The following is a 69,476-nucleotide window of genomic DNA, read 5'->3' as shown; positions in this document are numbered from 1 at the left end:
ATATGATTTTCGAAAGGATATCCATATTTGCTGAGAAGTTGAGTCTGTAAATATAATTTCGGTATTCCGTAAAATCCACGATTTAATTTCCTCGTATTTATAAATAATAGTTCTATTTCAAGTTGTGCTTATGTTAGTTATGTTGAAAAAGTGCTATGATGTTTTCCCATTTCATCCCATTTTAACGACGATTATTGGAATGTTCTAACAAGAAGAATTCATGTTTCTATCGCTTCTGGAAATCGGGTAAAGGGCTTTTACCGAACTACTGTTTCGTCGAAATTTTGCAGTTTTTTCTGAATAAGATCCGTACCGTTGGAAAAATATCCATAATATTTTGCACCATGGTAGAGGTATTGAAGAGCATTGAAAATATGCAAAAATATAAAGGTTGTTCCATTTGAAAAATTACTCATTTGTTGAATAATTTTATTTGGGAACAGCCTGTATATTTGGAAATAATTTCCTGAGATGCAGAATTGGAAGTTTAAAGGGAATGCTTTTCAACTAAATTTCTAAAACGTCTGGTTTGGTAGCTATGGAAGCCTAACGCACTATTGCAGGACCCTGTTTTTTTAATCAACATAGCAATTTTTCGATCCGTTTTTCGGCAATTTTTTTTGAGGAGAATATATTGTGATTGTGAACTCTCCTTAGTGTTATAGAAAAAGTCTGTATATGAAATTTTTAAAAACTTACAATATTGAGTCCTGTATCAGGATGAATGTAGTAACTTTTATTTTCAGGTAAAGAGTAAGACTCGGTAGTACTGAAAACTAGTACGAGGAAAAGAGTGCCTAGGAAGAAATAGCGGGAAAACATATCTAATTACAATTGAGTACCACTTCTTGAATAAGGAAATGCAATAGTTAGAGTGTATCTTATATTTCATTTCAATTATCTGGAATGTTTGATTGTTATGTTATCAGATTTCGTATCATGAATGGAATTGAAATATCTTTTTTATAATTTTTTTTTTGCTCTAACTAGCGATTTCACAAAATTAGATTTCAAACCACGTCACCTATTTCGCTATCACAATAGCATCTTCGTAGGTAGGTGAAGATAAGGAGTTTACCTTCAACCACCTGAAGATGCTAATGTGATAGTGAAATAGGTGTCGTGGTTTAAAAACTTTTTTTGTGAAAATCGTATAATCTGTTTTAAATTCAATTATGGATTTTCATCAAGTATCGGCCACACCAATTCAACAAAAAAAATATTTCTCAATTACCTTCTGATGCAATAACTCATTTTCCATTATCTATATTGATAGTTCGACAGTATTATCAACAGCCATTCAAAAATATTATCCAGAAAATTCTATATCAATGAAAGATACGAAAACATGACGGAAAACTTGAGATGTTATAAATAACTTGAGAAAGCTTAGGTAATTTGGAATATTCTCTAATATAGATATACCTACCTATTAGATTCCCTCATATAATTTTTTACAGTGTGGCTCATTCCGATCAGCCAAATAATACCATCAGTTTATGGTTTTGTCCAATGCTGAGACAGATTGAATTTTATTTGGAGAGGGACATCTTTTCATTGAAAATCCCGGAGTATGGCAACCCTTTCAAGAATCTTAAATTGAAATATGTATCTTTAAGTGGCACATTATTTCAAAGCTTGTAAAGTTTCATTCACGGAAATGCAGTCAAATTTAGATGGCATAAATAATGAATTGGTAATAGGTAGGTACCATATGATACATCAAAATATTCGGATAGGCCAATTCTCATCATATGCTTTCCTAAGGTGACAATTTCCTGCGAAGAACACTGATGCTAAAATTCCAATAGACTTCATTTATTTAGATATTGGTAGTTATTTCGACCGTGTTCCATAGAGACTCTGCTGCACAAGCTTGAAAATTTTTGGTATTCGAAATACTCCATTGAAGTGGATTGACTCATTTCTTGGCTCAGAAAAGTTTCGTATCAAAGACAGGCACTTTCTATCCTCCATGCATGATGTGGCCAAGTGGTGTCCTGTCCGGTTCTGTGCTTGGAACACTTCTACACAGAACACACTTACTTACTTTATGCACTTCTAATCCTTATTATGTTGCTAACCTTCCTTCAACTCCCAGAAGTGTATGTTCGTGCTTCGCCAATGACATCACGTTTCTACTCGGATTCGTCAAAAGTCGATCAGTTGCAGTTGCAGTTGCATTGAGGCGTTAAGCCTCAATGCAACTGCAACTGCAAGATGGTCATGTGCGTGGTTACTACCTCTGAATGTTCGAAAGTGCAAGCTACTCCATCTTGGCGAGAACAATCCCCAACATTGCTATTTTTTGACAGGGTGAAGATCGAATCTCTTAAAATAGGGGAACAAATCCCTATACCCCATACGGAGAACACATCCTCGCTGTTGTGTACCATATTATGTATTATGTTCTTTTTCATCTGATGTATGCCCGGAGGGTCTCTACCCTCCATAGCCTGAACTATCTGTTATATTTCCTTGCCTAGAGATCGCTAAGTTTTGTATTTTGGAGAGTGCTCAGCACAGGTGGCAGAAAACCACTAGAGCGAAATTTTCTCTGTCCATTCACCAATTATCAGCGTGCATGGTCATTAACCAGAAATTGAAGATTGAAGCCTGAGGAATTTCGGTCTTATTCTGGGCAAGACATTCTGTATATCAATTTTCGGCATCACGGGCATTCTGGAAGGTCAGAGTGTTTCAAAATCATGACCTCAATCTGAAGACCAAGACAGGTGTTTACAAAGCAGTGGTCCTCCCAACGCTTCTTTACGGAAGCGAAAGCTGGATGCCCTACAGGCGACATATTAAACAGCTTGAACAAACGCAACAACGTCATCTAAGATAGATAATGCACATCAGATATGGTTCCACAAAGTTTCGAATGCAGAAGTCTTGCAGCGCGCGAGTTGTACAACAACTGAGACTCAAGTAACGAGGGCCCGACTCAGATGAAGCGGCCACATTCTGAGGATACAAGACACAAGACTCCCCAAAATAGCTCTGTATGGCGGAGTGGCAGGGGCATAGATTGTGGCACGGATATTTATGAATATCTGGTGGGATCAAATTTATAAAATGAATAAACATATCCGGTGGAATAATTAAAATTACAAACTAAGTAACCAAACGTTAAGTCCATTACAGGAGGGTAAAGTAAAGAAGAGAGTAACTCTATGGGAATCATAGAGTTCAATGAATTATTACTGGGTCTATGATTCATGTCAAAACATAACCTAAACAAAAATCAAAAATCAAACTTTATTCTGATGCACGTAGCACTTCATTATTATAATAATTTTAACAATTTTTATTCAGTTATTCAGTAATGTTTTCAAGGAGATGCATCGAATTACGACATTTTCATTTCTGCATGGGAGGTTCTCGGTTTTATGGAAGAAATACATCGCGAATAATAGAAAAACTTAAGCAAGATGAAACGTTGGTAAATCTTGTCTCCAATGCTGCAATTGAGAATTTACATGACGTAAATCGCTTGAAAAATAAAATTTTGAGCAAGTCAGAGATGTTTAGGTCTGATGATATTGATAGAAGTTTGATCATATATTTCACCAAAAGCAAACAGTTCAATAATGGTCTGAGTTATATAAAATTCTTAGAAGAAGACACAAAGAAAAAACTCAATCTGTTTTTAATGAATCAGCAATTCATTATATACTTCCACAAACGATATGCAGATGGAAGTCTTTCAACAAGTGAGCAAGAGTTAATAGTTCAATTGTTAGTTGTACTTTTTCTAGTTTCCTCTTTGATACCAACATTAGAGTGGATTTTGCAGGTACAACAATCTGAAGAAAACCTCAAATATTCTAGACAGTCTTTCCTTAGAAAATGCAATCTTGGGGTTATCTGTTACTCCAAATTGGAATCTGTGTCTGACTTTATTCAATGACCTTAAAAAATTAGAGGATCCAAGTTCTATATGTTACAGTGCAATTATTGCAACAGCATTCTTGAATGGAAATGAAAAACTTGCTTGGAATCTTTGGAGTGAAATGTTCGGTATGTTATTACTATTCTTTTTATCCCTGAGAAGTCATATTTTGACTCCTTCAAGATCAAATCATATTTTTATTGATCTTATAGACACTGCTGATGTTTTTTAACTTTCAGCCAAGCAAAAAACTCCTTATGATGTCATATTCCAAGCATATTTTGAAAATTTAAGAAAGTTTTCAGATCGAAAAAAAATTTTGACCAAGCTAGAAAAACTTTTTGTGGCATGTAATGAAAATAACTTCATTTTATCTGAAAATTCAATATTAGAACTCCAGAAATTATTGAATTTTTCAGGATTTACATTCAGTGATTCCTTAGTAAATAATAAGTAAGTATGACCCAAAACAATTCTGCTTTCTGTAGATTATACAAGATGACTATAATATTCTATCCTTTACTTTAATCACACTATTTACCATTTCTTTATTCGAAATTCTCTTTTATTTGAAAGCTATGATTGGAAAAGATGGATTCTGAAGAAATTATTGATCATTGTCAATTATTAAGCATAAGTTCAAAATTATACCTTAGTGTTCAGCCAATCTGGTATCAACAAAAAATAACTTGCAGGCAGACAGGTGTTACTTGACGGGTGTTGATGAAAAAGGTGGTCATTTGGAGCAGATGTGTCAATTTCTTTTCAGTGCTAAAATTTGATATATCACTCAACCCACATCCCCTCATTCAAAACTTGAGGATATAGCTTTGGATGGGGGGGGGGATGAAGTTGGGGAAGTGATTTTCAGCAAACCTTATTCCTCCTCAAACAAAATTTGGTAATTGAAAATGGTTTTAGGATAATGAATTTACTTCTAGGGTATTTTTGGTACTCTCTGTTGTTGTTGAAATCAGTTTAATTCAATTTGGGGCACACGGCACACTACAAATTATAGTTTGACTTTGTTCATTCATCTCTTGTATAATATACAATAATTCTATGAAATATCAAAACAGGTGTGCAGGAGAAATGGAATAATCATGTGTATTTTTTCGGATTGAATAATATGTTATTCACTTCATTATAGCGGATGTTGTAATAAATGCGGACAAAAGCTAAAAAAATTGGAACTGATTGAAGATGAATTCGAGAATTTGAAAAAACAATTCTTTGAAGAAGTCATCATAGGCAAGAATATATTCAATAAAACCAATCCTGCAGAATTATCTGAATTCCAGGAATTTCTTAAATCTACAAAAGGTTATAATGTTGTCATAGATGGCCTAAATGTGGCATATATTGCTGGAACAAAGCAATCACCTGAGGTTTATTCAACACTAGTAAGTATTTGCAAAATAAATTTTCATGTTGACCAACTGACCCAAGAGAGAATTAAAGAAGCATCACTGGATGTTTATCCAGCAAGTCATTAGTGCTTCAGTTTTTTATATCGTGCACTAGTGTTTAAATTGGCTGATGATGGTCTACCTATATTCGGTAGGATCATGAGGAAGAAACTAGATGGATTGTTTTCTGAACAAAGAGTTAAATCTCCCATGTGTGAATTAGTCATATAAAATATTTTGGTTCTTCAATGTTTTACAAGGCAGAAATTAAATCCTTTTAGCTAGCAAAAGTTGTTTCCCATTTTGTTGAGGAAAACAAAAAAGTAATTGTTCTTGGGAGGAAACATATGAAATCTTGGCCACAAAAGCAATGGAGGTTCATCTCTAGTAATGCTCTGGTATTCCTAACACAAAATATTTCCCTTGATGATCCGTATTTATTATATTGCGCACTACATTGTGGAAAAGATGCTATCCTAGTTAGTAGGGATTTAATGAGAAGTCATCTTTTTGCATTGAAAGATCCTAAGAATAAAATAAGGTTCACTAGATGGTTGGAACAAAGACAGTTTCAAGTGACCCATGTTAGGAATGATGGAAAAGTATTGTTCAAAGTGAGTAATAAGTCACAGTTTTACATGTTGAGTTGAGTTTAAATTTTAGAGAATAGAAAATAATAAAAAAATAATTAATTCAATTGTCTTAATGACTATGATGCGGCGGTTAAAATATGCGGGATAAAAATTGATGAAAAATTGATTTTCCTGTTCTTTTTTTGTTTTCTTCTTTTTGTTCATTATGAAATATTTTTTCTAGTTTTGTCAGCGGCAATGTTGTACTCGTTTGAGCTGAGTGAAAAATAACAACATTACAATCATGCGTCGGCGTGCTTTAACTGTATTATTTGTGTGTATAGTTATACATGTGAAACGAAATAGTGATTTGTTATTCCCAAGCAAAGATTATAGTGTTAGTTAGTAACTCTGTAATCTTTGATCCCAAGGATTATAGACCAACAGGATGACTCAGTCCCTATCTCTGTACAATACATTGGACATTTTTGCTAACGTCATCAGGCCTCCGAAAATGTTCGTGAACTGCGTGTTCGATCTGCTTGGGCTACAATCGTTGGGGCCACAGAACAGACCCATCACTTAATTTATGGTTGGGGCAAATCAAACATAGTTCTGCAATAGTGTAGAGTGTAGGCCCGGTGACGTCACGCATGGCAGATAAAATCGCTGAAATGAGCCATTCTGTTAGGTTAAGCTACATTCACAATCAATTCACGGGCCGAAGTGCACTTCGGCACGGAAGCTTAGCAGATGGCGTTCTCCGTTACCATTCACAATGAAATTCAAGACAAAATTTCTTGCAAGTTGCAAACTATCACTTCGGCAAGGAATTTCGTGCCGGCTATAGATGATGCTGATGCTTATGTTTTGATAAGTTACATTTTTGATTCATTTGAGTATTTGGTACCAAAATTATTGCGAATGGTAAATTTCGTGCCGAAGTGCACTTCGGCCCGCGAATTGATTGTGAATGCAGCTTCATAATCCTTAAGGTAATCTTTACAGGATCTACTAGTGACCTTGAAGGCACAAAATGCGCATGCGGTGCCTATTTTTGCACTCACCGTATCTGTATAATTAAGAAATTAAGTGACATAAAAGAAAACTTTATTTCATAGTTGACAGCCGTGTATTCATGACAATGTTTTTTTTTCAGAACCCACGTCCATACACACGAATAGTGCAACACGATAATAATAATTGGCACATACCCTTCATCGTCGCTCCCGAAGAAAATGAAGAACCAGATAAAATTCCTGAAAAATGGCTCTGTATGCAGAAATCTTGAGCTAATGTTTTTGAAATTTTGTGTCGCAATATTTAATATTATTTCTATATTATATTATTTTAATAGACAAATGAACTCAGAATATAAATACTATTTACATATATACAAAATGTATAGTAAAGGTGGAAACATATTTGGCACTTGTCATACAGATGAAGTTTTTTCAAATTGCAAAAACCAGGCTTATCCAAGGAAGGGAATATTAGACAATTTGAATATATACTACATTCAGAGATTTGCGAATCTGATGTAATTTTTGTAATGGTGAAGAAATTTACCTTATAATAATGTACAGTTTATTGAGGAAATTTTAGGTTCTATAGCATTTGATATTTGATCTGAATGTTTGAATAAACGCAAATTTTCAATTCGGTTTTTAATTCACTATCCTACAAAACCTAGAAAAAGATTTACTTTCACGTTGGGATATATCACCAAAATGATTTTTGTATATAGATAAGTATTGATAACGATACTGCGAAGCGATATTTATTTGCTGCTAATTTCACTATTATTGCAGTATTAGGGCCCAGGGGGCGCCTAAAATGTATAAATCAGTCTGACAAATCACCTAAAACGTTCGTTAAAGTTAACGTGGGGCACAAACTTTGCTCTCCAATTCTTTTTTAAAATCAAGTTCAAATGCCGGCCATCTACAGGTATGTCGAAAATGATTAAACACACGCTCCACACACGCCCATTGTATTCGCCAACGCTTCCAACGTGCGTAGATCAAGAAATTGTATAAGTCCTGATGTGGCTCTCGTGCTTCGGTCATTAATATTGACAGAATTTGATAATTTTGGTCTGGATTCTGATAACTCTCAGAATGGGTTTCACGTTTCACGAAGCTCTTAATTGCCCGATAAACGATTTTTACAGTAACTCGATTTTCAGAAAGAAATCGCTGAAATTTCTCGTGCTTATTGAATAAACATTGAGGAAGGTACAATTGACATTCATTAACTGGGAGTATGTATATAGATCATATAAGAAGAGGAGATTAAGATCATTTAATTTCAAATTTCAAGTACGGGACTGCATGGGGAAGGTGACTCAGGTGTCGGAAAAACGAAACAAAACATATGTCTAATGCTTTACTTGAAACAAATTTTGTATCGTGCGATTTGAGGTGAAAACTGTCCTTCGTGCGACGAGCCGAATACTCATTTTTTTCTTTCTGAGGGCCTTCAATTTTGTGTATTAACACATCACACATAACATTATCGGCCCTTATCCAGCGGAAAGCCGCTCTTCCATTGATCAAGACAATGGGTGCATTATTACACTGGTGACAGCGGTGGGATTTTAGTTGATTTTCTAGGGTAGAATTACCGAATTCAAAACTTAAGTTTTGGTTTGTTTCTGGAACGAGTTGAGATAAAATCCAATAATTCAATTGGCGTCATTTTAGAAGTATTGAGAGAAAGAGAATTTAAGAATTTTTGCGGTCGGTTTAAGGCTTATCGAGAAAATATATGATGGATTTTGTTTCGATTAGGTATATCAATGAATTTGAGGAGTTTCGGATGAAGCAACTCTGAGTTATTTTATTGCCAAAGATAATTTCATTTTGCGTCGATTTTTGTTTACTTCAAGAGGATAATTGCGTTACTTCGTGAGGAGTTCGAAAGTAGGGTTGCGAACAGAAATGTTCTTTAAGGTGAGGCTGCGGAGATATTAGGGGGAGTTGTGTAGAGTTGGAAAAAGTTCGTTATTTACTCTTCGGTGCGGTTGATTAGAATTTTATTTCAAAATCGGTATAAGCAATAAATTTTTAATCGGGAGATAGTTGGAAATTTTTATTCGTGGAGAGCATCGGTGTTCAATGATTTGTAGAAGATTTGATTAATCAATTGATGGAAACGTTTAGAAGATTGATATAGTAGTTGATCAATATGGAAGATTGAAATTTCATTTTCGCGGGAATTTTATTGTTTTGAGGGGTGCATTCTTGGCTGGTGGTGAAATAATTTTTGTTTTGTTTATTGCTTTCAAGAGAATTTCTTTTTCGCAGTATTGACAATTTTGAATTTTTCGGGATTTAATGGTTTCGAAGTGAATATTTTGAATTTTGTTTTTGTTCAGTATATCGATGAATATCAATTTTTCGTATCCGACACATTTAAAAGGTTCCGTTTAGTATAGTTATGTTGTTAATTTTTTGTAGAAAAAAGTATTTTTTTGTTCAGAAAAGAAGACGAACCATATGTTTTTGACTTACCTTCTTAGGCTATCGTGAATTATTAAGGAACGTTACAGGTTACAATAAGTGTGTCGAAGCGATTGTAAATTTGTAAAATGGTGCATACCGTAGAAGGAAGGGTGGAAATGATGAAATTATTTCTTAGAAAAAACGCCTCTGCTTCATTTAACGAACGACATCCTGGAAAAAATGTATCCGCTGTTTACGTTGTGCAACTGGTATGCCAAAATTGACGCTATTGGCTCAGTTGGAAACAAAAATAGGGTGCATGAAAGATACGAAGCGGGGGACGTAGCTGTCTTAGGTTATGTAGCAATGGATCCGACCCACAGATTACAGAGTAGATCTGACTTTTAGTATTGGGAAATTATCCGATGTAACTGGCGTTTCACGCACAAGAATTATGAGAATCCTTAATCCTTGAATAACATAAAAATTCCATCCTTATAAGAACCGATTGGTTCAACATCTGAATGAGGATGATGCCGATCGCCGACTCCAGTTCTGTGAAGTGGTCAGTGAAATGATTAACAGAAATTAAAACTACATGCTACATGTTCGATATCTGTTTTCGGACGAGTGTTCATTTTACCTTAACGGCATTGTACACCGGCGTGACTGTTGGTATTGGTCAGATGAAAATCCAAGATTATTTTGTGAGGTTCACACTCAGCTTTCCCAAAAATTTGGGCGGGTATTTATGGAAATCACATATAAACGGCCTCTTTTGTACCCGGTAATAAAACTGGCCAAATATACTTAGATCTATTGGAGAACGCTATTTATCCCGCCCTCGTGCAAGTATTGGAGAATGCGGAAGACCATCAAATGATCATTTTCCAACAACCTCATTTCGTTCAACCGGTGGTTCAGTTCTTAGATTAAAATTTTTCTCACGCCTGGATTGGAAGGAGGGGACATATTGAGTGGCCACCCACATCACCTGATCTGGCTCCACTGGCCTCTTTTATGAAATCCAAGATTTACGCTACCCATCCTGAGTCACTGGATGATTTGCGAACTCGGATCATTAATGAATGCCGTCAAATGACACCAGAAATCTTGAGTAATGTAAATGAACGTTTTCAGCAAAACTAATATTACTGCATGGAAGTGAATTGTGTCCATTTCCGGCATTTAATAAACTAATCACAAATTTTCCACGTTTTCATTTTAAAACTTAAATCGAGGAGTTGGACCACACTGTATATGGCATCAATTTGGGGAATTACGAAGGAGTCAAATCTAAGCGGACTTTAAAGACTCCAAAATAGGGCAATAAAGAACATACATAATATTCCGTATGAGAATAGCACCAGCACGTACTTGTAAAAAAGTTTCCAGATATCGATCGCTAAGACTGTGAAACAAGAGTAGTGTAAATTAATCTTTAAGATAAATGCGGATCAGTTGAAATCAATAGTGAATCTATATAAAGAACTATTATTCTGATGAACACAAAATACGGTAGGTACAAGAAACTCCAATCATCTGTACAGGGTGGGCAAAATTCGTTGTCTACTGAGGGGATCTCGAAAACTATAAGAGCTATAGAAGAAAACGGATCTTTTTCAGAGAAACAAAGAATTCTGTGTTATTAGAAAAAAAGAGATTTTGACGATTTCGAAAAGTTCTCATAACTTTTTTGTCTTTGAAGTTACTGATCTGAAAATTGAACCTTCCCATAGGCTCTTTTGTACGTAGAATCTACTGACAACAGATTTTTTTCCAATTCAAAAATAACAAATTAAACAAGAGTTTGCATTTAAAAAAACGCCTAATGATTCAAAATGAAAAAATATTTTGAGCTCGACGACATTGTTTCGAAACAATAAACACATGAGGGTGGCAACAACTCCCAACATTTTTTGAGAAGGGAAGAGATGTTGAATGTAAAATAGTCTAAAGCTTTTTATAAAAATGTTCCTAGGCGGAGGTACGCCCGCCGCATTCGAATTTCGAACGTTGATGATAATGGATACCTACTACAATAAATAAATAAACATTTATTGTATAATTAGAAAACATTTCATTTTCTTTCTACATCTCGGAATCATCTCTAACACAAAAAAGAGGAAAGGGGGTGCGAAAGAAGAGGTTGAAACTACTTTGAAATTTGCAACATTTTCAGTCACCACCCCTTGGCTTGCTCCTCCCTCATAATTTGTGATCTCATCTGCGCGAGCGTTCCTGATATATCTTGAAAAGCACGTTTTCCAAACAATATTTCCAATTTTCCTCCAGAACTGAACTTGCCCTCGTTGTGAGCTCTCGGTTGTCAGTACGTTTTGAATTCCTGTAAATAGAGAATCTAGGAAATCCCAATGGGTTACAGTCGTGTCTTCCCAGCGGTTCTCTTCATCTTGTTGGTCCTGAACGTGGCAGATTCCGAAGGGAAAAGTAAGTTCAAATTTGGAAATATTATTGAGTAGACAAACGGTCGAATTTTCATTTTGTACCTACGGCAATTCCCAGACTGGTATACTTATTCCTGCATTTCATAGGGCCTATTTTGAAACAGCAAATGATATGAAAGCGGATATACCATTACGAAGAGAATATTAGCTCAATATTCTTTGTTCTGACAAATCTTCACTGCTCTTGTTGAATTAATACCTAATTTAATTGCAAATTTAATTGAATGTGAAGGAAAAAGAAAAAATTTGGCTACCTACTTTTGAAACTCTTTCAATATTGAAAAAAAAGAATCGAAAATGTTAAGCAATATTTCTAGGGATGATAGAACATCAAAAAATAAGTGGTCTTTGTCTAATGAACTCATGTTCGAAACAGCTCATTGAGCGTGCTTTAACCCTTGGAAAGGGCCTAACGATAAAATCGTTTTTCCTACATTACTACCCAAATAATGTACAATAATGCATTCAAATATTTGGTATCATTTGAGTTTACCAAGACATATTGTTTGCTCAGGCTTCTTTGATTCTTTGGATTCCCTAAGGGTAGTTCACAAGAGTCAAAGTTAGGTTTTTCTACACCTATTTTTTAGTTTTTTCAGATGATACGTCTCAAAATTATATCTGCAGATTCTTCTTGAAAAAGGTTTTCTTGATACATCATCTAAAAGTTTTTTACAGTTATTCAAGATTAAAGTTAAATATACGCCTAATGCAATATAAGTATGAGGTTTTCAAGAGGATAATCTTAGCAAGGTGAACCAAAATGACATCTTCATTTAATATAATGCTAGGCGTGAACCAAAATTGTCTTCTAAAACATATGATATTATAGACGTGACAGAATAACAAGAAACATGTATAGGGTTTGTCAAAAGAACTTATCCTCGAAGGGTCGCTTATTGAGGGCGCTATACAACCCTCATAAAATATCATTTTATAATCGGATTTTCCTAAATAACTCAAGAACACTCATTATATATAAGATCAATAGTACCTATATTAAGTTAAGAAAAAGATAACAATTTTTTCCGGAATAACACATTCACTGTAAGAAATAAGAATGAAACTATTTAAGAAGAAAATCTTTATTCCACCCGAATGTGCTGTTAACGAGGCACAATCTGATAAAGCAGCAAAATAAAACTTGAAGACCAAAATTGACCAGTCCGTGCGTTTTGCACAACAAATGAGTTTTATGTGGAGATGCATCATCTTGTTGGAACAATCAGTTTTCAACCTTGTTCTCCACTAGTGACACAATTATTAATTGGGCAAATATCTCTGAATTCCAGTAATTATTCGCATTATAAAAATCACATCGTTTGAGTGTCTTACCATTTGTTCCATCATATATAGGATCATCAAAATGTGCGTTATTTTGCTCAAAAAACATTTAAAATATATAGGACTCCTTGAAGTTCCAATGTCTAATGCGGTTATTCAGGTTATTGTTTTCCTCGTTCTTATAATGTCTATTGAATGTTTCATTCTTTGTGGATTTAAATTTGATTCGATTCATCACCATTGTTTCATAAAAACTGTAGGTAGCAGAGTACAGCAGAGGTTGTATGTATTTATTGAAATACCTATGTAACTTTTCATTTTTAGTTTTCCACCAACCAATAGTTGTAGTTTTCGAGGAAGACACCCAATATTAGTGCAATTCGAGTAATCATACTCTCGTATTTCCATGAATATTGCTTCATCAATTGAATTATAATCAGCCTGATTCAAATTGCAATTGATCACACATATCATTTGAAGTTTCCCACTCAATCAGCATTGTCGTGAAAACCATAGGGTAATATGAAACTGCAATTATCATCGATGAATCAATCGTTCTCTTGGATCCAGATATATTGAATCAAACTATTCAATAATATTTAATATTATTATTTCAGTTTTCACAATTCCACTGATCTCGAAAAGTTTCTAGGGCTTTCATAACTCAATAAATTATTGAGCAATTAAACTTATCTGAATAGATTTGACTAATAATTTAAATCGAATTATAAAACATTTGTGCAGAAAAAGGTCAGATGGGGAGTTTCTCTTAAAGTATAGGTTAAAAAGAAATATGTACCCGAAAGATATAGCCGTTTCATTTTGACTAGATTCCATCAAGAAAAATATTTTTAAGTAAAATTTCATAGGTTTTTCAATACTTGTAAGAGAATTGGTACTTTCTTTGATATTCTCAATTAAAAGGTGATAATGTCCACAAATCGATTTGAAGATAAATTCACCACTATAGGATCTTAAGGCCTAAGCTCTCGTTCGGTATAAAGAGCCTTCAAATAATATACTGAATATACAGAGTGAGTGAAAAGTTACTAAACCACAAAATTCATATTTTATTTGATATTTACTATTTTGTAGAAAAATGCTAGAACAAGATCCAGTATTTGAGTTGTGGGGGTTGTGGGTTGTGCCTCTTTTCTGCCAATCCAATCTTCTGTTCCAATCTAAAAAAATTTTTTTTGCTAATGTGCAGACCTCTTTGAGGTCAATAACAGAAATAATAACATGAAAATATCAAACCAAAGAGTCGTATTAAGCAACGGCTCCCAGATTCGAGTTTTGGTGAACTATTCGAATCTACTGGCTTAAATTTTTGGGAATAGGTCAAAAAATCATATGAAAGAGGGGTGTCCCCCACTGGATCTGCTACCGATGGGTTATGTGACAACCTTTTTTTAGGCATGAAATGGCATTTTTTTGTCCTGAATTTGTAAATAATGTCCAAATAATCTGCAGAATGTTGGACAATTATAATGAATACCTATATCTTAATGAGTTAAAAGTATGATATTTGAATGCGAATGGAACAGAAATTGCGTTCACACATTCCTTTGTAATCACAAGTTAGAATGGGATGGTTCATTTTCATAAGTTTTGAGCTATAACGAAACTACGTATATCCACTTAACATCATCTTAAATAATCATTAAAACCAATCACTAAATAATGTAAGTAAAGAAAACATCAATTAACTTGAATATACAACCCGGGAGTTCGTTAATTCTTCTTTGGAAACCCGGTTTGCTTGTTCAAGTGTTTATCAAGAGTAGAAATTGTTTAGAAAAATGGCAATAATTTAAATGTCAACTGGCTATACATGAATCAACAAAACAAGTTCTAGTAAAACTGCTGAAAGTGCTCCATAAATTCTGTTAGGAGAGGGTCCACTATAAAAACACTCTACCAACTTTTCGATTAGTCCAACAGTTATATCTTCATTTTCCATTCCTATTCATTTGGATGTTAATAGGGACAGTGAATTTTAGGGTTCTTCTCATCAACTACGCGAAAATTTCTTCATTTTCCTACGATCGCTATAGGTGAAATGTTTTAATCTTTCTCCATGCCTTTATATCTAAATTAACTACTACTTCTCCCTCATAGTAGGTTACTTCCTTCTCATTCAGAAAAGAAGTTTTTGCTAGGTCTTATCCAAAAATTGATACGAAAATTTCAGGATTTATAAATTATTTCCCTAAATATTCCGAAATTATTATTTATTACTGACTAAGAGTAATTTGAAATTAGATATATTCTAAAGTTTTCAGGAAAGTCACCTATATTGATATGAGGCGAAGTTGCCTCAGTAGTGTACATTCGTTTTTCTTTGTTGTAGTTTTTCGCCATGGCGGTCTCTTTCAGTGTTTATTACCAGAACTGTCGAGGTCTCAGGACCAAGACAACTGAATTTTTGTTGTCTTCCTGGAATTGCTCTGCTGAATTAATATGCGTTACAGAATCATGGTTGAAACCTACGATAGACAATTCCGAATTTATTTGCAGTAATTATAATGTCTACCGCAGAGACAGATCCGATACAGCTAGCAGTAAGAGAGAGGGAGGTGGTGTTTTCATCGGTGTCGCGAAGAGACTGCAGAGTGTTGCTGTGTCAAATTGTCTTCATTCAACACTAATCGAGGACTTGTGGATCAAAATAAATTTGAGTGGAACGAAAAATCTATTCGTTGGTGTGTGTTACATACCGCCGGGTACATCTTCCGGCGATTACTTGTCGTACTTTAATGCTGTTACAGCCCTGATGGACGAGAACTGCGATGATCATTTCCTTCTTCTGGGAGATTTCAATCTGCCTCGTTTCTCCTGGATTGTGGGAACGAATGGAGATGTCCTGTGTGATATGGTACAAGGTGATTCCTACACAGAATTTAGAGATTTCACGTCATATAACTCACTGGGTCAATTCAACTACCAACGCAATCGTAATGGTAAAATACTGGACTTAGTGTTGTCTTCCAGTTCGACCGTGATCACGAAACGTTCATTGTCTCCCTTTGTTGTTGAGGATTTGCATCATCCTGCCCTGGATGTGTTGGTGGAACTTCCCGGTGGAATGGTGGATGGCGGGAAGTCAAGATCCATTTTCAAGTTTTTCAACGCGGATTACCGTACTATCAACGAGGAGTTGTCACTGATCGATTGGGATATATTGTTAAGTAGCGACAATGTTGATGTAAATGTCGAAGTTTTTTATAATGTTCTCAATGATCTAATTGAAAGATTTATTCCAGTTAGAGTTGTAAATGATAAGTCTAAATTTCCATCTTGGTTCTCGAATCGTACTATTAAATATGTTAAAGAGAAGGCCAATGCTCATCGTAAATTCAAAAAGTTCAAAACTGCGGAATATTATAACAAGTTCTCTCTTTTACGTAAACAGTGTAAAAAATCCATTCAGACAGACTATACAGCTCATATTTCACGTGTAGAAGATAATATTGTTGAGAATCCGAAGAATTTCTGGTCTTATGTTTCGGAAAATAACAAGGGATTCACTGTACCCACATCGGTGACTCATGAAAATGTTGAATATAGTGGTAATCAGAATGTTGCAAATGCGTTTGGTAAATTCTTCGCAGATGTTTTCGAGGATCCCCTCAGACCCGTTATCAGAAAATCCAATGTTGACAATGTGCGGGACTCCACACATGTACACCTTGATCACATTAGTTCTGATGAAATAATGAATAAGATGAAGGAATTGAAAACAAACAAAGGATCAGGTCCAGATTTGATACCTTCAATATTTATCAAGTCGTGTGCCGCTTCACTTGTCTATCCTCTTCATATTATTTTCAACCAATCTCTGCGTTCCGGTATGTTTCCGAAATTGTGGAAAACTGCTAAAATTACCCCTATTCATAAAAGTGGAAAAATTAATTTGTTGTCCAACTATCGACCCGTTTCCATTTTGAACCACTTTGGTAAGTTGCTCGAATCTATTGTAACTGACTACCTATTTCTTTCACTGAAATCGAAAATTAGCATCAGACAGCATGGTTTTTTCAGAGGCAGATCGGTTCTCACTAATCTGTCGCCATACATCAATTACATATCCGAAAATATGGATCGGGGTGTCCAGGTAGACGCTGTTTACACGGATTTGTCCAAGGCTTTCGACAAAGTACATCATGCAACACTTCTGCAGGTTCTCTTAGATTATGGTGTGGGACCAGATTTGTTAAGTTGGATTGAGTCATACCTGTGTGAAAGGTCTCAGTATGTTGTTATGGGTGATGCTTGCTCGTCTCTTTACAATGTTGAATCGGGAGTACCCCAGGGGTCTCATTTGGGACCACTTCTCTTCAGCTTGTATATCAATGATGTCTGCCGGTATCTTGTTTATGTGAATTTTGAGCTTTACGCTGATGACATTAAAATGTACCTAGCTGTGAAAAGCTTGGAGGACGTTCAGAGGTTTCAGGATGATCTTAACAGATTTTGCGAGTTCTGTTCTTCGCTTTACCTGTCCCTGAATGTTAGTAAGTGTAAACATATAACTTTCACCAAGAACTTGAACATTGTGAGTGCACCTCTGTGCCTGTCTGGTTTGATTGTAGAGGAGGTGACAGTTGTTAAAGACCTGGGAATATTTCTGGATTCGAAGTTGTCATTTGAACATCATATTGATAATGTTGTTTCTAGAGGCTTCAGAATGCTCGGTTTTGTTCTGAGAATTACACGGAATTTCAAGAATGAAGAAACCATGAAGGTTCTGTACTTTTCTCTAGTCCGCAGTATAGTCGAGTATGCAACCCCAATATGGAACCCTTTTTATCACAAATATATCAACAGAATTGAAAGAATTCAGAAGAAGTTCACAAAAACTCTATATTACAGATTCGGTAACAGGCAGGTTGCTTGTCCATATGAGACGAGATTGAAAATGTACAAAATTATTACCCTAGAGCAAAGAAGAGTTATTCTCGATCAAATGTTTTTATTTCGAGTAATGAATAATCATTTCGATTTTCCCATTGTTCGTGAAATTTATTTCAATACTCGTGTTTTTACTGGTCGCCATAGAGATCTTTTTTATATCCCGAGAGCCCGCACATCATTGTATTACAATTCCACTTTTCTGAGAATTACACGATTTTATAACTGGCATATCTCTTTCATTGACATATTCAACTCTTCACAAGCTGTTTTTAGGAGAAGACTGTGTGCTTATACGTGTAGAAATTATTAGAAAAAGAAGATATTTTTAAACTTTTCCTCCCTTATTATTATTATTCTTGTAATATAAGTTCACGATCATTATTGTAGGTGTTTGTTTTCTTGTATTTTGGTGAATCCTTGTTATTGGGTTTTCCTGTTAGGATTCCTATTTAAAAAAAAAAAAAAAAAAAAAAAAAAAAAATAAGTTCATCCAGTAGGTAATAGTTGGAATAATAAAGCTGACAGCTCCATTCATGATTATAATTAATTTGAAATCTTTATAAATAATGGTTATACTAATTATTTGTAAAAATGTTGATAATTTGGAGAAATATCGCCTCGTCAACATAACAAGATGCACCACCCACTTGTAACTTTTAAGGTAAATGTATAATTGTGATGTCGGAATGGGATTAGGACTAGAATTTAAAACAAATTAATTACATCTGACTCATCTATTCAAATCCGAATTTTGACCTTTCTAAGGACATTTCCTCATCGATATCTAATATTTTGAGGCCGTTTATTCGAACTCGATTATAATTACAGTTGAAAATATTTTATTACACTAGACCACCTGATTTTGAAGGGTTGCAATAACTTGTATTATGTAATATTTGTGGTGACAGTCAATTCGCTTGAAGAAAAATGTTAAGTTTTGACCTAACCATCATTCGTTTTGTGGAGGTACTGGAAAAGGTACGTTTATCAAGGTTGAATATTTTATTACACCAGATTTTTAAGGGATTTTCCGATCAAAATTTCACATTTTTGTTCAACCGAATGAATGGTCATTACAAACATCACATAATACAGGGTGCAGCATCTGGTGTAATATAATATTCTACTCCGATAATAGTTATTTATGTACCAAGGACGAAAAAGTGTCTATTATTACAGTCGAGGCTGCAAATTGATGAGCAAGCAGGCGAGACACAGTTTTTCCCGAGGTGTATATATTACATTTTTTTTGTCGACCTCACATACCTCTATGAAAGGAAGAAGTTACCCATTTTATGGACTCATCTAGGTGTCCGTAATTGCCAATTCCCTGAGCTCTGGTCAAGTGTTACTGTTATCCATGTCACTATCTATTCTGATTATACTGAACACTTACAATCAGACCACGTACCTAATTCACTGGTAAAATCTAGCTGATTTCGTAAAAGAATTAATTTGACAACATCAAATGAAAGTTATTGTCACACTACTTATTTACGTGGCGATTCCAAATAACAGCAACCTACTGGTCCAACTCACAAAAAGATATCCAAATCAGAGATCTTGAAGAACAAATCATGAAACAAGAAACAGTGGACATTTACAGATATCAAATTCCCTATGTCATTGTAAGCCAAGAAACTTTGAAATATTTGGGGCTTTAATTGGACTAAAATCTCCACAAGATCATGCAGAAAGTTATACCTAACTGCTGGGGACTGCAATTACGGTACGCAAATACATCGGAAATGCAGAAAATCGTGGATACGTTAAGAAGAGCCACATCGGGATGAAGCGAAGCAGGAACCAGACCAACACAGTGGAGCAAAGTAGTAACCCGCACCCGGAATAGCTTAATCCTTTGATATCCGGGATAAGTGAATATTCCTCTTGAGAGGAGTATGAAAGCTACCAGGATAAATACGATAAGAACAAAAGATGCCTCTAATATCTCTCCCTGGACACCCTGTCCATTTTAATCCATTATAATCGGAGGAAATAAACACTGACTGGCAGGTTCGAGGACAAGCCTACCTATACAGGGTGTTTTCAAAGGTGAGGCTTTTTTGACAGAAGGTAGAGCTAGAACTCATCAAAATAAGTCGTTTAACCAAAAATTGTCTATATAAAATATCCAAGATGGCTGAGATACAACCCCTAGAAGTTCGACAAACTTTCATTGAATTTCAAGTACGGGACTGTGGAAAGTGACTCCGGCATCGCAAAAACGAAACAAAACATAAACATATGGCTGGAAAATGAATTGTTCAGTACCAAGTTCATCGGATTAGATGCATCAGATCACTTTTGAGAGAAGCATAATTGTTGTATCGTGCAATTTAGGGCGAAAAAAAATTTTTGAAAATCGAGACAGTTTCTTAAAAGTGCTTATGTTAGTTATGTTGAAAAAGTGCTATGATGATGATTTTCGTTACCACGTAAATATCGTACGAGCCAATATCCTAAACGAAACCACATGGTCGGATCAGGAGATGAGTTTTTCCCACTGCTTTGCAATAATTCAGCTAACAAACGGTCTAGGGTCGTATTTCAGTAATCATTTTCAATTTTTTTTTCAACTTTGTCATTTTGAAAGTTTTGTATAGGTGATTTTTGGTCAAACGCTTCATTCTGACCAGTTCTACCTTCTGTTGAAAAAAAATCCTCACCTTCAAATACACCCTGTATAGTAATATTTTTGTAGGAGAGAAGAAATGTAAAAATCAGAAACTATTATTTCATACAGGCAGAACATTTTTCTGATTTCACATAAATCCTTTTACATTAAGCTTTTCATAGATGAAGATTCGATGATGAAGGCTCATATACCTAAAAAGTGATTACGAAAACCTAGCTTTAAGGCATTTCTGGAGTGGAATGTTGTTAACTCCCATTCAATACCTGGAGAACTTAAATCAGCGACACATTCCGAGGCTTTCATACGATTCATTCACAGCATATGGCCCGGAATTTGAAAAGCAGCCAATTTTCCGCACTGATTTCATTTCCAACTAGATGAAAGTCTGGATCTATACGCAGTGAACAGGACTCTACACTTTCGATATATCGCTTGGTTTGAATTATAATGGTAGATATACTACTCCACAAATGTCAAGTTCAGGTATTTTGTGAACGTTTAAAAAGTGGACAAATCTTGTCCACCAAATGTTCATTTATGAGAAAACAAATGTTCACATTTTATAACATTTTCAGTTTAAGGGGATCGAAGTTCTTACTGTTTGTGTTTTTAAGAATTTTGGATCATTTGTTTAACGTTGTTACAATCAACTTTGATTCGAAATCAGAATTTTTTTGCAATAATGTCTAGACGTAAAGTTAGTGCGGATAAGGCCAATAGTACTATAGGTCCTTTCGTTTGCATAAAAAGTGTGCACCATTCTACACTCAATTTTAGTATTCGTTTGCTGATTGAATTTAGGTACACCAGTGTAGAGGAGGTGTAGTTTATCTACATCTCCTTTTGACTATGTGTAGATAAACTACACTGGTGTAAATCAAATCGAGTGTAGAAAAGTGCAACACTTTTTATGCAAACGAAAGGACCTATAGTACTATTGGCCTTATCCGCACTAACTTTACGTCTAGACATTATTGCAAAAAAAATTCTGATTTCGAATCAAAGTTGATTGTAACAACGTTAAACAACTGATCCAAAATTCTTAAAAACACAAACAGTAAGAACTTCCCCGAAACTGAAAATGTTATAAAATGTGAAGCAAAAAAAAACATTTGTTTTCTCATAAATGAACAAATGCAAACGAAAGAACCATATCTGTATGATCGAGAGACGTAATCAGAGAGATGTTGCGAATTTCATTCAAGAAACTAGAAACGTGAGCGAAATACCGAGAAGTGGAAGTCCAAGATCTACGACTCCGGTACAAGATCGTCTTCTGACTGTGTCTGCTCGAAAGAAAGCTTTGAGTACTTCATACAACAGCGACTGTTGAGCGCTTCTGGTTTTTAGGTTTAGATTGACAGTTCGTCAAAAATTTCGAGAAGTAAATCTACATTCTCGACGACTTTTGAGAAGAATCCCACTAACTTAAATTCATATATGTGTGTCTTCGATCAATGGAGGTGTCTGTATTGTTCACTCATATGAATAATTATTGGTTTTCGTTATGTAGATGATCTCCTTGGAAAATCTGTTCCTTATATTCCCTTCGTCAAAATCAAATTTTGATTTGATTTGAGATTTTATTATTGTTGACGGACACAAATGCTTTAGGTAATTAGAGTTTCATAAAACTTTGATTGTCCGATCAACGATTTGAAAGTCACTCGATTTCTAGAACGAAATCACTGAAACTTTTTCATTTCCGAATATATTGAAGAAGTAGCAACAGATAATAATTGAATAGGCTTATCAACATCATAATTTGATGAAAGAATGATATTCTGAATGATCATGACTGAATTGAAAACAAATTGACGTCTATTCGTCAATCAAGCGTTGATTCCCCGATCAAGCTTTATGAAACCCGGGGTGAGTCTTTTTTATCGTATGGGTATCTATATTTTATATTTCGATTTGTGATTGTTTAGATGTATTTCCATTGTTTGTGAACATTATTTTTGTTCTTCCTTTTATTCTGTCCTTTCAGTCGTATGGGAATATATTCCGACATTACTCCGTAATGTCCATCATTGTACACGAGTATTATTTCTTGTCTACTTTTTAACCCACCCCAGTTGGTTTGATGAAAATGTTAAGCATCTTCTTTTTGAAAATATTGTTAATTATACAGGGTTAGAACTATTTAGAGGCTGACTATAGGAATATGGAAAACCGTTAAAAATAAAGGGTGGCTTAAATTACACAAAAAAAATGGTACACCAGTATAATCGCTATTTAGGATTATGATTACACACCGAATTTCGTGTAGTTATCTCCAAAAACAAATGAGTTATGAAGAAAAAATGATAATCTTGATTTTCAGTTAGAGATATTTAGTGTTTACACCCACCCACTCATCCTTGAATAACGCAACTTTTTCGTAATTTGAGCTACCCTATATTTCTAACGGTTTTCTATATCCCTGTAGTCCCCCTCTAAATAGTTATTATTATTATTATTATTATAAATCGGTACAGAGTTGAGGCCTTGCCTATTAACTCAAAAATGTATTTAAATAAGAAATGCTGTCACAAAGAAACAAAAATTGAAAAAAATAAAAAACTCACACACTATCACACACCCACAGCATTTTCTGAGGCCCACAAGTCAAATCTGTTTTTAAAACTGTTCACACTAGGCGCACAAACAATCTCGGTCGGCAGTCTATTCCAAACTTCGAACACTCTGTTCGAAATGAAGTACTGCCTAGCGGTGGAGAAAAACCTCTCACGTGAGAGTTTGAACAAATGTCCTCTCAGGTTATTCTGGTTGAGCACAAAAATATGACTGAGGTCACAACCGAATAGACCACGTAACGATCTATAAGTTATTATAAGATCGCCTCTCAACCTCCTTAGTGAGAACCTGCTGATATCCATGAGAGCCAACCTACTTTCATAGTCTGGACGCACAAAGCCGTATGGTATTCGGGTGGCCCTCCGCTGAACTGATTCCAAAAGATTTGCGTCTTTGATGAGCCAGGGATACCAGACAGGACCGGCGAACTCCAGGACTGGACGAATGTACGTTTTGTACAACTGCGCTGCAGTCATAGGATCGCAACCAGCGAAGGACTTCCCGAAAAGATAAAGAAGCTTTCGTGCTCTGCTCGTGCAATGAGCTATATGCTGACTCCATGACAGATCCTCTGTCATAATCACGCCCAGATCGCTGTGAGTGGATACCTTCTCAATCTGCTGCCCCTCAATAAAGTAGGAAAGTCCTGGATTATTCTTTCCTAGATGTAATACCTTACACTTTTCAATATTTAGTGGAAGCAGCCAATCATTACACCACCTTGCCAGGGAGTCGAGATCTTCTTGTAAAACAGAATGGTGGGAAGTTGGACAGTTGAATAGCTTTGTGTCGTCCGCGTATGAACAACACTGCGATCTAACAGACGCCGGCAGATCCGAAATATAAATAAGAAACAGAATGGGCCCCAGAACTGAACCTTGAGGTACTCCACTTAAAACATCTCTCATGGTAGAACGAGTTGGGCCCACCCTGACCGAAAATTTCCTGTTGGAAAGGAAGCTCTCAATCCAAGCAACCACGTCGCCCCGAACACCTACATGTCTTAGTTTATGCAACAATCTCTTCAGAGGAACACGATCGAAGGCACGGGCGAAATCGAGGTAGATTACATCTACCGATTCACCAGCATCAACAGCCCTTGTCCACTCGTTAAGACACTCCAACAAATTAGTGATGATAGACCTACCCGGAATGAATCCGTGCTGACCCTGGGGTATGATATTATTGGACATCAAAAAGGACAGCATGGCATTAGAAATGATCTTCTCCATTATTTTAACAGCTATTGAGGTAATGGAGATAGGTCTATAATTTTCTGAAGACAGTCGATCCCCTCTCTTATATATAGGTGTTACGGATGCAACTGTCCAACAACTTGGTAAACGGTTAGTTCTGAGAGAGGTTTTCATTATCTTGGAAAGTGGACAAGCAAGAGATCTCACACAGCTCTTAAATAACTTCATAGTCAAGCCATCCATACCAGGTGCAGTGCCAGTCTTGAATGACCCAATGACTTGTTTCACCGCCTCAGGAGTTATGTCAACAAAGTCAAAAGATTGCTGGACACTTGGAATTGCAATCCGTGGAAGGGGGCCGTCAGGTTCTCTCGAAAAAGCATGAGCAAAAGTATCAGCAAACGTGTTAGCAGTACTCATAGGGTCGTCGCAAAGGTTCCCAGATTTATCACGAATTACGGGAACAGAAACAGTGGTGTTAAATGTCTGACGGATATATTTAAAAAAGCTCTTCTTGTCACTACTTGAAACTAACTTCGACTCGAATGTTCTTTTAGCTGATTTTATGTTGAGAGAAAGATTATTTGAGTATTTTCTATGGATATCGAAGTCAGACTCACGCCCACTCCTAATATAGCGTTGCCATAAGGATTTTTTGAATCTTATTTGACGTATAATCTTTTCGTCTATCCAAGGTTTAATTGTATTCCGCCGCACTGTGATCGAGCGTGTGTGTCTCTCAACAGTATCAACAATAACATTCTCTAATTTTTTCCACATATCCTCGACATCATCGGCATCCCAGAGACTATCCCAACTAACCAGCATAAGTTCCTCATCAACTTTGTCAAAATCGGTACACCTTATTTTCTTCCTGGACATGAAAGACCTATTTTCCACAGAGAATTGTAATTTTGAGCACAAAACAACGTGATCTGATTTGCCCACTGGTGGTTCATAATCCAAAGAGGAGACCAAATTTTTGTCATTAACAAGAATTAAATCCAGTGTTGACGGACGTTGACCTATACGAAATCTCGTCGGCTGGCTGACGAGCTGCTGGAGATGACAGTTATTGACCATGTCAAGGAACTTAGCTGAGGGTGAAGCATTAGATGGAGAGGTCATGATAGGCCACCTCAAGTCATTCAAGTTGAAATCGCCTGCAATAAAAATATTCTTTCTTGAGTTAGATAAATCTTCAATTGCGTCGAACAAGAAAGAATCATATGGACATGGTCTGGGTCGATAAACACAGCCTAATGTGATGGAAAAACTTGACGTAGATAAGTCAAGGAAAATATTGTCTATACCAGGCGAAAGAACCGAATGTGAACGAATGGAGTATTTATTGACAATATCAACACAAACATAGATGCAGCAGCCCCCATAACCTGGCGTTGTAACACTATCACACCTGTAAACGACATATCCTGGAATATTACACGAAGCATCAGGGATGTTTGGATTTAGCCATGTCTCTGTGATCATAACAAAGTCTGGTTTAGAAATATCAACAAGAGCCATCAGGTCATTTTTCTTCGCCGACAGAGAAGCTAAGTTTGTATAAAGTATCTTCCATTCTTCAGGTGATGTTAGTTTTTTGGGGGAGGATTATCAGGAGCCGTAGAGGAAACAATTGCAGGCTCGCCCTTTATATACTTGATTGTTAAATTTATCTCACCCCCGGAAATTCTGTTCTTCAGTTCCTCCCGCATGCGATTGAGACGTTCAAGCTGTTCGTGTGTTTTATCGTCAGAAACGCTGAAATCCCTCAGCACAGGATTGACGGCGATTACCTTCTTATTTTTCAGAATGTTGAGAGGGGTATTCAAATTGTTGAAGCAAACTTTCACTGGGCGGGGAACATCAGATTTCCTCACCTTACCAACTCTAGATATAGCTGTGATGTGATCAAAGGCAGATCTTTCAACCTCATTAACGATTTTTTTGATGATCACGGCGTCCTCAGCATCATTTACCTCCGGTATGTTCCTTACAATAATATTGTGTGACCTCTTTATCCTCTCTATCATCTCCTGTGCACTACATGGTTCGGGACCGCCTCTAGCCACACCGCTGGCATCGACAGCGGAAGTCACCCGACCTCCAATGTCAGAGACTCTCGAACGAAGCTCCATCATATCATGAACTACGGATTCATGAGCAGTTTGTAAATTCGTTATGTTATGCTGGCACTCCACAATAGCAACCCCCTGGGCATGGAGCAGCTCAGAGTGGTGTTCGATTTTTTCAGAGCAATTCTTCAGCTGCTCACATAAGTCTGTCTGGGTATTTTTGATCGTTTCAATATCCTGAGCAATTTTGTCAAGTTTAGACAGCTTTTCCAGAATGAGAGCTAAGGGACCAGTTGATTTCTCGACCTCAGTAGTCTGAGAACTGCCATCACTACCAGAGTTGCTACGCAGTTTTCTCAAGTTTCCCCGACATGAGGGACATGCAAATTTTTCATTCTGCTCTGACATAAATGCTATATCTTCAGGTCTCAAGTTGACGCAGAGCCCATGACAGGTTCGGCAGCAGACAGTACACGCTATTTTACTATCTTTTGCTCCCACACTCTTTGAGCAAACTAAGCAATAAGTAGGCATTTTGAACGGTGAGGCTATATCAATATAAAATTAGGAAAAATTAGAACAAAGGATTAACACTCTTCACTTCCTGAGGCCGACCAGGAAGGCTTCGAAATAAACGCACACAGGTAGGCCTAGGAAAAAGCAAGGAATTCCCCACAGAGGATAATTACAGAGGACGATATCTCAAGTCTACAGATATTTCAAAATGCAAAATTAGATCTCAACGTGTATACTTCTCTTTATGAAATAGTATGAAATCTCAACATGTGTACTCCTCTTCAGTGAATACAAAATTAAATATTGCTTATCAGAACATGCGATAGTAACGTATGTTAATCGATATACAATTGATGCGAAAACAGATCTTATAGTCACTCGAAAGTAAATACAGAAAAGCGGAAAAATCGGTTATTCAAACCCAATTTTTGGTAAATTTCACCCTAACTCAGGTGAAGACACTTATGATCAGCTTGCCAACACAAAATGGCAGAAAACCTCCGTTTCACTTCAAAAACTCTCGAAAATTACGCACAAATGTTTCCCTGTTGACAACACAACTCGAATTCAGGGTTATAACCCTGCATATTTCGATTTGTGATTCTTTAGATGAATTTCCATTGTTTATGATCATTATTTTTGTTCTCTCTTTTAAGCCTGAAGAGGGTGGAAAATATCACCGAAACGTCGTCTTGCAATTGAAAACTTGACCAGTGTCAAGTTTGTGATGAAACTTCCTGTATGCCGAATTGTTATAATTTCGCGATAAGGTGTTTTTATTTTTTTATTTTCGAGACTAATGAAGTTTTGTGTGAAATCCCCAGCGTTCATCTCCGTATAAAGAACGAATGTGAAATTTCAGCAACAAATTCAAGAATTATAGTCGGCTTCGAAGTGTTAACACAAGCATAAGCTATAAACAGTTTATAGGATGTTTGTGTGGTGTGGATACTCGGTTGAGTGAGCTTACAATCGAGAGTTGAGGTGAGAGAAATAGGATACCAACCATTTAAATCCGGGAAAACAATGCTGATCGATCTGACTTCGATCAAAACTTCATTGCATTCCTAATCTTTCGGCTTTCATTTCAATCTCTTTTTATCACTTATTTTATTGTACCCAATTTTCCCTTCTCGTATAAACTGAAAAAAAAATGGGGTGATATTGAAAGGGACCTATATTAATTTGAAGTTTGTGTCTTGTATCATGAAGAACATGAAACCAAAAAGGCTTATTCATTTCTGATTCACAGGGTGTTAGAATTCAATTGACAACCCAACTTGTATTACAATTATTTATTTTATTTATTCATTCCATACGATACAAAGAGATATTGCTACCTATAAAAAATCCACATAATTGCAAAATATCATACATTATCCTTATAATTTTTCTATAACCATTTGAATGAACATTCTCCGAACAATTTACAAAACAGCAACATCCAAAGAAAAAACCTTAACAATAAAAAATGATGAAAACAAAACTATAATAATATAATGATAATTATAATCTCATAACTCAACGATACACTTGCATTATAAACGATAAAATTACAAATAATTTCTGATTTAATCCAATTTTAGAACAAGCGACAACCCGAAAAGTATGCATCATATGATATACAGGGTGGGCCATCCATAACTTTCCACCCCGAATTTTGAGCTTTGGGATGGAATCACGAAAAAACGCTCAGACAGGTCAAATTTTGTTGAAAGGGGGACAAATGAGTTTGATGGATGGGTCAAAAAATGAATTGGATGTCACTACCCCTCTAGCCGCTACCACTTAAAGCAATTATTTTTAAATAGAGATATTAGGTCGTAAATCGTGCGCTTTCGTTTAAATTGAAATAATTGCTGTTAGGGTAGCGGCTAGAAGGGTAGTGATATTGAATTCATTTTTTGACCCGTCCGAGCGTTCTTTCCATCTCAAAGATCCAAATTCGGCGTGTGAAAGTTATTGATGGAATACTGAGTCACTCTGTATAATAATGAAGCGATGAAAAAAATATACACTCATGCAGGAAATTGAATTGCCTTTCCAACAAGGTGCTGCTCGACCCCTTTTGCCTATTTGAAAATGAGATCTGTTGCGGGGTTGCGGCTAGAGGGGTAGTGATATCAAACTCATTTGAACACCTTCATTTGTCCCCCTTTCAATAAAATTTGACCTGTCTGAGCGTTTTTTTGCTATTACATATTACACCCCAAAGCTCAAAATTTGGGGTGGAAAGTTATGGATGGCCCACCCTGTATAGTGAAACTCAAGTCGAGAGCCTCGGTTGCCTATATGTTATAAATCATAAAACAATGAAATTTCAAAATGCCCCCCACTTCTGTTGGCCAACAATCAAAAGACAAGCTTCAATTCCGTTTCCTCCTCTTATATTCAAGTGCACCTCCATTCACATATCGAATCACTTAAGCGCTCTTCGAATAAATGAAAATATACAGATACAGATTAATTCAACATTCACTTAGTTTGCTCGACGACTGTTGATTTGATTTACAATGTCTACTTGGCATAACCCCTGTGGCGCCATCTGATTAATTGCAGTCAGAATCTCCCTTGGAGTCCTAAGCGGACATTATTTTGCTTAGTTCACACTTACTCACTCTCATCGGATTAGGAAATGTGTAATCTGAATTAAATTTTCCGAGATAACTACTGTTTTAGTTCCTATTCTTGAAGGGTAACAGAGAGTGAATTTAAATGGATTGTTGTATCGAATACGCGAAACAGTAAACTTCAAGTTACCCTGAAATTGTGTTCGGACGTTTGAATGGAAATTATTATACTTACACATACAATCCAGCCGTATATTTCCGTATATATGTGAGAGTTCTGAGTACCATCGGAAGAGGTCAATTTTGAATTGGAAGGGGGTATCTTTTGATTGCAATCTCATAGATTTACAATCATCCCCTAAGCAGTGTGGCAATGGTCTCAATATTCTTAAATGGCAATAAAAGTCGAGTGACATAGCATATTGAAGATTTGGCATTTCTATTTATAATCATGCCAAAAAACTTCTGTTCGGCATTCTCTTCGAGGTAAAACACTCGTTAGAATGGATGGGTGAAGTGCATCGAAGTGGTCGAGTTTCTAAACGCAGTAATAGTATATTTTAAAAATATTTTCTTCCTTTCTTTCCCTGTATACACAGGGAGTCCCAGATGTCCACGTCAAGCCGAAACCTTGTGATCGGCAAGTCAAAATGGTATCAGGAAAACATTTAAAAAAATTTCCTCAGTTGAAGAATTCTAACGGATTGAAGTCAGTTGAATGGGCTGGCTACTCGCCTTTGGCGAAATGACTGCAGTCTCTCCGTCTCCGCCATTTCAGCGTGATTATTTGTCCCGCCCCAAAATGACTTTTCCTATCTTCCTCAAAATAAAAACGTCAAGAGTCATTTTTAAGTATGTAAGAAATATTTGTTAAAAACTGTGTGTCTTTGCCAAAGAAAAATGTATTTAACAAATAATTTTGCAAGTGTCGTACCATTTTGAAAAACTAATCAAATAGCCCAAGGTCTAAAGTTACATTTTCTTCCAAGATAGAGCAGGTCTGAGTATGAAGAAGCATTATTCGAGGATCACATAACAAAAATGTAATAGTCTTGAAGCAACAGGAGAGAAAAGACCGTCACAGGATGTAGATGTTCCCGATTTTTCCGCTTATAATTCCTAAAACTCGCTCTAATTTATGTTCACACTCACTAATTTAAATTCAATACACTGTACTTTGTAACTGTTCGGAATTCACTGTTCACTCCGCTCTCTTCTTAGAACATTTTCTTTCCTGGAGTCCAACATACGTATCTTTTATATCGATACGACCCGGTTCGAGAGCATTCCAGTCTAGCCGGAAGCCTTCGCTATATTCGCGATGTTTCCATATGTTTTTTTTTTGAAAAACATTTTGCCTGTCATATGATATAAACTATCATTTTCAGGAGGCTGTGCAAATTTTGGTCACTCCTGTTACGGAGGAATGGGAAAGAGAGCTCCTAAAGAACTTATGCAATTTACTGACCCCCGGCAAAATCAGGGAGAAATTCTGATTGGATCAAGGTTTTTTAATGATAAGCCTTACGTAAAACTGAAGATGAATCGCTTGCAGTATCAACAACTCTCTAGAATTTTAAGACAATGGGTGAGTAGAATCAAAAAGCAAGGTTTGATAATGTTTTTATGCTGAAAATAACCGTTGAAAGGGCTTAGAAAAAACTGAATTAAAGAGTAACCTCCTAATGATAAACAAAATTATTATTATTATATCTTTCACATCTGTGGTAGAGATACCCCTCACTTTTTATTTTCACATAGTACCTACCCCCTATATATTGTCATTAATAATTATTTGTCATTCTATTTGGAATACAACGATAGTGATAACTTGGTACTTTTAATTGATGACAATAAAGACATTTTTGAATTACTAAATTACATTATTAATATTATTTCCTGAAGTATGGATTCAAACTAGATTACCTATGATGCAATTCAAAAAACGAATAAAAAATTACTTAACGAAAATGTTCTTGAATCATCAAAATCCACATAATGTTTTTGAGAGACCGGTTTTTCAAGATAACTCCACGAAAAATAATCCGGAGGTGTTGGGTTGGGGCACCCTGTAGATATCAGCAATCATAATGCCTCTTATAAATTTAAAAGTGGTCTTTCACGATAAATGATTCCACCTCTACCTACATAAAAAATTGAGGATGAATAAGGATGATTATGAAAAAATTCCAAAATTTCTTATCCGCCATCAATTCCAATAGTTACTGCTTGTAGATACTAAACAAAATGCTCTCTTTACAGATCCATTCCCAGACGATGCCCCAAAATTTCGAAGATGATAAGAACCAGATCTAACGATGGAACTCAATTTGCAATAAAAGATCAATGGCTGGAAAACGTAAATCAACACACATTAAATCTATTGAAATGTTATGAATATTAAATATTCAATTATGTATAGATAATATTTGTATATTGACACATAAGTTTGCAAAGAAATAAATATTTATATCGCCCTGGCTATCTCAACTAAGCAAAAACCCAGCTTTGTTGCAATATGCTCAGCCTCATGAAAAACAGTTCATTGTTCTGGTCAACTGATATTTGAAATAAGCAAAAATAAATCAAATAGCTCTAACTTCTTTGATTTTCCCATATCTGAAAAACCATGCATGGAAGAAAGTCTATTTTGCGAAAAATTCGTTAGTATAATTCTTTTTCATAAGAGTTACCTATTTCCTGGGTCTCAGACTATTCTAAGTGTATTTTGTTCTTTGATGACTTTTGAAAATATACAAAGGGCGAAAAAAAATACGGGAGTTGGGACATTTTATTATTCTAAAATTTATTTTAATTTGCTTAAACTACAAAGAAATGCAGGATGAGCTGTAAAAGGGCTCAGTTCTGAGAACAGCTCTGATGGGGAGCACAATAGACCAAAAGATCGTAGTGAAATGTAACCCCCTTACCCCTTACCAAACTATAATACGGCAAAGTTCCAGCCCAATGAAGCACAAGCAAATTAACACACCAATGTTGAGCTGTAAAGCTACATTCACAATCAATTCACGGGCCGAAGTGCACTTCGGCACGGAAGCTTAGCAGATGGCGTTTTCCGTTACCATTCACAATGAAATTCAAGACAAAATTTCTTGCAAGTTGCAAACTATCACTTATCACTTCGGCAAGGAATTACGTGCCGGCTATAGATGATGCTGATGCTTATGTTTTGATCAGTTACATTTTTGATTCATTTGAGTATTTGGTTCCAAGATTATTGCGAATGGTAAATTTCGTGCCGAAGTGCACTTCGGCCCGCGAATTGATTGTGAATCCAGCTTAAGTATTTTGACTATGCAGGGTATAGAGATGACTGCATGACGGCAAAGATCGTTACATTGGACTGCAAAATGTAACTGAGGTTGATGATTCAGGTCTGAAATGACATTGGACATTTCAGAAGTTGAATAAAGGTTTTTTTGCGATTAGGAAGCTGTCTGCGTAACACTTTAAAAAGAAAAAAGGTGTTCAAAATTTTCAGGCTAAAATAAGGGTCCGAATGCGCCAGTTAATGCCGTTAATGACAGAATCCCCAAATGGTTTCGGAACTATAGGCAAAACTAGAAAGGAGGTAATTCTTGGATATCTCAAAACTTTCAATTCCATAGATATATGGTTGATATTATTTATTTGTTTTCAGCTATCTACTATAAGATTTATAATTCGATCAAGAAGAAAGTCGAATCGAAGAAGTTTTTGGCGTGATTCAGCATGTTTTTTGTCAAAACCCTGTATGATTTTTTCGTCAAAATCATTGTACGAAACGAACAATTTAGATCAAAAGCAGTCCCTGAAAAGTTTATTCTTCTAACGTTAAAGGGAAATTAACTGTGGCCTGGCCATCTCTCTGATCGTCCTAGTAACCGAATAGAGATTAAGTGACAAATGTGGAAATATTTTAGATTTTCACTGTATATTGGCTTATACTAAAAACAAATTTCGTAAAAATATCTTGGCTTGTTCTCAATACAATGTCGGGTAAGATTGAGAATGAATGACCCTATATATACTTTTAATAACATTCGGAAGTTATCGAATAATAAAATATTAATTATTTATTTTGATAACTATGAAACAACAAAGGTCATCAATGATGTGATAAGAGTCAGTACAATACAGTGGTTATAACCACCTAAATCTAAAATGCCGATTGTATTTTCATGAAGAACCTGATTTAGGACATCAACATGGAATTTTTAAGTGAAAATGTGAGTAACCTCTTTCTGATCAAAAACTTGAATGTGTGTTCGAAATTTTTGAACTAATTCCGAGAAATTATCTTACCATACCTTTGAGAAATGCATGTTGGTATAAATCAAAATTAAGATTGTTTCATATTACGCAAAAAACGCTAAGAATAAATTTGTCAATTTTGCTCATATTTCAATTTCCGGAATGTAGATAGCTTTTTCAAATTGAATGTCAATATTTAAGTAAATGAATCTATGCGTTATGCGTGATTTTATGTTGAAGAGTTCATATAGGTTAATATAGGTCAGTTTTTTTATTATTTTTGATACACAGTGTGATTAATTTGATTTCGAAAACTTTCAACATTGTTAACTAATAGTTACAACATAAATAAATTTTCATTTAAAAACTTTCACTTTAGGATACGAAAAACGTATCTATTTTGGTGTAATACGAGCAAAGTAATTAAATTTAGCTGATCCTTTGAACTGTGATTAATTTCTCTAAACTGTTTCACTAAACTGAGTGTAATACTAAAGACTGAATAACATGATTTTCACTATCATAATAATGTGTTATATTTAACCAGGATATTTATTGATTTTCATCCCATTGAAAATCTTCCCCTCAAACTGAGGTATCAAATCACTCAATAAGATATAATTAAATCATATTTATAAATATGCTGAAATAAATTCTGTTTGACCTTCGTTTTGGGATTAAAAAAAATCTTTGAAAATGATGAGAAAAAAGATTTCAATTAAAATCTGTTAGTTGGAGGGTGCGCATTGTGTCAATTAAAATATTTTTCTGTTCGATTAAATGTTCCATTGAACCTACAATTTCGAATGATTCGATCAATACATCAATTTTTTTTCGATCGGCTAATTATTACAATAAGCTTTATGCAATATTGCCAACTCATCTTTTTCCTTGTGGTGATGAGGAACTGAAAAATATAGTTGGTTAATTATTTCGAACATATAGGTTCATTCCTCCAATACTTATCATTTTCCCAGTTATGAAACAAAGAGTTACAATAATCGAATAGAACATTTCTTCCAAATAATCGGTTTTATTACACCATCCCCTCTGCTCGCACAGAACGAATTCAACGGTCCACTTGCTTAGACAACGCTACACCGGTACACCCTACGCCAAGAAGTGATCCAGACTCCTGCCAGATAAGTATATGCGACATGCGATACGCGGAAATATGTGAAAAACTAGTGACTATATAGTGGTACCTACCTACCTATAATGAGTGAAAAGTCAAAGACATTTTAATTTCTTATTCTCATTAAATGATTTGAAGGTGAGTTGACTGTATCAATTTTAACAAGAGCATGGTTTTGGTTTTGGCAAAAATATTTTCCGATGTTGCATGAAATATCACGAAAAGAGCTATTTTATTATTGGGCTGGTTTGTTTTTTGTTTGTATGTTTAAGATTCCTTATTGCTGTTGTTTATGTATATGTATATGGTTGGATTTTATTCTGAATATTACCTATAGTTGTTATATAGTGGAAATAGATGTTTTTCATAAGTGATTTTTTTTTACAGATAAATGTATTGATGACACTTCGATTTACTGGATGAGCAGACTAAAGGAACTGATTTCAAATACGGGAATTCTCCTTATTTTTCGATCCAAAGTATGTAGAGTATAAGAAAAAAAGAATCAAGGAATGATTGAATGAAGATGCTTCGAGATCAGATGTTTTAACTGATTTGAGTATAATGATCTTCACCATTCTAGAATATTTTCTTACTTCCTAAATATATATTTTTTATGGGCAATGATCTCAATTATCTTATTGTGCAATGGTTGCTAAAAAATTATAATTGAAAGGTGAGAGATATTATTTACTGGATTGAATTTGATGAATTCGTGAATTTATCAGAAAAAGATGTTTCGTTTTATCCTACTGACTTGAACGAAAACAGTATTAGCGAAAACTTCATTTTGATTGACCCAACTGCAAGCCATATAACGTTTCACCATTCACATTTTGATTTATAAATAAATATATTCACATATAATTATATATGATTATATGTATTGAGGGAAACAACCTCATTATCCTAATTATATATATCATAGATTATTTGTTGGAGGATAGTTTGAGTTTTTCATTGTTTTGAACATTCCTTATGTATTTTATTTTCAATAAATAAAATTTTTCATAAATCAATTTTTTGTCTACCACCCCTATCACAAACATGACAAATTGCATTGGAGTAATACAGGGATTCTATTGTGAAAATTGAATGCGTTCTCCGATCCAAATAAGTGGTTTTATTGTGATAATCAAATGAATTATTTGATGGAAGAGGAGAGATGATTCTAATAATTAAACTATTTTAGTAGGGTCAAATAAACCGAATTAGTTGTAATAAAGTAATGAAGTAATACATATAATCAAATAAAATTGAATTGATACAACTAAAAAAATTTATTGTCTCAATAGTTCGGAAGCAATGACAATTATTTAGTTGGTTCTATTAACTTAGCAACTTGAGGCTATATTTATTAAATTTTTTAATTGCCACAAATGCTTTTTTTCTCTCAGTGTGAAGCGCCTTGATGTTTTGGTTTAGTAGTAGTAGTGAAATAGAATAGATATGCTACAAAGGTATAACAATGAACGTGACAAAGTCTTACAGATATTAACAAAGAAACAAAACGTCTTAGAAGTTGCTATGATTTATATGTTCTTGCAAGAAATTTAAAATTCCTGTATGCTGTATGGTTCGCACTTTGATAGTAGATTACTCATTGTTGTCTTGAAAAGCCTGTAGTCCATGATCTTCTGGATTGCTTTGGCAGTTTATTGAATAACCTTATAGCTACAATCGCAATCAACATATATACCAATTAAACTGCACCACGAGAAAACTTTACGCAGTGCATCAATAAGAAGTATTCTTTTATTTTTTTATGTTTGAAATTTGAATATATATTATTGATTGAATGTGAATATATGAATGCGTAAATTGAATAAAAATATGTTTATATTTTACGATAAACTATCCCCACACAAAAACCCTCAAAAGCTATTCAAACCGACTAACGCGATATTCAAAGTGGAAAAATCATGATAAAAAATATTGTTTGAACTAGTCGAGAACTCAAAAATAATAATGTCTTCGTAGCATCTGTGCGGTAGATTTGAAAACTAATCGTAATCGTAGACTAGTTTCAGATCCCCCATTGAATGTAAACTTAGAAAAGTGACAATCTTATGATAATTTTTATCGCATGCGATTATAGTATACGATTTCTCGACCAAAAACAGGGGCAAGAAAATATCCCCATGTAAATGGGCCTTTATTTGCGAGATCACGATAATGAATCAGTATGATTATAATGAAATATTCAATCTCTTGAGGTACACCTAATTTCCAAACAACAGATGTATTTGTGTATAATTTTAAGTGAACTTTTTCTCAAGGAAGTTTTTCATTTTTTTCAGATAGAAAAGGATGGTTTCGCTGTCATTGAAAATCTTTTCACGTCGCAAGAATGCGAGGAAATGATCAAAGAAATAAGACAAGTTATCCAGACCACGAATAATGCAACGAAAAGAGTTATATTCAAGGCTACCGCAGAGAATGATGCACCTCAGGTAAAACCATCGTAAGACTCGTTTCAAACCACGGTTTTTTACTGCCGGATTTTTACCTTAAAACAACCGGATGAAAAATTATTCATCGAGTTTTATCCGTACGGTGGGCACATCGAGATCCGGTGCTAAACTATACCGGAACACGTGTGAAAGATCCTATTATATCAATGTAACTCGGAACATCGGGTAAAAACCCGACGGTAAAAACCCGACGGTAAAAACCCGATGGTAAAAACCCGATTGTGTGAATGACCCTAAAGGTCGGAGAGCCATCGAAAGCGGAAATGAGCTGAGACAGGAGACTATAGCTTAGTGGAATAGAGCTAAGTCAGAGAGGGTCCGAGACAGTGACAGATTTGTTTCTGCCATAGAGTCTTGTCTCTGGTTTCTGCTCAGTCGGTTCAAATCACAGACTTGATTATTATTATGTCTATGGCCAAACCTAAGTGCAGCTGACAGCTGACACTTGTGACGCCGCTCAACTGCGCTCCACTCCACTCCACTCTGCATTACAGAAGTTTTGCACTTACAGAGATACACATCATTTGGAATTTTTTTTCGAAAAACAGATTTTTCAATTCTGCCGTCAGGAAAATCAACATTCATGTAATGAAACGATGCATATGACCATTGATTATTCAAAAAATATTCGTCTTATAAATTTGGTTTCATCATGAACTAATCAAAAGCAAAATGTTTTGTATTGATATCTTATAAATTCATGAGGAATGTTTGCCTTTGTATTTTTGTATAGCATTTTGAATTTCTACCCATAATTTCAGCTAATTCATGTTTCCTTCAAATTTAGATCTAGCATGAATAGTTTTTGACACAGTTTTTCGTAAGGTAGGTGCCACTACAACTACATCCGATGAAACTCCAGAGGTGTGTGGGCTCCAAGTTATCAGATGAACAAACGCTAAGTGTATGGGCGGCTTTATTCTGTTGAGTAGTGGAGATTGGATGTCGCACTAAAGGTCAGTTCATATTATCCGTCCGTCTCAGTTCAGTTCAGCTCAGCCAAAATATCTTTCAATGTGTTTTATATGGACTAATTCATACTATCCGTCTCCGACCCTTCAGCACCTATCGGCACGCTTACGACCGTCCGACGGTATTCTTCCAGAGAATATTTTGCGGAAGGGCTGAAGGGCGTGGTTGGACTGAATGAGACTGAACGTATAATATGAATAAGCAACCGCTCAGTTCAGCTCAGTCAATCGAGGGTTTTCCTTTGTTGTGAAAGCTTCTTTGAACTTTTTTTTTGTATTAATTGCGAAATTTTTCACAGTATATAGAATTAACTATTGGGACATAGGCTAAGGGCAGATTGTTTGGACCAAAATATGGCGATAGGACCAAATATACCTCAATGAAATATTGCTGTGCAAAAAAGATAGAGGGCGTTAAAGTTGATTTTTTTCTTCGTTTTTTGCAAATAATTTCACTGTATATTTTTTCATCCGTTTTTAAGAAAAACACAATTGAACAGTTCAAAGCATCGGAAGGTGATTTGAATTAACGACTTATGTATTTTATTTATTTATTTCGACGATAAAGCATAATTAAAAACAATGTAACATGAAAAGAATAAACTTAAATGTTCTACGTGTCTTCCCCTTACTTCTATGCCTTTTCTAATTCTTCCAATAAAGGAGTAACTTTGAAGAAAATATTATTCTCTTCCCTTATAAAAAATTCAACCTTAACTCCCTCTATCTTTTTCCACAGCAATATTTTATTGAGGTATATTTGGTCCTATCGCCATATTTTGGTCCAAACAATCTGCCCAAATTTTTAACAATATTTTTAGGGTCCTTCTTGTACTGTTTTCATCAAAATGAAAGGCTTCATGTGTCAAGTGCTGGTCGATTCGAATGCAACCGAAGATTCACGACACACGAAGCGGAAGGTGACTGAGACGATCGTGACTGATAATATGAACGCAACCTCAGTCAACGGCTAATGATCCTTCCGCCGGCCTGAACTGAGCGGAACGTATAATATGAATCGACCAGCACCTGACACATGAAGCCTTTCATTTTGATCAAAACAGTACAAGAAAGACCCTAAAAATTTCTGTTAAATTATTAGTATTATTATTTTTGTTATTCTCTCACGAAAACCCATTGACTTTGCTAAAAATAAAATTGCTGCAATTTTGCCTCAAGGAATTATGTGCTTTTGCATTATTGTTAGACGAAGATGAAGAGGAACAAAAAGTCGGTAAAAAGATTGGGTGTCTAACCAATATTTGCAAAGAGGAAAGTTGAAGGTGAATATTGGACATTATAAAAAAAATTTGTCCACACATCATGGCTATTTCAGAATGAACAGGAAATCATTTCGATTATACAGGGTGATTTATATTGAGACATAGGCTAAGGGCAGATTGTTTGGACCAAAATATGGCGATAGGACCAAATATACCTCAATAAAATATTGCTGTGGAAAAAGATAGAGGGAGTTAAAGTTGAATTTTTTATAAGGGGAGAGAATAATATTTTCTTCAAAGTTCGAAAGTCCTTTATTGAAAGAATTAGAAAAGGCATAGAAGTAGGGGAGGACATGTAGAACATTTAATTTAAGTTTCTTCTTTTTATGTTACATTGTTTTTGATTATGCTTTATCGTCGAAATAAATGAATAAAATAAATAAGTCGTTACTTCAAATCCCCTTCCGATGCTCTGAACTGTTCAATTGTGTTTTCCTTGAAAACGGATGAAAAAATATACAGTGAAATTATTAGCAGAAAACGAAAAAAAAATCAACTTTAACGCCCTCTATCTTTTTTGCACACCAATATTTTATTGAGGTATAATTGGTCCTATCGCCATATTTTGGTCCAAACAATCTGCCCTTAGCCCAAGGGCAGTCCCAATAGTTATGAATCATCCTGTAAACTGTGAAAAATGTCGCAATTAATACAAAAGAAAAGTTCAAAGAAGCTTTCACGACAAAGGAAAACCCTCGATTGACTGAGCTGAACTGAGCGGTTGCATATTCATATTATACGTTCAGTCTCGTTCAGTCCAACCACGCCCTTCAGCCCATCCGCAAAATATTCTCTGGAAGAATACCGTCGGACGGCCGTAAGCGTGCCGATAGGTGCTGAAGGGTCGGAGACGGATAGTATGAATTAGTCCATATAAAACACATTGAAAGATATTTTGGCTGAGCTGAACTGAACCGAGACGGACGGATAATATGAACTGACCTTAAGACTCACGCTTTAATTAATTTCTTGCCAAACTATGTAACATTTCAACCTGCAATATCTCGCGAACTATTCGTTTATGGAAGATGCTGTAAAGAGCATTTTTCGTTTGCAAAAAATGCCGAAGATGGAGGTCATATTCATTTGCATTTTGATTTATTTCAAGACAGTCAAAGACCTCTTCAAGTGGGGCATATTTTCTACAAATTACCTACAATACCTGATCTTATGCATTCAAAAGTAACTTGAATTTCACTTGAATTTCCAGGCGAAGGAAAAATATTTTTTAGATAGCGCTCACAAAATCAGCTTCTTCTTCGAGGAAGGTTCAGTAGATGAAGACGGTAAACTGGCTGTGGCCGAAGAATATCTGGCTCTCAATAAAATAGGACATGCTCTACATGCACTCAACGGAGTATTCGGAAAATACACCTTCGATGAAAGAATCAAAAATATCTGTCGAAGTTTGGATCTAGTTGATCCAAAGGTATGCCAGAGTATGTTTATCTTCAAAAATCCCCGCATAGGTGGTGAAGGTAGGTGAATAGCTAATTCTCAGTTCTCATTCCATTCGATGTACCTATACACGTTCCTATGGCGTAAATTATGCACCGAAGGGTGAAGCCCTTATTGATTATAGATTTATCCCACATCAATTTCAATATCCGATCCAAATTAAAGCAACGTCATGACGGCTCGGAAATACTTATATGAAAATGTTAAGCATGGTCCACCATGTCGCAAATTCGACATACCTCTCAGCGGAAATGATCAATAATGTATATAGGGTGTTTGAATATCTCATACCCTTTTATTTGATCAAACAATTGATTTATTTGTGTAAAACCCATCAGACCTTTTCCCAGATCCTGAAAACATTTCTTTCTGAAAATAATCTAACCAAAACTATCACGTTTCTGCAATTATACAGGATGAGCCTTTTGACTTTGTATAGGTACATTTCAACAGGAGATTCCTGAGGTCGAAAGAAACACTTTTTTCTCTGTACCTTTTTTTCAATTCGGCTCTGTTGAAAAGATGTAATTTTCATCAGTTATATCTCACAAACGATTTCATCGAACGGAATGATTTTCGAAATATAATTTTTCATTGGTGTGATGAATCTCATCCAACACAAAACTCCACTTACATCTTCAGTATGAACATTACATATCACATACCATAAATTCAAAGAAGCCAAATCCTCTTATATTAATGTTTGGTCGATTTGTTAAGTACTTCGATTCGAGGGTTAGCTTTCAATATAAATAATGCTCTCTGCTTTATTGGTCTACATTTTCTGATCAAGGCTCTCCCCAATATCATAAAATCTCATAGATTAACTTTTCAGTTACTCCTCATCAAGACGCATCATATTTGCATACCTCACCACAAAGCCTTTACGGGATATGGATTGCCCTCGAAGATGCGACTATAGAAAACGGTTGCCTTTGGTTTCATAAAGGTTCCCATAAAGGTCCTCTCTTCAAAAGGCTCATAAGAAATCCGGATAAAAGTTCTGATATTCTTACTATTTATACCGGAGAAAATATAGAGTTCAATGAAGAAAACTATGTTCCTGTTTCTGTGAATAAAGGTATGAAAAAATATATAACAAATATACCAAATACCAACTAAAACAGCAAACAGCTATCTTCTGAATGAAAAAGTTACATACTCGATTGAAATCTTAAGAATTTTGCTTGGAGGGGGTCATGCTTTGATTTCTTCCCAACTTCAAGTAAAACACTATACGCTCCCAAGTATTTGAGCAAATATGTTTGTCAAATATGTTACATCTTTTCAAAGGAATTTTTAATTTTACTATTATCATGCATATAAAGTCTTTTTTATTTATATATTTGCAGGGTTATATAAACAAGGATTGAAATAACCCTATTTTCACCCAATATGCACTAAATAGTTTTAGAATCGAAATGGTATTTTGATTTGGATTGGAAGTGGAAGTTTCAGTCACCTATGGAAAAATACTGTTTTTCTAATTTCTCATATCTAGATCTATACACTATAATCAAGGCGGTTTCATGATTTTATTTTCTCTCTTATTCAAACAAGAATAAGTTTCAGAGTAGTTTTCTTTCAAAAATATAGCCTATATTACAATTATTAAGATATAAATTTTATCAACAAAAACCTTCCAGAATTTCGAATAAAATATTATGCCCCCTCCCCAAAATCACTCCTGAAACCGCTATTGCGTATTGGTAATATGGTAATAGCTTCTCAATAAAATTTTATTGTTTGAAAGCGCTGAGCGGACATGTAGAAGAGAATATCATAATTGCCAGTTTGAACAGGTAATAACTTGGTATAATTATTGTCAGTTTGAAATGGCAGTTAAAAGATTTTTTTCGTGTATGTCTGTTATGCACTTTCGCAAAAGACATACAAGACGATACTCGGATTGAAACGGTTCTTGAAATAATTTGACCCTCGACCCTATAATTTCCTCATTAAAAAAATTGAGGAAGTTTTAGCTTGAGGGCTCATGGCTCATATCCGATTAAAATTTACGAAATTTTCAATAGAATGCGCAGCCCTCTCAAAAAATTGGCGGGTTTTAAGGAATTCCTCAAAATTGATTATGCGACTTATTATAAAAGGCTGAAGGCTGGAGAACTTTAGTTGGTACACCCTGGCCTCTGTACCTATATGATGTGCATATGAAGATGCTGTTTTTATTTTCAGGCTCTTGTGTTGTTATCCACGGAAAAGTGTTGCACTTTAGCAAGCCAAACACTTCACCAATTTCCAGAAATATCTATACCTTTCATGTTTACGATGATCATCAAACAACATTTTCAGAAGAAAATTGGACGCAACCAACGGAAAAAACGCCTTATATGTCAGTTTTTAATAAGAATTAAAACAATATTAATGACTCAGTAAATTTCTATCCTTACAACTGATACCCACCTTATGCTCTACAGCTCTACTAAACCTAATATCGAATAAGAATTAAGGCGGAAACACATTTATTAAAACGCGACGCGGAGCTGACGCGTCTGGAACGGGTGAATTGTACGCGCGTGGCGTGGCGTCGCGTCGGCTGTTCATTGTATGATTCTGGTCTATAGAAAACAATACATTTGATTCGACTCAACACGCATCGCGTTTCATCGGGTCGCGTCGCGTTTTAATAATATGTTTCCGCCTTGATCGTTAGAAAAAATAAATTTTTTCCGAAAGTGTAAATACGAATACACCTGTGATGTGTATATTCTATAAATATCCATCCAAATATTAAAATTATATATACTTGGATCATCTTTTACGAAAGCAGATCTCAGATACGAATGGCGTGTCCATTTTCTTTTTGGGAGAAATATAGAGACAAATAGGTTAATCTTTTATACAGGCAGGCTATCCCAATTCTAGATTGAAAACGTTAATTTCACCAAAAATCGCCATCTTTAATATTCCATATTCGAAATGGCGGATTTACCAGCCCCTCTAGTCAAAATTCAAATTTCAACTACATACGTGTACAGGCTGGGCAAAATTCGTTGCCTACTGAGGCGATCATGAGAACCAAAGATTATAGTGTTATATTCATGACTAATCCAAATCTGAAAACAGAATCAGCCTATCATTTTTCGGTTTCGAGATATAAACAAAAATTGAGATTTTGACGATTCCGAAAAGTTCTCATAACTTTTTTGTCTTTGAAGTTACAGATCTGAAACTTGAATCTTTATAGTAACTTTCATACGTAGAGACTACTGACAAAAGATTTTTTTTCAATTTAAAAATAACAAATTCAAGTTTGCATTTAAAACAATGAAAGTTCACCTGATGTTCGAAGTGAAAAAAATATTTTGAGCTCATCAGTGGATTCTACGTAAATAAGTGCCTGTAGAAGGTTCAAGTTTCAGATTCGTAACTTAAACACAAAAAAGTTATGAGTACTTTACGAAATTGTCAAACTCAAAAACGAAGTATCGTAGAAGACTGCGGTTCTCACTATTCTTTGTTTCTCCGAAAAGTGTCGTCCGTTTTCTTCTAGCTGTTTAGTTCCCGTGATCCTCTCAGTAGACAACGAATTTTGACATCAAACCGCATTTATAACTATTGTGAAAAGAATAACATAGTCGCCACACAACAGAAAGGATACGCCAATATCAGCAGAGAATGCAAAGAACAACGAATATATAACAAAGACTAGTACTAAAAAGCGAGTAACTTTTGATCGTAATCGTGTACAACTGAAACACAGATGGCTCTGTGATCATACGAAGAAAGATCATTCTGCTAAGGACAGTGCCTTTCAAAAAGGTAAATTGAAAATAAAAAACTGTTTACAAAGATTTATTTATTTTTACAATTAGAACTGAATCATTTGTCCCTTCCTCTTTTTGTCACCTCCAAGCTCGAAGTGCTTACACCTCTTCAATGGAACTTGTTTACGGAATTTACAATCTGTACATTCCATTCTCAAGACGATTTTTTTGGTTGTTTTGGCCTGAAATGGAATTATTTTATCATTACCTTTTTTTGGGAAATTTGCAACTATAGAAAAAAAAGAGCCATTCACACAAAAAATCTACACTCAATAAAACAAATAAAAATTAAATGCTACATATTTCATGGAAAAGGATAATTTTAATTATTCTGGTGAATCAGGTTCACATAAACAAGAATTTTAGAAAAATGTAGACTCTTTTTCAATATTCATAATTACAATTTTAAGTCCAATAAATAACGAGATAGATGAGATAGACGAGATAGATGATACTTCGTTCTACTCATCATTCTTTGAAAGAGTGGAGGAATACATGCTGTGAAAACTACACTATTTGGTAACTATGAAGTTGAAGCAAAAAATGACAATTTCTAACATCCAATTTCATTGGAAGCACAGGTACTTCACTAGATCACAGAATATATCAAATATACATTAGGATATTTTGTAATTATTGTTCAGTTAATATAATATGCACTCAATAAGCAAGCATTTTATGGAATTTGCTGTAATACCAAATTCCAATGGTGAAGCTAGCTTGATCTTATGGAATGGTTGTAGCGACATGAAAATATACACTCAAGTCAATGGAATTCACTATAAAACTGTTCAATGATGTGTAACGATTGGCGGTTTAAAGCCTTAGCACGACAAACAAAGCACTATTTACCTAGTGTTATTTTTTCATGCCTTTTTAAGGGATTATTTTGAATTTAAATGAACTCTCCAAATTACAGAAGGAAAAATGGATAGCAACAATCCAAAGAACAGACTTCAGAGAATGAATTGAAATATATTAGATGAACTAATTAATATGTTTATTTCTTATATTTTCTGTTAAATCTGTGGTTTGCTTGCAATAGCCCTTTTACTAATAGATCAGCTGTTCTGTTGGAATGCTTTCAGTCAGAATTCTAGTAGTGCAAACTATAGTGTTAGGACATTCCATTGAACATGAATTCCGCAGAGAATCAACTCCAAATTCTACAAGATAATTCAACTCGACACAAATTGATGTTCAAATGAAATCTAAAATAAATTGAAGCATGTAAATTTCTAAATAATGTATACCTTCTTCCTGAAGATAGGCTTGGTTTGACCACCAAAACCTTGTTGTTTTCTGTCGTAACGCCTTCTACCTCTGGCAGCATGACGTTCTTTAGATTTCTTGTATTGTGTCACCTTGTGGTTTTTGTGGACCTTACATTTTTTACAAAATGTACGTCTCTGTTTAGGTACATTAACCTAAAAGAAAATAGAAAAGAAATATAAAAATATTGTAAGGCAAATATGTATGGATTTATTAGAAATGAAAAGAAATCGTTTATGTAAGAATATGGAGATTACAAAAACAGATTATTGAAGATAAGAATTCGTTTTACTCACCATTTTGAATCAAATCACGGTCCCTCTCCGTTTTTGAACTTCAAAAGGACGAGGAAAGGCTGACGGATGACGGAACTATTCTATGAAAATTGAAACTTCAAATATTGCTCTCAATGAAACCACAGAATTGGAGCATTTCAAATTTTAATAAATTGAAAAAGACATTTTATATTCCTTATTTGTATAAACAAGATGAGAAACCCATCTTACCATTTTAATAAATTAATTATTCGGATTGATCATTCAAAAATGAAAATGAGTAGGTTCTGTGGAAAATTTCGAATTATTATTTCTGGAGAAGGAGATCTAAAATCATTGAAATATTATTCCACCTTTCATTACTTTATTTTACTTGTTCTATAATTAACCATCATAAATAAAAAATAATAAAATAAAAATAATAATATTGTTTCATTCAAAAAATAATATTATTTTTATAACCTGAAGTATCTAAAATCTCTATGGTCTTACCGATGTGACAACTTTGACAGTACAATATGCGAATATTTGACTTTCCGGTGCAGTTTCAAAAATATTTTTGGAAAGATCAAATTTAACTGATTGAAATTTTTCCCTTAGGGAAAATGGAAGAGAAACCCTCACTAGATATTGTTTATCTAGCCATATCTGCTTTATTTGACAGTAAAAATGCTAGCGAAAACGAAAAAGCTGCTCAGTGGCTTGATAATTTACAAAAATCTGTAAGGTACTGTACTGTATGTTACTTGAGTTTTTAATAAATACTTTTTAGGTTTATGCCTGGACAATCGCAGATGAAATCCTGCACCGTAAAAAAGATTTACAATCTTGTTGTTTTGCTGCCCAGACTATGAGATCTAAGATTTTAAACAGTTTTCATGAATTACCATTGGATGCTCACACTTCCCTTAGAGACTCTTTGGTAGAACATATCAGTCAAGTTGATGAAAACACAAATAGTGCTATTGTAAGGCAATTATGTTTAGCTTTAGCAGATTTAGCATTACAAATGACTTCTTGGAAAAGAGCTCCTTTAGATCTCATTGGTAAATTTTCGCAAACTAATGTGTGGCCATTGTTAGAAATTTTAACTGTTTTACCTGAGGAAATTGAGAAAAGATCAATAAGGTTGGTACTAATTTCAAATTTAATATAGCATATTTTCAATAGATATTACATTAGAATAGAGGATAAGATTTTGTTTTACATATAATTATCCTTCCAGATTGGGGGAGAATAGACGTTTAGAGCTCATTGAGGAGTTCAAGCAATGTGCTGCAACTATAGAGCAATTTTTACAACATTGTTGTAATCATTATGCTGGCAATTTCCACGAGAATATTCAAGTAAACATAACAATATTATGTTGTTTCACATCTTGGGTATCCATTGGGGCAATACTTCTACAAAATGCACATGATAATATTATCATCATACAAGCATTTCACATCTTAGATGCAAAAAACAATGTATCAGGACCCCTTCATGACGCTGCTACCAACTGTATTTGTATGCTTCTACAATGTCTAGAAGAAGAGAATAATTATCTACAACTTGAAACTTTCCTCTTCAATAACATAGTGCAGTTGGAAGTTTCATATCATTTATCTGTAGCTAATGAAGATCAGGATAAATCAAAAAATTTCTGCAAGATTTTTTCAGAATTAGCAGAGTCGTTTTTAGAAAAAATAATAAAAAATAGTACTAGGGAATCATATCATTATGCAATCAAGGCCCTCGATTTAGTCTTGATGTGTGTAGGCCATCATGACTATGAGGTAAGTAATTTGTTATAATTTATGTTGTATCCTGAGAAAGGTATTTAATTGCTTATTGTTAGGGAGCTGGGTCTTATTTAAAAATTAAAAAAAAAAGTGCTCTAATGAATCTTTATTGTTATTCTAGTCGCATCCATTCGCTGATGACTACTTGAATAAAAAAAAAAATTGGTTGACATATTGGTTGATGATTTTAAGTTGCACAGGGTGTTTAATTCAGGTTAATAAGTAGCCACCTATTGTATTTCGGTTACTGTATGCTCTATAGCTTTGCAAAAATTTTTTATAACCGGACTTGATAAAATATTCAATATTTTCATTAATGTTCCTTAGGGCACAAAAATTTATATTAATAATGTGTGCCACCTAACATAAAGAAATTTTAGTACCAAGCCCCTATTCATTCACTTCCAATCAATTATTATAAGATGTTTAATTGTAATTTCAAAATCAGAAAAAGGATAATGTAAATAACAAGCTACTCAAAATGAAAGTGCTTCCATTACGTTTATGATAAACTTTTATCATACGATTTATTTTTTTTAAGGTTGCTGACCTAACCTTCAGCCTTTGGTATGTTCTTAGTGAAGAATTATATCATAAAAACAGCAAAGAAAGTAACGAACTATTCAAACCATTTGTAGAAAGATTGATAACTGCCTTATGTAGGCATAGTCAAATTGAGCCAGACCATGAAGGACTATTAAAGGACAATGATGAGTTCAAATACTTTCGTTCAAAAGCGTCAGACCTTATAAAGGATGTAGTATTCATAGTAGGTAGCAGTAACTGTTTTAGACAGATGTTTTTGAATTTACAAAATCCAAATGCCACCTGGGATCAGAGTGAGGCATCCTTGTTTGTCATGCAGTCTGTTGCCAAAAATATTCTCCCGTAAGTAAATTTTCACAAGCTTTTCAATATAAAATGTAATCTGTGTTCCTATCATGGATTGATTCATTTTTTTTTTTAGAGATGAAAATGAAGTAGTGCCTCAAGTTGTTGAGGCTATTTTGAGTATTCAAGATCGATCAACACATGTTGCCGTTCGGTATACATCTCTGATGCTGCTTGGAGAATTATGTGAATGGGTTGAAAAGCACCCAAACACATTAGATCCTATATTGCATTATCTGGTATCTTCCTTACCCCAACCAGATATCGGACCAGCAGCTGCAGAAGCTCTTCAGAATATTTGTACGACATGTGGCAATCACATGGCCAAGCACATGCCCTTTTTATTGCAAATATTGCATCAAGTTGACAAGTTTTGTATAAGTAATGACGCTATAATGGGTGAGTACTAAAATTGAAATCATTCAGGGTCCGCCAGTGAAATATGAGGGCCAAAGACTGGTGAAAGGTGTGAGCGATGAGTTTCCGTCATCTTCAGTCTTCTCTATAAGTAACAACTTGTGAGCCGGTAGATCCACCTTATTGGTACATATTTTTATTGGTAGATACACCTTTTTTTTGGAAGCTCATTTCAATCAGCCATCCAGATTGCGTTATATCTTGGAATAAGTGGTACATTTCCATCAAAACCTCCATTCTTGTTGTTTCATAATAATTGCAAGTATGCAAGCCTAGGTGAACTGCAGAAGGGTATTCCAAGAAACTGATGTCTAACAAAATGATTAAAGTGCATTTCTACCTTCCTGGTTTTGTTAGTACCCTGAGTTTATGGTTCCTATGTTTACACTTCATCATTGGAAGCTTCTTCATACTCAGAAGCATGCTCATTTTCTACCCTAAATGGTAATTTTCATTTATATACAATAGAATTTGGAAGAATAATTTTTCAATAACCTATCGATATTTGAAATTTCTCTGTTTCACTGGCCGACCCTTTAATATCTTGTGAATCGATTCAAAATAGTGTGAATCTGTCCAAGCATGAAGTATGCACTTAAAATACATAGTTGCATATAAGTGTGTTTTTTGTTTCACACACACCTTCAGTGAGCATATAAAAGTTTCAACTATGAAATATCATCAGGATTTTTGTGGTGATTAAGGCTTTTAGACGTTTTAATAAATTACATAAATAGATTTGGAAGAACTTCAGAATCATATATTTTACTTATTATATTTTCATTAGAATTTCTAAGAGCGATAATCAGCAAAAAATTCTGATATATTTCATAGTTTAATTTTCCTGATTTCTTGATAATCAAATCAGCCTTGGAAAAGGTGCGCCTAAACGTCGGCATTATTTGATGTGAAAGTAATCAATTAAGAAAAATAAACTTCCAATGACCCCATATTATTTTTTTAAATTCATTAAAATCATGGGGATAACTCATCTCACATATTTCAGGACTTTTGAAGGGAGTAGCAGCCATTATCGGCTACATGCCACCGAATGATATAGTTGTAGCTTTCCGAGAAATCTGCTTCATTCCAATAACACCTTTGGTTCAGTTAATAGAACAAGATACTCCAACATCTAAGGGCACAAAATCTGATCCTGTTATATGGCTGGACAGACTTTCTTCAATATTGAGGAGTGTTTCAATCAAACAAACAGAAGGTTAGTTGTCACGACTTCAGTGGCGTTTGAAGACTTTCAGTTTTAATCTTGATCATAGTTTTTATCAAGTAGCAATTTTTCAGATGGACCACATCCCTGCAAATCTGTCGTATTGGAAATATGGCCTTTATTATCAAAATCCTTCGATAAGTACCAAAGTGATGGTAGAATAATGGAAAGGTGCTGTAGATGTATGAGGTTTATGTTGAGATGCGTTAGCCAACAGGTGAGTTCAATATATTTTGAAAGGTTTATATTCATATTTCTTTTATGGAATACTCATCTTAGATCTCTACTTAATACTTAATAATAATTCATAAAAACTTGAAGATTACAGCCCAAAATGTTTCACTATACTTTTTTTTCAGCTAGCGGAAATTCTGCAGAGTTTGGTTCATCAAATTGTTGTTATATATAGTAACTATAAACATTCTTGCCTTTTGTACGTTGGGAGTATACTTGTTGATGAATATGCTACTGATATCAGATGCATTCAGGGTTTGTTAGATATGATGAATGCTTTTCTAGAACCAACATTCAGACTCTTCCAAGAAAATGGTTTAGTAAAACATCCAGACACCGTAGATGATTTTTTCAGGTATGTAAAGAAATCATTGATAATACTTCAACGATAATACACTTATTAGATTGATCTGTACAGGGAGCTTGAGAATGTGTCATCTGTTTTCTTCTAGCTGCTATAGTTCTCAAGATCCCCTTAGTGGACAACGAATTTTGCCCACCCTGTACATATCTATGTAACAGGATCTTCATTAATAATTTTTATCAACTTTCAAACAGCCCAATGATCAGAAATTTGGCAGGTGTTCATAATTTCGTTGGCAATGCATTACAAATGTCTCAATTTAAAGTCGCTTGAATGGCTTTATTTAGATTAAGTAAAAGAGAATAGAAATAAAAATCTATCAACTGTGATATAAAATTAATATTATATCAATTATACAGTGCGAGTCAATGACTCCCTGCATAAATGCGATGTGGGGAAAATCTGGCAACAAATACTTAAAAATGACATTGTCGCCGCCTGCGCATTCTGCGTCTTGAAGCCGTTTGAAGGTCACTTGTCTCTTCTGCAGTATTACCCAGTTATTATAAGATTTTTCATTTCCACAGGTTATGTGCAAGATTTATACAAAGGGCCCCTATCCCTTTTTTACAAAGTGCAGCATTGAGTCCCATTCTTCAGTGTGCTTTAACAGCGTGCTCGTTAGTTCATAAAGAGGCAAATACCTCGGTAATGAAATTTTTGTACGATGTTATCAGCACAGGACATCTTGGGAAGAAACAGTCAGATTGGACGACGAGGAATACTTTAGTGAGAAGTATACTTAATCAATTTGGTCAACAGTTAGTTACAAACTTAATACACGCAAGTGTTTTTTATCTCCATTCTTATATGTTATGTGAAATTAGTGATGTGATAGTGGAGTTATTGGAATTTGATAGACAAGTAACAAGAGAATGGTTAGCTAATGCACTAGAGACTTTACCCAAACAGGACAATGGTAGTATCAATGCAGCTACCCCACAGCAATTGAAAGAGATCCATACAAATATATCAAAGTGAGTATTACATCCTTTTCCTTGTTTCAAAAAATATTCAATTTTTTAAAGAAAAATTGGTCTAATCTTTGATGTTTTGAATAATGATTATTATTATTGATGACATCGTATTGAATTGTTTTAATATATGCCAATACAAAGTGTTTCATGGAAAGTGTCCATTAGACGTCTAAAGAGATACAAACAAGTTTTTCCTAATACTGAAATTTACTCAATCCTAAAATAGGGATCTATTCAACTAAAATGGTCTCAGGCGTACTTTTGAATATACAAGTTGAAACAAACTTTGTTATTTCAAATGCGAATCATATACAGTTGGATTCACAGGGATTGTTTATTAGACGTTTATGAAGAAATTTTTTTAATTTCTTTCCTGTTTCTTCTTATTTTCTAATGATTAACCATTTATATTTATGAAGATAATTCCCTAGTAGCATTCCTCAAATAACTTAAAAACATCACCACCATCAAAAGACCCTTCTGGTCAAAAGCAAGATTTGGGCTATTCAGTATTGAAAGGATTTTTAACGAGAGTGATCCTTCATCAAAAACTGAAGAAGATTTTTGATGCAGAGATACTTATTCTGTATATAAAATTTGTCATCACTACACTACTCACAGAGAGACAGGGTTTTTTTACTGAGGTTTTTTCCCAAGCTCTTGTATCATACGCCGAATTGTATGGTGTCCCATTACACTAACCCCTGCTATAACTCATATATACCGGTTGGCCCACCCCAGACAGTAATTAAAGATATTTTGAAAATCCTTTCTTGTGATGTGTGTAGGGTGTTCAAAAGCACAATTTAAAATTATTGTCTTATATACAGGGTATTCGAAAACAAAGATATGGACCAAAGTTACACTTTTTTAAATGCAACAACCAGTATTTGACCTCAAAAATGGAATGGCAAGCTCAAATTATGATGAGTTTCTTCAGATACCTTAGAAACACCCTTTACGAGATAATGGCGAAAAATTTAAAATATGGAGTTTTTTAAATAGCAATTAATGAAGAAACTAGTTAGTTAAGTCAGCGATACAGACAGTATTTTTTCGAGTAGACAGGTAACTCCTGCATATAAAAAAATTTCAACTCTGGAATATACAGAGTGATCATAATTTAATTCTCAAACATCAACAACAAATAATCGTCAAAAACTGCTGAGAATAGGAATAGGAAAACCTTATGAAGATAGTTTCGAAATTAATTTTTACGTTCAACGAGATATAGAAAGACCAGGTGTGCCATGTGAAATAAAAAAGTTTTTGACGATTATGTGTAGTTGATGTTTGAGAATTATTGAAATTTTTTTGTGTAAGAGTAGCCAACTTGTTAACTCGAAAAAATACTGTCTGTATGGCTTCTAAGGTAGAAAGTGATCTGAAGAAACTCATCATAATTTGAGCTTGCCATTCCATTTTTGAGGTCGAATACAGGGTGTTACAATTAAAAAAGGGTAACTTTGGTCTATATCTTTGTTTTAGAACACCCTGTCTATATGACAATAATTTTAAATTATGCTTTTGAACAACCTTACACACACCACAAAAAAAGATTTTCAAAATATCTTTTTTACTCCCTCAAAATGAGCGCCGCGTCTGGAGTGGGCCACCCGGTATATATATATTGCTACATAGTTTGATTACTAATAATGTATTTCTGACATTCAAAATAATATATATGGATACCTAATCATAATTATTGTAGATGTTTTTTTTTATCTATCTATTTATATTATAGAGTAACTCATTCGGTTTTCTAGATACTTCTAATGGACACATTGCATGAATTGCCCTGATATTTTCAAATAAGCCATACAATGTTGATTCAGTTCTGCCTACGAAATATTAGTATAATGCATCCTTTTCATTTCCAGATCTGATACATCAAAAGCTATCACCCATGCATTGAAAGACCTAACCAGATATTACCGCTGAAATTTTTTTTATTCAAGTCACTGTAATATATATACATATATATTTAAGAAAGTAGACTGTATTTTAACAGTTTTATTCAATTGCAGAATAAATTTTTATTTTTTATTGGAATGAGTTTTATTTGAATGCATTGCACAATACGAATAAATTATCTTCAGTAAATACAAATCTACAATAGGGCAGGACATTTAGCGCTTAGCTGAAAAGTGGGGGGAGCGGGTCTTCTGCACACAACTTTGATCTATAATACATATGGAGGTGAGTTAAAAAAAAATATGATCAAGTTGAAGTTTTTATTTACAATAATATCATTTTTGGCATTATATTTTGGAAAAGCTGCAAAGTTCACACTTAATATTGAGAATAACGATACAATAAATTAAATGTACAAATATATTTACAAATAAAAAGAACTAATCCTAATTCAAGTTTTTCTTCCTCAAAAGATTAGTGAAGTGACAATAGGCATACAGATGTCATGTCAGAAACAAAAATTTTTTTCCTAAATCTCATTTATGTGAATCAAAATAGTGGTGCGGGATATTGATCGAATACCGAATGTTCAACAGTTTACACTTACTCTCATGACTACAATGAGACTAAGAGCCGCTTGCCACTATGCTAAATTCAGTATTAAAATTTAATATTTATAACGCCCGCGCATGTGATTTCTGAATATTTTAACTTTCAGTGCTGAATTCAGCAAGCTGCTCTTATTTCAGTGGAAATTAGTTTTTTTCAGTAATTCATTGATACGGAAGCTTCATTCAAACAGAATATAAATAGCAAATTTTTTTATAAAATCCATTTTCTCCATCACAAAATGCATTTTTTAGAACTGATGAGCGTCTTAAAATTCTGAGCGCTCAGAACATCCAATGCTTTTGACATGCTTTTAAAATTTATACAGTCGAAATATTGGTCCCCTGCAGTATCTGTGAATGGAATGTTTATCGGTATTATCTCTTCGTTATATCATAATATATATTTCAATTCAACTATTTTTATTTCCTCATTATCACACATCTGCTATTTGAAAGAATGTTGTATATGTTTTTCTTGGTCAAGATTTTCATTTGCTAATAATACATATAAAAACAATATAAAAAAAATACTTTTTACTGCTTTTCCAAAATCTCAGTTAAATATATATTGCACCTGATCCCTGACAAAAAAAAAATCGTTCAGAATTTACTTTCTTACCTGAATATAGGAGAATAAATTTAAATGAATACATGGATCCTACATCAAAAGAAGTTTTACACATCAATTATGAGAATAGTTCTTCTACATCAGAGAAAAATAATATTTTCAATGAGATTTCCTAATCTCAACTTTTGATTGTAAAATTACGTAAGTCACTCAATAATACTTACTCACTTCAAAATTGAAATTTATGCTAACAAGCAAAAATTCCTTTTTTTTTATGCAACTCCTGTTCGATTTTCCTTCTCAAAAAAAAAAAAAAAACAGGAAATATTTACACCTCATAGTTCAACAGGTTCTCTTCATATCTTCCACGCACAGAGGAACATGGAAAAAGCCAAAGCAGTGGATGGTCATTTCCGCAAACTTCTGTCATGAGCGCCATCATTGATTTGTAGGGCCGGTAAGGACCTTGATGGGTTATTTGTTCCACTGCTGTTTCATCTCCTAAGATAGCTTGCATCTGATCAATGAAAATTGCCATCACGAACATTCCAAATAGGGTACTCTCAAGCATGAGAATTACAGAATGCATTCTGAAAATTATAAATGTCCATGAAACCTATTCAAACATAGAAGAGCTTATATCACCCTACAATCCAAAGAGTGAAAACATGCAAACATACCAACGACACTACTACAAATTTGAAATATATCCTCAAAATGCTAGAAGAAGCTAAGCATTACATATTACATTACAGCACAAAATATCAACCTCCTGAATTCCATAACGCTCTTGATAATGAATTTCTTTGGATGCATGTTTGCTATTTAGGTGGATAATAGGAGTTGGCTATTGTTTGACTATTATATCATCGACTTCAAAATACGGAATTAAGCCAAAACAGCGATACATGGTAAGTAATAATTTCTAAACACTCACATTCGAGATTGCTTGATGATAATGTCGTCACTACATGTAGAACATTCACCTAACCAAGAGGAAACAACAAGAATAACTGAGTATCCAGCAAGAGCTCCTAAAATATAGAGGAAATTTCATCAAATCTTGATTCAACCAAAATAAATTTTGATTGTATGCATTCACACAGGAATATTTCCTTCAGAATTCATCATGTGAACAAAGATCCACACATACCGACATATATCAGAAATTGAAGGAAAAATTTCTGATTTCTTTCTCCAACACAATTATTGATCCAAGGACAATGATGATCCATTCTCAAAATACATCTTTTGCATATTCTACAATGATGAGCTCTAGGAGGTCTGTATGTTTCGCACCTTGTACAGATTGTCCAATTTACTAAATCACATCCTGTAAACGTTTCAAATAAAAGGGCAGTCCACAAACCAAGATCCAATTTGTAATGCGTTTATAGATTGTAAGTCACAAAGAACAAATACATTAGGTAAAAAGGATCACTTTTAATAAAATCAAATGTTGACCTACATTCAACTCTCGTCATTATTAAGATGCAAAACTTAATAATTTCCCCAATCAGCAATAGTCAAACATACTCAACATAATTTACCTAAGTCAGTGTTTGAATGTATATCTGAAAAGTCCATTCTATTTTCCGGTAGAGGGATGGTTCCTGGATCAGTCAATACTGCCCTTATGTGGGACATACATAGGAGGAATATAATAGCATTGAATGTGAGAAGGTTGAATGCTCCCCAAAGACTAGAATATACATAATTACACTGTTGAATTTATACTTTTATTAGCTACCTATTAATCATCGTTTGTAATATTATCCATTTTACGACTACATAATCTGCATAAAATATGGCCGAGTAAGTTACGATAATACAAGCAATACCACAGGGGTCTTTTACGAACATTTCTTGAAAAGGCAGTAATTCAAAAACTGTTTAATATTCTTTTTGTTTATCACAAATCATAATTGTAATTGTTTCGGTTTTGTTTGAAGCATAGACCATAGACCTAATAATATATTTTTATGGACAAGTCTCTGTCTATGGTTTGAAGCACAGAACACTAATATGTAGTTTCTGTGTTGATAATTGTTGAGCATAGAAATTTGTTTTCTGTTCATCACAGAACCAAAGCGTTGATTTAAGTTTCAATCACAGAACACAATCAAAAATACCAAGCTCAGAACAATGTACTACACACACAGATACAAAACCCAATTTTTTTTTACGGATTCTGCATTTTCCAAAAATGGATTTTTCGACATTTTCCAAAATGCAAGGTGGCTAATAATATGCTCCTGTGAGCTCAGCAATGAATTGGAACTCATTAAAAAGTATTTACTGTTTCAGCTCAGCTTGCTTATATTCAAAATGTTTTAACACTTTGATTTGTCCTTGTTCCCATGAAATCCTTATATCTACTAATTAAGGACGTGATATATTATGACTATATTACATTGACTTTATATTTCCAAAAAATTCCATATTACTCCACCTGAATGATGCATTTGTAAATTACATATACAAAATTTATTGAGTCACCAAATAAATATTCACTCAAATATCTACAACATTTGGAAAATAAATAATTTATATATTGAACAGAAGAAATCATAATAATCTTATAACATTGAATCATAAACAAATGTTCTCCTTTCTCTTTAGTTCTCAGTACTTTTTCAGAGTTTTTTTGATTAATGCTAAACGTTGCTTGTGAGATTCAGTGGTGAAACTTCTCTTAAGAGTTTTGAGTTCATCCGTTCCAAACCCAGGGGTCCACATATCATAATTTCTTGTGAGATATTGTTGTACATCTTTTACTTCTATTGTTGATACATGTCTGTTTTTTGCAATGAGTGCAGCACCATTAAGAACCTAGAATTTCAATTACTATTAGAATACATACCTACATATATGAATTAAACATTCATTTCAGAATGCAAAATAAGTATCTTATTATAAATTAATTTTTCTATTTTACCTTATCTATAAACTCATCCACATAATTCAGGATTATTTCCTCAACTTCATCTTCTAAATTCAATGTGGGGTCTGTGTCTCTTATAATGTCTTGCAATCTCTGTTTTGATACAATAGGAGCATTCTCTACATTTGTTGACGATCCACTTTGAGACGGTTTAACATGAGATAAAGAACTTATTCCTCCACTCTGAACGATATTTGAATTGTGAATGGGCATCGCTTCAACAATCATTGTTTGTTTCAAATCAGATTGATGATGGTCTACAGACTGAGCTATCGCTGATGCTATAGGTATTCCATTACTTGGATTCACATTCGTTATCATTGTATGTGTTAAAGGAACCTGGTTAATTACGATATTCTGAGATTGAATCATATTACCTTGAATATTTTGTACTGGAACAGACATGGTTTTGTTTTAATAGCATTCAAATAAAAAACAACAACTAGTTTGAGCTAAAGTTAGGTTGAAGTATGACGCATAGAAATATCTCGCCACAGAATATATAGAATAGAAATTATTCAGAAAATTAGGACGGAAAAAGCGTTAAATTAAAAACAGTGTGAAAATGAAGTCTACACAATTTATTACTTCCCTTATTAACATGAATGAGTGAAAAGGATATTTCACATTTCTATCAAACATTAGGGAGAAGGGAGAAAGATTTTTTATCTCTAATCTATGATGATTGGTACACGTCTCCAACCAGACTCCAACCAAAGAGGAGACTGATTGGTTATTTATCATATTTTATTTATTTGAAAATCCACTTATATTAAGTTCTTTTTTTGTATTACACGTCAAATTAAAACATCTTTAATCCTAATTTGTTCATTTGAAATGGCTGCGGTAAGTGGAAAATGATTATAGACAATGCATGATTATTATTACCGCCCAATTTTTCAAGATCCAAGTTCATGAATATAATGTGAAAATGACATGCGAAGGCTGTTCTGGAGCTGTGGAACGAGTTTTGGGAAAGCTTAGAGGTGAATATGAAATTTTTCGTACATATTCCAGCAAAACATTTTCTAAACCACTTGTATAAAAACTAAAATTTTTTTGTTTGTTTGCAATCTACATTGATTTTAATACTAAATGGTGGTGTTCAATCATTAATGAAAAGATTGATTTCTTACCAGATAAAGGAGTACAAGATTTCACTATTAGCCTACCTGAACAGAAAGTTGAAGTGAAAACATCATTATCCTCTGAAGAAATTCTTGAAACTATAAAGAAGACTGGTAAAGAAGTGAAATATTTATCATCTCATAACTAATTCAACCATGTTAACTTTTCTGAGCAGCTCCCCATCATGAAAATTTCATCATTAGTTGATTGATTCTTCAGAATGCATCTATTCAAAGTATATAGTTGTTGAGTATTTGATAATATACATACCTCAAAATTGATCTAACATTAATTCAGTCTGTGCTCTTCAAATTATGCATCGTATTAGCTCAAATTTTCAATTGATCATATATTTGTCTATTTATCAATAACATTGAAGGCACTTGTTCAATTATTTTGATACAATATTTTCATCATTCATCATTTAAAACACTGCAGTGATGCATATTCCAATTCTATTCTGATAGGGCTGGATTGGCTTTGTTATGTTTGTAAAAACCAAAAACACCTTTAGTAATAAATACAAGGAATGGTTGCAGTGCTACAAATGCATGATATTTAATCCATATCTATCTAACACGACATTAAAAAGCAGTTGCATAACATGCATAAAAATATGTACTTTCCTATCTTTTCACATTGAAAATTGATGTGACAACAATGTCTGAGTAAACTATCCCACTCCAGACAACATGTTTACTTTTCATTCCATCAATTCCTTGTATTTATTTAAAAAATTGAGATATACCCATCCTGCTCCATGAACACATAACCAAAGATAGAGGAAGGAGAACATAACGTAAAAAAAAATTGTGCTCAACATCTCTATATTCATGTTTACATCTACTCCATTTCTGTTTTAAACAGAAATGGAGTAGATGTAAATTACATTTACCCCAATATTTTAATGTTCATTATCGTATTTGTGTTTGGTGCAATAGTGTTTCCTTCGTTTTAAGATTTACGAGGATACGTTTGGTACCCCCTTGACATTCTTCCTCTGCTTATATTGAGATCTGGATCAAGGAACAGGTTCTAGGATCTGTCTCTTGTTGCCATTTTTTTACACCCTCTTCATTGTTTTTAGATTATGTTGGTAAAAAAAAAGTTCTCCTTCTTAGATGTGCAATGGGGTGTCTTCTCTTTCCTCTATCTACTCATTTTACCTCCCTCCTAATGAAATTTTGCATTCTGCTGGAGAATGAATATGTTTTCTTCTATGAATTCAAATAACAAAATACTTTATTATTTTGTACAATGCAAATATCATTATTTTCACAATCAATATTGTTGTATTATTTGAGTAAAATCTCTGATTTGGTATTCATAAACATAATTATAATAATTTACTTCATAATAAATAATTTTATTATAGACCTTGCATTGAAGTTCCAAAATGGTTGTCATGGAGAGAGACAACTACTTTTCCCCCAAAAACTGGATAGATTTGTATAAATATCTACATGAACCAATAACCAAGATGGTATTTAGTTCCAAAATACTATGATTTGCTTGAGCGTATATGTAAGAGATAAGAATATTCTTAGGGTTCAATTTATGAGATTCCTTTAGTAATTTAGGACTCGTAAGCCCAGTTGCAGGACATCCGTTAAGATTTAATGCCCCATTAAAATAGAATACCACTAAGATTTGATTTGACTGGGTACATAACATATTGAAATGAGCCTAGACTATAGTCTAGTCAAATATAAGAGAAAGCACTATAAACATCGCAAATCGCATGGTTTGCACAACCCTATACACATAGTATAATAGTTATATTTTACTATTTGGGGTGCTTTCTAAGGATTTGATGTTATGACCTAGAAATGAAGAATAACCTTTCGTAAGATAACGTCTTTATATTCAAATCTTATTGTACTTAACTCCATACATTTACCTACAGTTTAACATCACCAATAGGTCCAACAAGGTCATCCTCCATCTCGTCATCCTTTTTTTTTGGAGTCTTTGGCAGTTGGTTCATATTATTCCAATCAATTTCATTAAAATCTATTACAATTTTGCTATGTTCCGGAACATATTGCCAGTATTTAACTTTTGCAGCATCTAACATTTTTTTTGAAGCAATGGTACTTGCTTTATGGCAATGCTTATCTGACAAATAAATGACTTCCTTAATACCTGCTTGAATAATTACTTTTGCACATTCATTGCAGGGAAATAATCCTACATAGATAGAACAGTTCTTAACATCTGCACTGTTCTTATTAAGCACTGCATTCACTTCTGCATGACATACTGAAAATTGATAATTATAGAGGTGGAATACACTTTAAGACATGTTATTACCATAGTAATATTTGTTATCCAATACATTTTCTGATTCTTTCGACCATGGAAACTCATCGTCACTACAACCAAGAGGCATTCCATTATAACCGATTCCCACGATTTTCTTATCTTCGTTAACAATACAAGCACCCACCTGTGAACAAGGATCCTTGCTTCTTTTTGCTGCTAAAAATGCGGTTGCCATAAAATAGTCATGCCAATTGATGTAGTTTCTTCGTTTTAAATTCATGTTACTAGAAATAAAATTAAATATTGGTTTCATTGATCAATTCTAATTTCCTAGTTTTACCACTTACTCAGGGTTCATCTTGTTGGATTTGAAACTGAAATTGTCTAAAAAAAAGATTAGAAACTTAGAAAGGTTATAGACTCTAACCTGTCCTATCTTTTAAAACAGCCTGTATATAATGATTTCTATGGTCTATTCATTGAACCCATAGAGTTCAATGGGTCTATTTATTTTCGGGTTCTGCTATGGAGAGTAGAGAGAAGGAGAACGATCGCTGCTTTGAGACCACAGATTTTTTGTCCCCTAAAATATGTACCAATAGTAGTAGTTCATGCTTTTGCCAACAGGCGCGCTGGCCATCACGAGAGTGCAAAATTTTGTTTACACAAATCAAATTGTAGTTGGCTCGTTGGCTGAGTGAACTGTTTCCCTGGTGACAGATGATAGGAATATTATTATTGTCGATTTTTGATAAGAGAACAACATATGACCATGGTGAAATGTTGAAGCGTGCGCTAGTATAAGAGTGTTTTGGCATCGGAAAGAAAAGGAGAAGAGATAAAATTTCCGAGAGCATTTTTGAGAGAAAATTGGAAAAAACCTTATCTCAAGAACTCCCAATCAATTTGTGTGTCAAGAGCACTTTTGCGATGAAGATATCAAAAAGATGATGGATTCATTATAAACGAAATCGAAATTGTCATCCCTCGTGAGAAGTTGACTCTTCTGAATTAGAATATTTAACCAATAAAACTACATGGTTCAGAAGTAAATATTCTTGAAGAATTTTGTTGGCATAACATAATATATGGTTTATATCGGTTCTCAGCTGAGTATTGGCAAAAGAATCTACTCTAATACCTAAGTGATAAATCTGAGACTGCTACCTTTTGTTGTCTTGATGTGTACTGCTCCTCACTACGGATTTATATAATTTTGAAGATTAGTAAACCAACTAACATAGCTGCTTTCAATAAACAATGATAAACAAAAGTAGGTACAATTTTTTTGATCAGTGATTTCTTTTGAATTTCATTGATTTCGACTTGCATTTTATTGCATATAATTCAGAGAACTCATATTCAATATAGATTTGAAGAAAGGTATTTGAAAAATCATCAGAAAAACCACGATGACACATAACCTTAAATAAAAGTCGTATTCGGGTTCGGCTTTCTGACAGTCCGAGAATTGTTCTAGGACTGCGCAAAACTCTTGCGCCCTAGTATTAAATCCTCTGCGCAGTTCTAGAACCATCCTCGGACCGTCCAAAAGCCGAACCCGAATACAGCTAAAATAAAGGCTGTTCATTTCAAATTGACGCTTGAATCCCCACTCCTTATCGATACCCGTTGTAATCGCAGCGACACCTATTTTCCCCGTTTTTGGAGACACATTTTTAGTACGGCGATCGTTCTCCTTCTCTCTACTCTCCATAGGTTCTGCTATGGCATAGACATAGAGACTCTATGTCTATGTGCTATGGAGAGTAGAGAGAAGGAGAACGACATAGAGGAGAACGATCGCTGCTTTGAGACCACAGATTTTTTGTCCCCTAAAATATGTACCAATATGGTAGTTCATGCTTTTGCCAACAGGCGCGCTGGCCATCACGAGAGTGCGAAATTTTGATTCAAATAAATTGTAGTTAGCTGAGTGAACTGTTTCCCTGGTGACGGATGATAGGAATATTATTATTTTCGATTTTTGATAAGAGAACAACATATGACCATGGTGAAATGTTGAAACGTGCTCTAGTATAAGAGTGTTTTGGCATCGGAAAGAAAAGGAGAAGAGATAAAATTTCCGAGAGCATTTTTGAGAGAAAATTGAAAAAAACCTTATCTCAAGAATCGACTCCGAATCAATTTGTGTGTCAAGAGCACTTTTGCGATGAAGATATCAAAAAGATGATGGATTCATTATAAACGAAATCGAAATTGTCATCCCTCGTGAGAAGTTGACTCTTCTGACTAAGAATATCTAACCAATAAAACTACATTGTTCAGAAGAGAATATTCTTGAAGAATTTTGTTGGCATAACATAATATATGGTTTATATCGTTCTCAGCTGAGTATTGGCAACAGAATCTACTCCAATACCTAAGTGATAAATCTGAGACTGTTACCTTTTGTTGTCTTGATGTGTACTACGCCTCACTTCGGATTTATATAATTTTGACGATTACGGTAAACCAACTAACATAGCTGCTTTCAATAAACAATGATAAACAAAAGTAGGTACAATTTTTTTGATCAGTGATTTCTTTTGTATTTCATTGATTTCGACTTGCATTTTATTGCATATAATTCAGAGAACTCATATTCAATATAGATTTGAAGAAAGGTATTTGAAAAATCATCAGAAAAACCACGATGACACATAACCTTAAATAAAATAAAGGCTGTTCATTTCAAATTGACGCTTGAATCCCCAACCTTTATCGACACCCGCTGTAATCGCAGCGACACCTATCCTACGTTTCCTGTTTTCGGGGACACATTTTTAGTACGTCGATCGTTCTCCTTCTCTCTACTCTCCATAGGTTCTGCGGTCTATGCCTCAGGCATTGAACTAAAGTTGAAAGTTGAACTTTAGTTCTCAGGTATCCATAATTCTGTGGCAGAGACACCCCTTTCTCTATGTTCTGTGGATTAGAGTGATAAGACATAGAGATGTCTCTGTGATAAGACCACAGCACAGAACACACCGATGACTTACTTTATGGACCACAGAACACAAATAACCGGGTAGGTTACAGGTAGAGACATCTCTGATGTATATTTTTCTGATATCAAAACATTAAAAACTGGAAAGTATATTTACCATAATTATTATTTCATTTAAGGAAGGTAATCTTGACTGAAAAATGACTATAACTTCTGATACCAAAGAGAGTCTTAATGATTTGAAAGAAAAGTATCATAAAGTAGTGAAGCTAATAAAAGATGAATCAAAAAATGATCCACCTAATGAACCATTCCTCTCTAAATATGCTGCGAAGGAAATTTTACTTTCAATGAAAGCATCTATTGAGAGTTTATTGAAGAATCAAGAACTGGACAATTCAGAACGTAAAAAATTACTTGGTAAGTACATATGTTAATAAAAGAACCGTATGAACAAAATTTATTTCAGCTATGCTTGGTACGGTACATATCTTTCTTGGTACCATATATATAGAAATTGAGGATTCCTTAACTGCAGAAAAGCATCTTAGTAAGTGCCTTGAAGTAATCAATGATTTCAAGGAAGAGCATGAATATATAAGTATTACTTTGAATGCTTACAATCAGTTTGGTATATTGTGGTTCAAAAATGAACCTGAGAAGGGTAAAGTATATCTCTCAAAATCAATGGAATTATATGAAAAAAACAAAAATGAGTTGGAACCTCCAAAGTGTTTGGATGATTTTTTCGAACTCGAATCTGAATGTGTTGAATCAGAAGAGTCATGGAAAAGATTTGAAAAAATATGTACAGCTACTTATTATTACCTTGCACAAATATATGGCAGTTTGAGGGATGCACTTAAGAGTGCAGTTTATTGCCATATAACTTTAAAGAGACAACTTGTCTATAATGAATTTGAGTTCATTGATTGGTCTTTAAATGCGGCAACTTTATCACAGTTTTTTGCTGAGCAAAAGGGTTTTAAACAAGCAAGACATCATTTGAGTGCTGCTTCCTACATTCTCGATATGTATAAGAAAGAGCTGGATAAAATTGAAGTTCATGATGAGATGTATGAATATAAAATGGAAGAATTTCAACATAGGAGTGCAGATGTTGCTCGTTGTTGGGCCCAATATGGTTCTATTTTACTTTCTAAATCAAAGGAAAGGTTACTTGCTGAAACAGAAAAAGATGAACCTAACTACTTACCATCTTCAACTGATTTAGCAGATATAGAAAATTCAGATTCCACAGTATCTAAAGATGATTTGAGCAATTTGTATTTTCAGACTTTGAATCTACAAGATTATGAAAAGCAAGTTACAGATGGGTATGTCCTAACATTGTCTGAAGCCAAAGCTGTGTTTTTGAATGCCCAAAATTGGTTGATAAAAAGTCAGGAATACTATACTTTAGAGAATTTAGCATCTGATTTTATAGATATCAACCTAAGTCATAGTCAGCTATACCTGGATTTACTATTTTTTGATGATAATGCTGACAATCAAGCCAAATATCAAAAACGAAGAATTGATTTGATGGAAACAGTATTGGCAAAAATAAATCCTCTGTTCTATTTGAGCCATTGTAGAAAAATCTGGTATGAAGTTGGTAATGCTTATATAAACCTTCTGGATATTAAGCTAGATAAACAAAGAGAATCTAATGCTCGTCCTACAGCAAATTCTCTTTTGAAAATAAACAATATTATTACTAAAGGGATAAGGTACTTCACAGTATTTTTAGAATCTTTTGAGAGTAAACCCAATCAGATAAAGGACTATTTGATGGTCTATGCTAGATCACAGTTTTACATAGGAGTATTATTTGGGAAGTTTATAACTCTGGATAAGAATAAAAAACTTGAGAATACAGAATCTAGTTTGTCAGCATATCGTCAAGTTATAGAATTTTGTGAGAAGTACCCAGATGCAAAGGAGCAAATTATGGTGGAATTCGGAGTTTGTAAAGAAATGGTGGAGTTACTTCCAGCAAAAATTTGTATATTGAAGAGTGAAATAGCTAATAAGAAAAATTAATTGTAGGATAAAATTTATGTTGCATGAAATATAACATATATATATATATAACAATCAAATTGTCAACCACAATTCTCTGTGGTAAACCTCTGGTATGCGATTAGCGCTACTGTACATTGTACTTGCGTATATATCAGACAGAGGCAGTCGGGAGTGGAATAACTACCTTATGAGCATACATATTTGTCAACATCTAGTGAATAAGCTAATTCACCGAATATGTACGTATAAAATCTGAAAATTGAGGCACAGTTGCTCAGTTCGGTATTAAAGTTGATCCTAGATTAATTTCGACATTTCCGTTCAATTCTGTCAGGTTAATCTAGAACTTAAATCTCGGCTTAATCCTGAACTGAGCAATCGGTCCTAAGACGGTACATAATTGTAAAAAATTAATCAGAATTGTGAATACATATTAGTACCCATATAACTTTCTTTTCAATTAACATTTTCGGCACAGTAGGTATACAGCTAGTATAAAAAAAAATTAGTAAGATGAAGCATTATGAAAAACTCAACAATCAGTAGGTTTATCCTTGGTTGTAAGTAAAAAAATGCCTTTCTAAAAGTCTGGAGGACTAAAATGAATTATTTCAAACAAACACCGCACGAGACCTACTACCAAGTAATGAACGCAAACATAACGAAACATCTTTCGAAAACTATAAAAACGACGTGACTTCTTCATGTCAGTACCACCAGTAATGCTTTCGATGTACTATACTCTATCAGAGGCAAACTTGTCTCTGACTCTATATACCGCTTCTAGCACGCGAATATATCTAGAGTACTCATGAAAGGTCCAAAAAAACTTGTGGCAAATATGCCCGTCTAAGTCATGGAGCAAGAGAAACTGGTGTGAGAATATGTATATTGACTCGGTAGGTTTTGGCAATTTGATATTTTTTAAGCTTCATAGGCTGGAGTTGAAATATACAAATGTGCTTTTCTCATTGGTTGATGTTGAAGAAGTAATAATTTTTTGGTGCTTGTTAAGCTCTATAATCTTTGATAGAGGGTAAAGAGCAAGAAGTAGAGATGGTCTAGAAGATATCTATATCTACTTGATAGATTGCAAGATTGCTACACTACATACTGAATAATCTCACAAATCTTTCTGTTAGATAATTTAAAACAATGTGGAGGCTTTCTGTTGAGTGAAATAAATAATTAATAGTAACAAAAATGATTTCATTAATCTTCCACAATATTTATATCAAAAGATGTTTAATTTTGGAGCAATTCCATCATCAACTTCAAAAGCTAAAAAGTAAGGTACAAAAAATTGCAATTTTAAATCTAAAAAAACTCGCCTTCATTAAGTTATTATAGAAAAAAATTATACGTATTATATAGAAGCCTATTTATACAGGGTGAATCTTTGTCTTGTACATATATTTTAACAGCAAATTCTTGGATCAACATATTTTTGTTGTTCTTATAATATATCAAAGATTATAGAGTTAGTTGACTCTATAATTTTTGATAATATATGAGAATCCGCCTACATTACCAAAGATTATAGTTAGTTAGCCTAACTCTATAATCTTTGATACATTACGTAGCTCTGAGAACTAGCCTTAAATCTGATTCTGGGATGGATTTAGCAAGAACTAATTTTTATCTGTACTATTTTTTATTTTCGATACTCTTCGGGAATGAATTCGAAAAACTTCTAGCGCATCCACCAGAATTAAAGAATACCTATTGAATTGTTATGTTCGAAAGTCGATGAAAATCCATCACCAAAGAAAGTGAATCACATTATTTTTACCAGGATGGGTTATTCAATCATCACACTTGTTTCATTATCACAATCTTGAGGAGGCCAAAGATTTTTCACAGGAACTGTTTCAAAAAATTCCAGTTTCAAACTGATATATATGTATATCTCTCATCCAAAGATATTACACATATATCTTTGCTCTCATCCTATATATATTCCTATTCCTATATGAAAAGTCTATTTCTTTTCTTCCAATTTTATGTTTGATTTCTGAATTATTTAAATGCAAAGTAATATTCATTATAATATTAGATCAACTTATTTATTGTTGAGGATTTAATAACCTATGCCTAGGTATATGGAATTCATTAAATAGTTTTATATTTTTACATTGAACTAAAGTTCTTTAGTTCAATGTATTTTTATGATTCTAAGAACAAACAATGAAAATACAAAATTTACCCAACCCAAAACTCATTGATTCATATTGAAGTAGATTCATAATAAACAAATATTAGTGCACTGAAACTAACAAATTTCTGGTATATTTTTTTTTTTTTTGAGATTTGTCTAGGAAAATATATTAATTCAATTTAATATAAAATCAGAAATAATCGGGGGTAGCAGCACTGCTTCAAGCAGTTTGGCTATTGGTAGTAATTATAACGTGCGTTCAAAAAAATTCGTCGTCAAGTAGGCTATGAAATTTTGAAGGCTGATGTTCGGTGGCTGAACGTATGTCTTTCCTTGAATTACTTCATCTTCCCAAAATGTAAACAATGATGACATTAACCTATATATCGTAATTTTGTACGTAAAGGCACTTTTCAGAAAAGGTTACCTGTAAATTTCACCCAACGTTCGAAAAGCATTTCTTTCATTGAGTAAGATGACAAGAATCCAAACAATCTGAGGCGGTTAGAAAAGTTCTTCGTAAGTTTCATACGTAAGAG

The 69,476-nt window shown here is 34.2% G+C and overlaps 11 protein-coding genes across 18 annotated transcripts in view; 6 read left to right on the top strand and 5 right to left on the bottom strand.

The window, feature by feature from the left end:
* The window catches only part of LOC123309608 (lipase 3-like), a 7,839-nt gene extending 6,963 nt beyond the window's left edge, over positions 1 to 876 (bottom strand). The window contains exons 1-2 of the mRNA XM_044892804.1: positions 700 to 876; positions 1 to 44 (exon numbers count right to left, since the gene is read on the bottom strand). The exon at positions 1 to 44 is cut by the window's left edge and continues 276 nt beyond it. Coding sequence (XP_044748739.1) covers positions 1 to 44; positions 700 to 822 — 167 coding nt within the window. The 5' untranslated portion in view covers positions 823 to 876. The remainder of the gene's footprint in view (positions 45 to 699) is intronic.
* Positions 877 to 3,242: 2,366 nt separating this feature from the next.
* On the top strand, positions 3,243 to 7,320 carry LOC123309607 (mitochondrial ribonuclease P catalytic subunit). 2 transcript variants are annotated; one of them, XM_044892801.1, is made up of 6 exons: positions 3,243 to 3,741; positions 3,800 to 4,023; positions 4,135 to 4,348; positions 5,046 to 5,298; positions 5,586 to 5,918; positions 7,036 to 7,320. In XM_044892801.1, the coding sequence occupies exons 1-6, from the start codon at positions 3,329 to 3,331 to the stop codon at positions 7,165 to 7,167; spliced, it is 1,569 nt and encodes a 522-aa protein (XP_044748736.1). In that variant the 5' UTR covers positions 3,243 to 3,328; the 3' UTR covers positions 7,168 to 7,320. The 2 variants fall into 2 exon arrangements, with proteins under 2 accessions (XP_044748736.1, XP_044748737.1); XM_044892802.1 differs by having other exon boundaries at positions 3,244 to 3,716.
* A 4,276-nt stretch (positions 7,321 to 11,596) lies between these two features.
* On the top strand, positions 11,597 to 32,122 carry LOC123309609. Of its 3 annotated transcripts, none has more exons than XM_044892805.1 (3): positions 11,597 to 11,773; positions 30,958 to 31,157; positions 31,832 to 32,122. In XM_044892805.1, the coding sequence occupies exons 1-3, from the start codon at positions 11,698 to 11,700 to the stop codon at positions 31,883 to 31,885; spliced, it is 330 nt and encodes a 109-aa protein (XP_044748740.1). In that variant the 5' UTR covers positions 11,597 to 11,697; the 3' UTR covers positions 31,886 to 32,122. The 3 variants fall into 3 exon arrangements, 1 of the variants encoding a protein (XP_044748740.1); XR_006537275.1 differs by lacking the exon at positions 11,597 to 11,773 and adding an exon at positions 15,018 to 15,131; XR_006537274.1 differs by lacking the exon at positions 11,597 to 11,773 and adding an exon at positions 27,760 to 27,983.
* A 1,518-nt stretch (positions 32,123 to 33,640) lies between these two features.
* LOC123309385 (phytanoyl-CoA dioxygenase domain-containing protein 1) lies at positions 33,641 to 43,534 on the top strand. Of its 2 annotated transcripts, XM_044892478.1 has the most exons (5): positions 33,641 to 33,798; positions 37,259 to 37,411; positions 40,897 to 41,164; positions 41,980 to 42,225; positions 43,338 to 43,534. In XM_044892478.1, exons 1-5 carry the CDS (start codon positions 33,778 to 33,780, stop codon positions 43,514 to 43,516), a joined length of 867 nt encoding a protein of 288 aa, XP_044748413.1. In that variant the 5' UTR covers positions 33,641 to 33,777; the 3' UTR covers positions 43,517 to 43,534. The 2 variants fall into 2 exon arrangements, with proteins under 2 accessions (XP_044748413.1, XP_044748414.1); XM_044892479.1 differs by lacking the exon at positions 41,980 to 42,225.
* Positions 43,535 to 44,941: 1,407 nt separating this feature from the next.
* On the bottom strand, positions 44,942 to 46,617 carry LOC123309407 (60S ribosomal protein L44). Its single transcript, XM_044892514.1, has 3 exons — positions 46,498 to 46,617; positions 46,183 to 46,356; positions 44,942 to 45,111 (listed from the first exon to the last, which is right to left on the bottom strand). Exons 1-3 carry the CDS (start codon positions 46,498 to 46,500, stop codon positions 44,974 to 44,976), a joined length of 315 nt encoding a protein of 104 aa, XP_044748449.1. The 5' UTR covers positions 46,501 to 46,617; the 3' UTR covers positions 44,942 to 44,973.
* Positions 46,618 to 46,985: 368 nt separating this feature from the next.
* On the top strand, positions 46,986 to 54,417 carry LOC123309370 (transportin-3). Its single transcript, XM_044892455.1, has 10 exons — positions 46,986 to 47,198; positions 47,249 to 47,604; positions 47,702 to 48,254; positions 48,802 to 49,148; positions 49,228 to 49,550; positions 50,575 to 50,787; positions 50,871 to 51,013; positions 51,156 to 51,385; positions 51,922 to 52,371; positions 54,252 to 54,417. Exons 1-10 carry the CDS (start codon positions 47,082 to 47,084, stop codon positions 54,310 to 54,312), a joined length of 2,793 nt encoding a protein of 930 aa, XP_044748390.1. The 5' UTR covers positions 46,986 to 47,081; the 3' UTR covers positions 54,313 to 54,417.
* A 174-nt stretch (positions 54,418 to 54,591) lies between these two features.
* Positions 54,592 to 57,444, bottom strand: LOC123309372 (palmitoyltransferase ZDHHC7). The gene is made up of 5 exons (XM_044892456.1): positions 57,215 to 57,444; positions 57,015 to 57,166; positions 56,618 to 56,797; positions 56,402 to 56,498; positions 54,592 to 56,054 (listed from the first exon to the last, which is right to left on the bottom strand). The coding sequence occupies exons 1-5, from the start codon at positions 57,325 to 57,327 to the stop codon at positions 55,793 to 55,795; spliced, it is 804 nt and encodes a 267-aa protein (XP_044748391.1). The 5' UTR covers positions 57,328 to 57,444; the 3' UTR covers positions 54,592 to 55,792.
* A 496-nt stretch (positions 57,445 to 57,940) lies between these two features.
* Positions 57,941 to 58,899, bottom strand: LOC123309424 (transcription initiation factor TFIID subunit 12). The gene is made up of 2 exons (XM_044892543.1): positions 58,403 to 58,899; positions 57,941 to 58,296 (listed from the first exon to the last, which is right to left on the bottom strand). Exons 1-2 carry the CDS (start codon positions 58,811 to 58,813, stop codon positions 58,090 to 58,092), a joined length of 618 nt encoding a protein of 205 aa, XP_044748478.1. The 5' UTR covers positions 58,814 to 58,899; the 3' UTR covers positions 57,941 to 58,089.
* Positions 58,900 to 58,936: 37 nt separating this feature from the next.
* Positions 58,937 to 61,195, top strand: LOC123309427 (copper transport protein ATOX1). 2 transcript variants are annotated; one of them, XM_044892547.1, is made up of 4 exons: positions 58,937 to 59,254; positions 59,313 to 59,394; positions 59,548 to 59,649; positions 60,912 to 61,195. In XM_044892547.1, exons 1-4 carry the CDS (start codon positions 59,246 to 59,248, stop codon positions 60,989 to 60,991), a joined length of 273 nt encoding a protein of 90 aa, XP_044748482.1. In that variant the 5' UTR covers positions 58,937 to 59,245; the 3' UTR covers positions 60,992 to 61,195. The 2 variants fall into 2 exon arrangements, with proteins under 2 accessions (XP_044748482.1, XP_044748483.1); XM_044892548.1 differs by lacking the exon at positions 60,912 to 61,195 and having other exon boundaries at positions 58,986 to 59,254; positions 59,548 to 60,533.
* Positions 61,196 to 61,323: 128 nt separating this feature from the next.
* LOC123309425 (deoxycytidylate deaminase-like) lies at positions 61,324 to 62,198 on the bottom strand. 3 transcript variants are annotated; one of them, XM_044892545.1, is made up of 4 exons: positions 62,149 to 62,198; positions 61,850 to 62,085; positions 61,424 to 61,798; positions 61,324 to 61,359 (listed from the first exon to the last, which is right to left on the bottom strand). In XM_044892545.1, exons 1-3 carry the CDS (start codon positions 62,157 to 62,159, stop codon positions 61,437 to 61,439), a joined length of 609 nt encoding a protein of 202 aa, XP_044748480.1. In that variant the 5' UTR covers positions 62,160 to 62,198; the 3' UTR covers positions 61,324 to 61,359; positions 61,424 to 61,436. The 3 variants fall into 3 exon arrangements, with proteins under 3 accessions (XP_044748480.1, XP_044748481.1, XP_044748479.1); XM_044892546.1 differs by having other exon boundaries at positions 61,437 to 61,798; XM_044892544.1 differs by having other exon boundaries at positions 61,441 to 61,798.
* A 2,638-nt stretch (positions 62,199 to 64,836) lies between these two features.
* On the top strand, positions 64,837 to 67,096 carry LOC123309971 (KIF-binding protein). The gene is made up of 2 exons (XM_044893290.1): positions 64,837 to 65,171; positions 65,221 to 67,096. Exons 1-2 carry the CDS (start codon positions 64,952 to 64,954, stop codon positions 66,795 to 66,797), a joined length of 1,797 nt encoding a protein of 598 aa, XP_044749225.1. The 5' UTR covers positions 64,837 to 64,951; the 3' UTR covers positions 66,798 to 67,096.
* Positions 67,097 to 69,476: the final 2,380 nt, after the last annotated feature.

This window comes from Coccinella septempunctata, chromosome 3, assembly GCF_907165205.1.
Source record: "Coccinella septempunctata chromosome 3, icCocSept1.1, whole genome shotgun sequence".
Taxonomy (NCBI): Eukaryota; Metazoa; Arthropoda; class Insecta; order Coleoptera; family Coccinellidae; genus Coccinella; species Coccinella septempunctata.
The sequence above is the reverse complement of the archived record's forward strand: the minus strand, read 5'-3'. Positions and strand labels throughout refer to the sequence as shown.

Coding starts and splice junctions, on each gene's coding strand:
- LOC123309385 (XM_044892478.1), top strand. CDS start 33,778: ATGGAATTTTTAAGTGAAAAT. Junction 33,799..37,258: donor TGGAATTTTTAAGTGAAAAT/GTGAGTAACCTC, acceptor CATTTTTTTCAG/ATAGAAAAGGATGGTTTCGC. Junction 37,412..40,896: donor CAGAGAATGATGCACCTCAG/GTAAAACCATCG, acceptor TTGAATTTCCAG/GCGAAGGAAAAATATTTTTT.
- LOC123309971 (XM_044893290.1), top strand. CDS start 64,952: ATGACTATAACTTCTGATACCAAAGAGAGTCTTAATGATTTGAAAGAA. Junction 65,172..65,220: donor AGAACGTAAAAAATTACTTG/GTAAGTACATAT, acceptor AATTTATTTCAG/CTATGCTTGGTACGGTACAT.
- LOC123309424 (XM_044892543.1), bottom strand. CDS start 58,813: ATGTCTGTTCCAGTACAAAATATTCAAGGTAATATGATTCAATCTCAG. Junction 58,297..58,402: donor TGGATGAGTTTATAGATAAG/GTAAAATAGAAA, acceptor TTGAAATTCTAG/GTTCTTAATGGTGCTGCACT.
- LOC123309609 (XM_044892805.1), top strand. CDS start 11,698: ATGGGTTACAGTCGTGTCTTCCCAGCGGTTCTCTTCATCTTGTTGGTC. Junction 11,774..30,957: donor GGCAGATTCCGAAGGGAAAA/GTAAGTTCAAAT, acceptor TATCATTTTCAG/GAGGCTGTGCAAATTTTGGT. Junction 31,158..31,831: donor CTAGAATTTTAAGACAATGG/GTGAGTAGAATC, acceptor CTCTCTTTACAG/ATCCATTCCCAGACGATGCC.
- LOC123309607 (XM_044892801.1), top strand. CDS start 3,329: ATGTTTTCAAGGAGATGCATCGAATTACGACATTTTCATTTCTGCATG. Junction 3,742..3,799: donor CAAGAGTTAATAGTTCAATT/GTTAGTTGTACT, acceptor TGGATTTTGCAG/GTACAACAATCTGAAGAAAA. Junction 4,024..4,134: donor TCTTTGGAGTGAAATGTTCG/GTATGTTATTAC, acceptor TTTAACTTTCAG/CCAAGCAAAAAACTCCTTAT.
- LOC123309425 (XM_044892544.1), bottom strand. Junction 61,799..61,849: donor GGATAACAAATATTACTATG/GTAATAACATGT, acceptor ATCAATTTTCAG/TATGTCATGCAGAAGTGAAT.
- LOC123309427 (XM_044892547.1), top strand. Junction 59,395..59,547: donor AGTTTTGGGAAAGCTTAGAG/GTGAATATGAAA, acceptor ATTTCTTACCAG/ATAAAGGAGTACAAGATTTC. Junction 59,650..60,911: donor TGAAACTATAAAGAAGACTG/GTAAAGAAGTGA, acceptor ATTTTATTATAG/ACCTTGCATTGAAGTTCCAA.
- LOC123309370 (XM_044892455.1), top strand. CDS start 47,082: ATGGAAGAGAAACCCTCACTAGATATTGTTTATCTAGCCATATCTGCT. Junction 49,149..49,227: donor GTTGCCAAAAATATTCTCCC/GTAAGTAAATTT, acceptor TTTTTTTTTTAG/AGATGAAAATGAAGTAGTGC. Junction 52,372..54,251: donor ATCCATACAAATATATCAAA/GTGAGTATTACA, acceptor TTTCATTTCCAG/ATCTGATACATCAAAAGCTA.
- LOC123309407 (XM_044892514.1), bottom strand. Junction 45,112..46,182: donor AGCCTATCTTCAGGAAGAAG/GTATACATTATT, acceptor ATTCCATTTCAG/GCCAAAACAACCAAAAAAAT.
- LOC123309372 (XM_044892456.1), bottom strand. CDS start 57,327: ATGTTCGTAAAAGACCCCTGTGGTATTGCTTGTATTATCGTAACTTAC. Junction 57,167..57,214: donor TTACAAACGATGATTAATAG/GTAGCTAATAAA, acceptor TGTATATTCTAG/TCTTTGGGGAGCATTCAACC. Junction 56,798..57,014: donor ACATTCAAACACTGACTTAG/GTAAATTATGTT, acceptor AAACGTTTACAG/GATGTGATTTAGTAAATTGG.